This window comes from Euprymna scolopes, chromosome 4, assembly GCF_053919585.1.
Source record: "Euprymna scolopes isolate OS-2025 chromosome 4, ASM5391958v1, whole genome shotgun sequence".
Classification (NCBI taxonomy): Eukaryota; Metazoa; Mollusca; class Cephalopoda; order Sepiida; family Sepiolidae; genus Euprymna; species Euprymna scolopes.
The window spans coordinates 71,082,740-71,154,828 of NC_136485.1; the positions used below are offsets into that span (position 1 = coordinate 71,082,740).

General features: G+C 33.6%; 1 protein-coding gene across 1 annotated transcript; it reads left to right on the forward strand.

Moving 5' to 3' along the window:
* The first annotated feature begins 6,798 nt into the window (after positions 1-6,798).
* Positions 6,799-57,602, forward strand: LOC145271002 (organic cation transporter-like protein). The gene is made up of 7 exons (XM_080126569.1): positions 6,799-6,952; positions 17,844-18,037; positions 39,963-40,193; positions 45,682-45,884; positions 52,899-53,030; positions 56,404-56,489; positions 57,415-57,602. The coding sequence occupies exons 1-7, from the start codon at positions 6,799-6,801 to the stop codon at positions 57,600-57,602; spliced, it is 1,188 nt and encodes a 395-aa protein (XP_079982695.1).
* The last annotated feature ends 14,487 nt before the right edge of the window (positions 57,603-72,089 follow it).

The following is a 72,089-nucleotide window of genomic DNA, read 5'->3' on the forward strand; positions in this document are numbered from 1 at the left end:
TAGAATCAATCCTCTATTGATTATTATGTTATGAGAAATAATTTGCCCGATGGACGAATTAGTAAAAAATTTAAAAAATAAATAAAAAATAAAAAATTATAATGATAATGCCGTTCATCAAATTCCGTCTTTATTTACAATATCACGCCAGCTGACATTTAAACTTGACGATGAATGCCCTGGAAAAGTCACTTCTGATTAATGTTTAATTTTAAAATATGCAATCGAAGAAATGATTTGCGTCGAGTTTAAATAGTACCTTTTTTTTATTGTAAATTGAACTCATTAATATCAGGTTGTCAAGAAAATACTTGCAGTTTTTAACTTTTAAATCTATTGATCGAAATAAACACCGTCAGAATCAACACGCTTTTGTTAACGCAAAACAAGTGTATTTATGTCAGTAACATAAAAATCTTGCGTTCTGATAGTGATGACGTAATTGAAGGCGTTTTTGATATCGCTTAGATTTTTTAAGCATTTATGACGTAGAAAGTTGTCGGGATACTTGAAAAAGTGATAGGTGAGAGGTCTGGAGAGTATGACGGATGGGGCAGAGTCTCAAAGTCCAATTCGTTCAACTTCTGAAGAGTGGTTTAGCAACGCATAGTCGGGCATTGTGATGGAGGAGAATTGAGCCTTTTCTGTCGACTAATGCTGGGTGTTGCTGTCGAAGTTTCTGATGTATTTCATCCATTTGTTGACGGTACTTCTCCGCTGCAATGGTTTCACCTGAATTAAAAAAACTGTAATGGATGGGACCGGTTGCAGACCATCAAGTAATCAGAATTATCTTCTTTTAATGCAACGCTGGCTTCGAGAACTTCCATTGAGCTTCATCGGCGTCTAACCACTGAGCTGAACGTCGCCAGTTGTCGTAAAGAACACACTTTTCATCGAAAGTCACAACCCGGTCAAGAAACGGGTCGTTTCTGTTGCGTAAAAGAAGGGAAGACGACACTTCCTAAGGTCGTTTCTTTTAGTTGTCGTTCAATTCGTGATGCACTCATTTTTCAAGTTTGTTTTTCTCTTTCCCATCTCTCTCAAGTGGTTTGAAATAATCGTATACGTTATGTCTAATTCAGAAGCAAGTTCTCAAACAATTGTGTGTGGATTGGTTTCGACTAAGGTTTTTAATTGATCGTTGTCAACATTCGATTGCCGCCCACTACTGTTACGTATGCATGGGGGAAGGGAAGGATGATGTCTGCTTATTTTAAGTCAATGTTCATATTTACGGCACATCAGCTTTTTTGGAGAATTTATAAAATAATAGCAGAACATACTTTTTCATATCTTCTTCACATCTCTTGACCGAGTCGGCTCCCCTTGAACAAAAACTCATAACAACAACGCAAATCTCATTCTCTGGGGAATTGGACTTTATTCGTTTCACAGTCGAATGTCGCGCCCCTGCTCTCCGTCTATCCTTCGAAGGAGGGTGGGAATGTCTCTATTGAGTCATCTTCCATACATAGCTACCTCTCGCCACTCCACGAAAATCTTTATCTTCTGACGACTGTTTTTGTCGAACTCTAAACTCGAACTGAAAACTAACTCTCTCAGTACATGCTCCCTCCTTTTCATATTAAGAAGTTGTGTGTGCGTGCGGCTATAATCCCCATTAACCAGCTTGCACCCAAAATACACTCACTGACCTGTCTCGTGACTCCTTGCTGCATGGGCGTACGCATTGTCAAGGGAAGACAATGGGTTTGATCTATGTCACCAGTAACCATTTGTTTGACCTTTATCATACTCAACCTGACACAAACAAGTTGCGTTCAACTCAGTACCCTGTTAACCGCATTATTGACACAACGCGCTCATCATCTTTAAGACTCTCGTCGCCGCCATGAAATTTCTTAAACCACCATTGTGCTGTATGTTCAGTATTGATTCCTGGACCAAACGCTTCGTTGATATCGCGAGCTGTTTCAGCAGCTTTTCGGCCTAAATTGAATTAAACTAGAAAAATTATGCGAATTTACTGTTTTTCAGTCTCGTATTCAACGTTCTGAAAAGAACACATGCTTGTTTCAAAACAATTGCAATTTAGATGATTAGATAGGTTGGAAAACCTCTTTAAAATGATACATAAAGTAAAGGTATTATAACGAAAACTTATTTGAAAATACATAATTTGAAATCAAAATTTTAAATACCGCAAGAACCTTCTTGTCAACCTAATGAGAAAAAAAAAATCAAATAAAGTGAAGAGGTACACCCGGGCTTGAACAGGTGATTATTCGACCTGTATTCGAATGCTCTAACACTGAGCTGTATCTCCAGGTAACAGCAAACCGGCTTCTTTAAGAAGAAATGATTTCCTCAGATTTTATTATGTCATTTTAGCGGTGTAACGTAAATTATTCCCCTGTAAAAATTCTTATTTTCATCTATAAGAGAGAAAATACTATTTTTAAGAACGGACTTTTTTTTTTTTCGATTTTCGATACTTATCGGATGAATTTCTGTACAAAACATATCTAAGAACACTGCCAGACATATAATTTACTTTCGTGTGAAATTTGCAAAAGATAGGCTCAGACGTTTCGGAACGTATAAAGATCTCTCTTTCTCTCTCTCTCTCTCTCTCTCTCTCTCTCTCTCTCTCTCTCTCTCTCTCATACACACACACGCACACACAGAGTGACTTTTATATAAGAGTGTAGATATGTAGTTCAAAATAATCAGCTACAAAAATCATCATAACAATACCAATCAAATGTTGCTGTTTTGCATGAGTGATGCTAAACAGTGGAGACACAGTAGCAGGCGAATAAAGGAATAAGATAATGCATTCTTATATCCCGAGAATGTTAAAAAGTTGTCGTCTGGTTTCATCGAGAAGTCACACATTACACCAAGATGATTTTGACCTATCTGAGAAACGATACTGGAAAGTAAAATAAATAGTTAAAAACCAGGCCTCTATATAAATTTCTAACAAAAAAAGGTGGTCATATTGTAACGGAGAACACACGCTTACATACGTAGACCCAACACGTTGTAGGAGAATACGTTGCAAGGAACATAATGCAAGTAATAACTCGATTCCTTTTTTTTTTTTTTTTGCAACAACGACATTATTTTCCTCATTCTCCCGCCACGTATCTAACGTGATCGTCTTCTTTAACATGCTCTGTCGCACCCCTATGGTCCTTTACTTTTCCCCTGTTGTAACGTCATTTCGCACACTCCATATAGCCGCCATACACCCTCTGTTACAAAATGAAAAAAAAAATAAAGTTATTCTAACAATCTAATATATAAACGGCTATATGTCTGTCTGTCTGTCTGTTGGTCGGTTTGTCCGTCGGTCTGTCTGTCGGTCTGCCTGTCTGTCTCCATATTTTTAAACTCTATCTCCTCCGAAACTAAAAGCCGCAGACCGGCGCTAGGGGCCTTAAATGATTATATTTTTTATGGGCCGTTCTTTTATGGGTCTTTAACCGGTTAAAATTGTTTTTAAGGGGTCAAAAATGTGTCAAAATAGAAAAAAAAATCGTTAAACATTTTGTACGTTCATCTTAATTTATTTTTAATTTTTAATTTTTAATCGGTTTTTATGCGTATCACGTTGGTAAACGTCACCAGCTTTGAATGCTACAGTTTCGGTTTCGATTCTAGCTGATGACACATGAATACTTTTTTTTTGCTTTTGAACTCACGACTCTTTAATAATATATACGAAATCTGGAAAAATTAAAATATCATATTTAAGCATATTTCCCCCCCCCCGCTAGTAATGATATATATGTTTATTATCTAAATGACCTACACGCTTAGGTGTAGCTTTCCAGAAGTTTAAACAGTGAAGCAAAGAATAGAAGAGTAAAGAAGTTGGTTGGCTGTCGAAATTCTTCTTAGATGAATATATATCCGAGTGAAGATTGCTTTGTCCGACGGCGACGGGGGTATAAGAGAGAATGTCTTCTTTTGTGGGTGTGTGAATACTCTCCCCCCACCTCTCTGACCCTGCAAATACGATATCTCACTACTGATGAAATTCTCTATCTATATAAAAGCCAAGTATGCCCAAGGATGGAATACTGCTACCATATCTGGGCAGGAGCGGCCAAAAACAGCCTATCATGCCTTGACAGAGTACAAAATAGACTTCGTGGCTTAGTGGGGGATGACCTTTTCTCTACCCTGCAACCTCTCTCCCACAGAAGAGACGTTGCGAGCCTATCCTTGTTTTATCGTTATTTTCATGGCAGGTGCTCGTCTGAACTCCAATCTCTGGTCCCACCTCGCCAATCTTTCACGAAAAACACCCGTCTAGCCGAATCCACTGTGAAGAATTTCCCCCACTCTATATCTGTGCCTAAATCAAAACGCGGATTCCATGAACAAAGCTTCTTTCTTAGAACTGCACGCCTGTGGAACTCTGTTCCGTCTGCCTGCTTCCCTCCGGACTACAACTTGGATGTCTTCAAGTCCAATGTTAACAAATTCCTAATGAACCGCCCCTTAAGTAAACACTTCATCAAATATCCACACTAACGTAATGTACTTGCAATAACCCTTCTCCCTGAGTGGCTTCCGGGCCTTGATAAGTGGTGTCACTGTGTAAAAAAAATAAAAGTTTTTTAAAAACAATAGCTATCTCAGTATTTTCTTTAATTCTCGATTTTGAGCAATTATCGAGACTTCCAAGATGTGATCCTCTCAAGTCGGACATTTTTTGTTCTAAAGTAACACTCGACCCTACTTGTTTTTTTAAACTGAATAAACGCTTTGAAATAAATTGAACCACTAAAAATTTACAAAGCTGGACAAAAAAAAACAAAACAAAAAAAAACAAAAACAAAACAAAAACAAAAAGCAAACAAAAAAGAAACAAAAGAAAAAACGAACACTTAGAAAAATCAATTTCACTTTTTTTTAAACAAGCAAAAATATTAAAAAAATATTATGGTGTGTGTATTCTTTTTGAAACAATATCTCCTTCAAGAACGGTCATAAAATGTTTTCAATCAACATTTATTCAATAATGGACCAGTTTTCTCACCTAGCAAAAATGAACGAGTCTTCTGTGGAGGAGTTTTCCATTGACGAGTTTTCCTTGGACGAGTCTTCCTAAATTCTAATATATATATATATATATATATATATATATATATATATATATATATATATATATGATTTTAAAATTTAATTGAATTATGGTATCATTTTGATTAATATTAACTGAACCAGATTGATATAAAATGTAAAACTAAATTTAAGGCGATTTTGTTTTAATGTGTATTCATAGAACGATTGTGTAAATAGCTTCCAAAGTTTTCAATATTTTTATACGTGACGATTTGCAAAGAATTTCTTCTGCCTTCCTGAGCCACCACTGACTTTCTTACATTTTATAATTATTTTTGAAATATAATTTTTCGTGTGATTTTTGTTTTAATGTACGCATAGTCATGAAATTACTATATGTAAATAGCTTCTAAATCTTTCAATATTTTCATACATGGAGATTTGCTAAAAATTTTAAAGACAGAAATTAGTTTCTGTTTAGCAGTTCAAATGTTTCTAAATTGTTTTTAAATGAGTGATTACAAAGTAACCCCCCCAAAAAAAAACAAAAAAACAAAAAACCAACTCAAAGAATACGAAACCACCTATGGAGCCAGTAACTTTTCTTCTTTATTTTCCAAAATGGCGACTAGCATGCCCGACGAAGGTCAGAGGCTACACCGACCGAAACGTTGCACAAATAACACTCAAGATGAGAACAATAGTCCGATCAAAACAAGTAATTAAAACAATCAGCCCTCATCTAAAATATTCAAAATTGTAATTGTTTCCATTTTCCTCCAACTACAATGACGGACTTGTTTATGAAAAAAAATGTATTTTATTTCATAATTACTTTTTAAACAATATAAAAGTTTGTTTGAGTATTTTTCATTTTAAATTTCAATGCATAATCAGTTAATAGTACATAAAAATAATGAGTAAGTCATATAAACGCGGGAAATATATATACCCATCTGAAAATATGATACCATTCATCAATCAATTTTTATATTTTATGGACAGTTTATTATAGAAACGCCTACTCTAAAGTTATTTTTATTTTTATTAACCTATGTCAGTTGTCCCCTCTTTCCTTGAGTTTCTTGCACTTTATTTCTTTCTCAAATTCGTATCTTGCTTAAACGATGAGTTGTTAATGAAGATTTTATCACGTCTCAGAAAATCCTCGTCAAAAATATCGGCCAACTTGCATAACACTAACCGTAGTGTCGTGAATAAAGTAGTCAGTAAATTTTAGTTATATTCTTCTGCAGGTTGATGGTTCAATCTTGAGTGAAGGCGATACTAAGAATATAACTGCGAATTACTAAAGACTGCTATCGGGTCCTGGCTGACGGAACGAGAGCATGCTACCCCCGAGGATTAAATTAAGGGGTCCTTTTAAAGTACTGTGCAGATTCCAGAGCTCAACAAGATACTCCTGAAGACGGTCGGAGGTTACATCGACCAAAACGTTGTAAAAATAACGCTCAAGATAAGACCAGTAGTCCGAATAATTAAACAAGCACGAATAATCAACCCTCATTTCAAAAATTCAGAAACAGATCCGACCTACATTAGATCCTTTTTTTTTTTCATTAACTCATTAAACGTCATCTCCATCGCCCTATATTTCTTGCATTTTCTATTTCTTTTTCAAATTCTTATCTTGCATAACCGATGAGTTGTTAATGAAGATCTTATCGCATATCTTAGATCAGTTGTAAACTTACGAGTCGTAGGAACGCCCGGCTGAAATCCTCTCCTAAAATGTCGTCTGACTTGCACGCTGATGGAACGACTGATGTCGACGAAATATTCCGGAAAGTTGGCAGATTCGGTCGTTATCAAAAGATCCAAACTTTTCAGATGTACATCGCATTCGTGCCCGTTGCGTTCAACATTCTTGGGATTATCTTTTTAAGTAAGTACCCGGTTTGATTCGGCGTTTCATTTTTGGATATTCGTATTCAGAATCTTGTGAAATTAATATTGATTTGATTTCAGAAAAAAAAAAAAAGTTCTTAAATTCCTAGCCTATATTGCTCTAAACTGTATTTCTGTAAAATTGTTGGGTACTTACTTTACTTTGCATTTACTGACCCACAATGTTCCCGAAGTTTCTCGGGTGTGCCTGGTAGATGACGGAAATAACCGGAAACGGCCGATCGTAATACAATGCGAAGGACACTTAGGCCGATATCAATTGTAGAAACGAATAATAAGAAAGCGATATCAAATGTTCTGGTTTTAGCCAATAAGAATATAAGGGAATGGGGCGTTTCGGCGTGGCCGATTTGACGGCGTAACCGATTCGGCATAGGGACAATTCGGCGTCGACTACGATAGTCACATTTTTATAAAGATTTTATAATTAAAAAAATAGACAATTAAGAAAAACAATACGAAAACATATCACTTTAAGTGTTTTTGAGAAAAATAATATTTTTGGTCAAACTCTTTTTGCTTAATTATTTTCTAATTAATTATTTAAGGATTAAAACCTTCAAGAATATTTAAAAGTTCTTTTAGTACTTATGCACATATGTTACCGTGCTGAAACAATGATGTATTATTTAGAAAGCCATTCTTAGCATGGAGAGGAGAGGATGCTTTTTTTTCAACTATTCTGTGCTTTCACCGAACAAAAAGATATCGTGAAACTTCAATTTAACTTGAAAATACTATTTAAAAAATAGCACGGTTACGTAAGTGCACAAGCATAAAAATAACCGTGATTTTTTAAAACGCAACATAAAAACAACAACACTTGGTCGTCAACAATAAAATTATATTTTAATATGATTTTTCTTAATTAAAAATTAAAAAAATTCTGCGTGTTAAGAATGTCTTTCTAAATAATAACGTTATCGTTTTTGCATGGTAACATAAGTGCAGAAGTTTTTTATTTTTAAGTTCTTTTGGCAGATCTATACGAGAGTAATCCCTCCCTCCAAATGCATTTTTAAAAACTGTTTTCCGACGATTATCAGAGATTATATACTTAACTATCATATTAACATAAAAAATTTTTGAAAAAAATAAATTTAGTGACTTTTAAGAAGGCGGTTCACTTTCTCGTTATAACGTTCTACTTACTTACTCCCTGAAGTACTGTGAATCTCTTTACCGACGTGTCACATGACCGGTGAGATTTTCTGTGTGTCTACGTAGTTCTCGTGTCTCTGTAACTTTGATAATTAATAAAAAAAAAAAAAGAAAAAAAAAGACGGCTTACCGCTCCCATATTAAAAGACGCTTAAAATATTTTTTTTTGGATCAGTAGGGGACATTTTTATTTATTTTTTCTATTTTTTTTTTTTTACCGTTTGTTGTTGTAATGAAATTTAAGGTAATATCACAGTGACTGATCACGCGACGCGTTCTATACAAAACATGAATAAAGCTATGATTTATTTTAGATACTTAAGCCATTTTGCAGGAAAATTTTCACTAAGTTATTACATTTATAGTGGAAAAAACACATAGCCTCTCACATAAAGTTTCATGCACGCATGGAGCACTACATACACTCTCAATGTATGAAAGTTACATATAAATCAACATATACACACATGCATACCTATAGACATACACATAATACAGATACAAACTAATACAACGGTTTCCTCCGTGTATGTGTGTGTATGAAAGTAAATGTACTATATATGTGTGTATGTTTATGTTTTTATGTATACGTATATGATATGCGGGTTTGTATATGGTTATATATGCAGATATATGTGTGTAGGTGTAACTACGTGTATAGGTATTTATGTATATTATATGGATGTGTGTTTACGTTTAGTGTGAATATATCGAACTGTATATATACACTGTATATATGTGTGTATGTATGTTTATATATATATATATGTACGCGGGTGTATGAGAGTATAGATGTTTATGCATATATTTATGTATATTTATGCATGTAGAATTTTGTGGTTTTCTTTCATTTTATATTTATTTATTATTTATTTATATTTTATATTTCTGTGTGTATGTGTAAGGAAACATACAAAACGATGTGTATCCACTCCTGCGTGTATATGTGTGTAGGTTTACTTCTGAAATATGCATGTGTGAAAATCAAAAATACCGTTTTCCCCATACTCGGTGGCCGTTGGGAATATGCGGAGTACCTAAAGTTTTTGACCGGTGCTATAGGCGACATAATGTTGGACTTCTCAAGTAATTTACAACATAAAACAAAAGAGAAGATAATTAAGCTTTAGGTTATAAAAAGAATATAAAAAAATTGTCCCTCACCGAAGTTAAGATGAGATAAAAGCCTTTGAGGAATAGATTGTTCAGAGCCTTTACTTATCCTCCCCCATACCTAACCCCCACCCCTATTCGATGACAAGATTCTAATTTTGTAAACGATATAAGAAATTTTTTTTGTATCTTGAAATTTCAGTTTTCAAGGGTAATTCTTGGCCTGAAGACGTAATCTCCCACTTGTTACTCAGGAAATATTCGAAATGAAAAGGAAAGTGCATAATTTTCAATGGTGTAGCAAGAAGAAAGAGCCTTCTCTAATAAGAAAAAAGTTTTCGTTCGACTAAGCTGTCGAAGCTACATCAGGTCCAGTAATGTTTTATTTCCAAGTAAAAGCTGACAAATATGAGCCAAAAAGTTGAAGAAATGCAGATTTATTTAAAAAAAAAGAAGAAAATCAAGCGAGACATTTTTTATGTTTATGATATCTCAAGCAGGAATGACAATTCTTCTCTCTAAAAAAATTCCGTATAAATTATCCTTGCTTCTAAAAAAAAACTATTCTTACATCAAAGTAAGTTTTGAATCTTTCTTAATCTTTTCTTATCTTTTAATTCTATTCTTTCTCTCCTGAACTGTTACTAGAACCTTCAATGGTCGCCAAAAGAGGACATTTTTTGATAGTCAAAATACAGTCTTTTATACGGTTAAAATATGAACTTCAGACTTTATTATTATTTTTTCTCCCTCCCCTTTCAATTTAAATAAAAGCTTATAATTATCTTTCAAGTGGTTTTTACTTCCTCTTCCTACTTCTTGTCTTGTTGTAAATGATTATATGTAACTGGTTTTTACAGGTTCTAGTATTTAAATACGACTAATTTGGCTGTTATTAAGTAAAATACGGTCACCTTATTCGTGCATACAATCGACATTGAAAAAAAATCATAAAATTCTGACCAGCAGTGATTACAAAAAAATGCCGAAAGACAATAGTAAGTTGGCAATTGATAATTACAGAGTTATCCCCCTTAAAACAATATAAACAAACACGACAGGATAATGATTTTCTGGAAGGAATTAACTCAAGTTACAGTTTAGTTTTCTTAACATCATGGACACCAAAATAAATTGACTATTCTGAATATAATATTAATTTTGGAGAAAGAACAAAATTCGAGAATCCGACTAACTTTAATTTGTCATATGGATAAGCAAAACAAAAAAATGTTTTTCGTTTTGCCTTACAGAACAAAATGATGCCCGTCTGTTTGGAAAGAAACCCAAACACGCGGTGACTACAAAACATAGAAATAGAACATCAAATATTCTAAATTTTTAATGAAAACAAAAAGTTAAAATTGAAATCATTTAAAAAAATGACATAAAGTACACAGACTTTCTGTATCTGTTTATACTAATGGAAGTCTGTTTATAATAAGTTTATCTCAGTCTGACTATTTATTTCCATTAAGTTATTCGTGTATTCAAAACACAGACAATGCAATCGGCCTGTTTTCGCATTAATGTTATGGAAAAACGATACGACCTGTTACTGAACTTTTAGCTAACAGTAAAGTAGCGATTCGTTGCGATGTAAACATTTTTAATTGATTGTTTGAAAAGAGATTGCTTTTCAGCATTAAATGATCCACATAGGTATTGACATACCCCAAGCTACAAAACAAAACGTTACTTTTTTTTATCGTTTTTATTTCATTTTTATTCCAAACAAAGAAACAGCGCCACTTAGTTGTGAGGGGATACTATTTGGGACCAGATTTGCAGGTATACTATTTAGGGAGTTGGACAGCGAGATGTATGTTTACATTACACTTGGATTTCTACATGTCGGTAAAGCAGGAGCCCAGGAGAAAATTCCAAAATGCAGTAGTCCGAGGGAAAAAGCTATTCGGGATGAAGGCTATAGGATACAAAACGGTATAGGGTTGCGTGTTCATCTCTCGTCGGGGTCACCAAACTATAGAGACGAGACAATGGAGGTTTCATTTTAACATTTAATAAACAACTTTACTTGTCATTTTCGTTAGTAGCATTAGTAGAAGAGAGAGAAAAGTGTTCAATGTGTTTAAAGATAGATTTACTATATCATGCCGGCTGGTTGAGGAGAGAACGGTTCAGTTTCGTTTACACGTGTTTATAGGTAGTAGTCGTTGGGATGAAGCAAGCCGATTAAAGGAGAAAGAAAGGGCAAAGGTATTCAGTGTGTTGACGTGTTGTCGAGAGAGTGTGGGTGTGTGGACGCATGACAAAGTTTGTGTGGGAACAGCACGTGGAAATAAATAATAGAAGAGAGCCATAGCTAGCTTGTAGTACTCACGTTCTACCGGTGGGGGGGGCAAAGTCTCCCGGCGATGTTTGCTGTTGGGCAGACCAGCGAGAAAGAGAGAAGGGTTTGTGATTTCGCCTTTTATATACTCGGTCACGTGATGGAGAGCTGGCTTATTGTTGGACAAGCCAGGAGGAAATGGATTTCAAATCTCGAGGTCGTAAGAATAGCTTCTGCCTGTATGTAGCGGGTGTCAGATGCTACAAGGCTTTACGGCATCTAAGGATATATGCAGTGTAGGGGTGGGATTTTGCTGCTTGTCAGGTTTTTCGCGGGTGTTGTCGTCGAGGGATACTAGTGCTTTGAGTTCGTCAGAGCACTTGCCATCGAAATACTTACAAAACAGGCACAAGGATGCCACATTTCGGCAATGGGACAGCGGTTAGAGTTTAGTTGATAGTTCAGGACCTATTAGGTTGGTGACTCTTTATTGAACCATCTCTAGGAACGAGAGACTATTGGCCGATGCACCAACCCAGATGTGGCAAAAGTACTCCATGCATGGGCGAACAGTAGCCTTGTAGAGAAAGAGAGTACTCTCAGATGTGAGTAGCCTTGTAGCACGAAAAAGAAAGCCCAACTTCCTCGCAGCAGCCTTGGCAGTTACCTCAATGTATTTGTTCCAATTCATGTTTCCTGTGAATGTTAATCCTAGGAGCATCATTAGTCATGTTCAATCAGTAGTTGAAAAGTTTTCTTGTAATCATTAAAGAAAATAAGTTTAGTATTGGCAGCAGTGAATGTTACCAACCAGTTACGATCCCATTCCACTACAGACTGGAGGTTTTCCTCTAGAGTTTTTATCCATTTCCTGAGATATGTGTTCATTAGTTTTATCCTCGTGTGCGTTATAGAGCGTGGTGTCCTCAGCAAATATCCCCATCTCAGAGAAAATTTTATTAGGGAGGTCATTTATGAATACCAGGAATAATAAAGGTTCAAAGATCGATCCCTGTGTCACCACCGAATTTCTATTCTGTTGTTTTGATGTACGACCATCAAGGACAACCTGGATTTTTCTCTTATCTAAAAAGGATTTGAGTATACATCCAGCAATACCATATGATTTGATTTTCATGAGAAGGCCATCGTGCCAAACCGTGACCATCGTTATAGATGGCCTGTCAGCTGAAAAATGACGTCATCGCCATAGGTCCTAGCAAGCAAGTTAAGTGGAACACAGACTGTCGATAATGAGCAAACATTTTTACAGAAAGCGTTAGAAAATTTCAAAATTGGATTAAAAAAGATTAACATGATACTTTGTACTGAAACTCATCTAATATTAATAATAAAAAATATTAATAATAAAAAAACGAATTGAAAGGGAGAAAAGTTGTTAAAAAGTTTAAAAAGAAAAGGAACACGATTTAATTTGTATGAAACTGAAGTTTATTCAATAGAAATAAATAAAAATGAACAATAAATATTTTTTAAATAAAAAAAACAATATTTTAAAAATCAAAACTGAAAAACAAACGATAAATTAGTTTAACTGAAATATGAACAATAAATAAGTTTAACTGAAAAACGAACAATAAATTAGTTTAACTGGAAAACGAACAATAAATTAGTTTAACTGAACAACGAACAATAAATTAGTTTAACTGGAAAACGAACAATAAATTAGTTTAACTGAATAACAAACAATAAGTTAAAAATTAAATTCAAATAAATGTTAGTATAAACAAAGTTACTAAAGCAGAAATATTTCAAACATTGAATATTAAAACTCTTAAAAAATCTGTTGTAGAATTTAATTAAAAGTTTGAATTTTTCTTTTTCTAATATTTTTTTTATTAATATTGTCATTCTCTTTGCGACAAAAATTGTTTATAAGGGAATTCGATGAACTCCATATCAGCATTTTTTCAATTTGCTGAATAGTGTGACCCTCATCACAAGAGTCAACATGAAATAATCGATTTTGATCAGCTAAAATATTTAAAGTTATGTACATGGCTAATTTTCTCTGATGAATCGAATGTAAAAAAGAATCGCATTTTGTAAGTTTGTTTATAACTATATAATTATATAAAACAAAATTATTAGTTATATCATTTGGGTATTGCAGAGATCCTCTGTTAATACCCTGAAAGTAGCTGTTTAATTCAGCTATTTCTTCAACAGCCTCTCTCCCGGATATTAAATTTTTGCAGCTATTGCATTTCAGTTTTTTGAAAACGGCATGACAGCAATAACCTGCTAAGTATAATATAACAGGAAGTACTTCCTTGCATTGATTAACATCATCTTCTGTTACATCTATGTTAAATTTATAAACATGTAACTCTTGCTCCCTTGTCATTTCATCCCAGTTAGTTTCTTTTAAATTTTTCAATTCAATAGTTCGATTATTAATTGGTAAGCTCAATTTTAAAACAGAAAACATTCTGAGTTTTTTTCATATTCATACACCTGAAGTATCGATATATTATACTGATCTCCACTAAGTTGTCGATACTGGCCAACCCTTGCCTCAATGTTATCTGTCTGAAACTTTCCTGGTAATATATACACCGTGTTCAGTACATTTATACAATATTTAGTCAATTCTAAAATTGCGTAAGTAGTATGGTGCAAAGCAGTATATGTTTCCTTTGTTAACTTACCAGTTCTTCCAGGAATGCTATTCCAAGTTTCTAACCAGTCACATAACACATTTAGGAAACTATAATTTTCACTATTTAATGTACGTGGATTAGCATATTTATTACGAAGTCGACAACCTTTATATGGTGTTTTCACATTCATTATTGTCCACCAAATATAAAATATTTGAATGTATTGTGCGATTTCTGCATAATTTGGCAAGCATTCCTGTTTTCCTAAGGTTAGCAAACCTTGAATAGTATATTCGTTGAAAATTTGCAAAACCAAATTAAGATTTTGCCTTTCAAAAGTAGTCGGAGAAAGAGCTTTTGAAGTCAACTTATAGCAATATTTCACAAGCGATTGAGATTCTAGGGCATAAAGTTTATATAAATCACATTGAAATTTTGCAGAAATAAGTAGTTATCGAGATATAAAAAGTTGTTTTATGCATTGTATTCTTTGGCGGCCATCTTTATGGCGCGCGCGTACGCACGTAAATAAAGATGTCCGATGCATAAAACAACTTTTTATATCTCGATAACTACTTATTTATGCAAAATTTCAATGCGATTTCCGTATTCAGGATAGTCGAAAACCTTTAAAAGTCATTTAAAAGAAAATTGTGGAGGTGGATCTAATCTAAAAATTTACCTATAAAAGTAGTCATTTAAAATTTACCTATAAAAGTAGTCATTTAAAAAGAAATTGTGGAGGTGGATCTAATCTAAAAATTTACCTATTTTTCTTTCATTAACTAAGTAACTTTAAGTAACTTGTTTGGCCATGAAATTATTAATTAATCAAAATTGTTATAAAGCTTTAATTTAATGGTAACCATCTTACAGCTGGAAACTTCAATATAACAATATAATTTGGTAAATAAATAAATCGGTGTTTATGCAGTTTACATAACTAGTAACAGGTATTAGTGCAGTTTAACATCTACAAACAAATTGTTTTCATTTTAGGAGAGTTCCGTCCGCGCAACGTAAAAGTTAACAAAGCCTTACCTTCTCGTGCCGAAAGTGGCTTTTAAAATTTGGTTGCGAATGTTAAACTGCAGAAGTGCCTAATAAAGTTATTTAGAAACCTATTCTTGATTTAAGGATAGGGGTGGCTTACTTTATTCTCATCTAACAATTTAATAAGCAAAAAATAACATAAAAAATTGGGAAATTTCTGTAAATAAACAAAAGTAAAAAAAACGAGAAAAAATACAAAAAAAGATTTTTTTTACGACCTGGCCAGCGTAGTATAAACACCCCCAAGCTCCCCATATCAAGAACGGCTTTCGGAATAAACACCCCCTGAACCTCCCGATGTTAAGAACGGTTTTCGAGGTTGGGGTGTTTATTCCGAAAGACGTTCTTAACATGGGGATTTGGGGTGTTTACAATACGCTGGGGCACGTCGTAAAAATTTACGATTTAAAAAATAGCACGGATCACTCTGCATTATCATACACACACACACACACACACACACACACACACACATATATATATATATATATATATATATATATATATATATATATATATACTTCAAGCCTGAAGAATCCTATAAATATTGCACAGTAAAATAGTTGAACTAAAAAGATAAATGATTTTTCTTATTTAGAATTATTTAAACAAGGAATTCGGTTTTTACGATATCGCTTTTATTAAATTGTTAGGTGAAAGTACATAATATTTTCACCATACTCCCCATTTTAAATAAGTTTCTAAATAATAATTTATTATTTCAGCACATAACTTAAATTACATGTAAAATTCATTTTCTATATACATACTTTCATTTTTATTTTAAAATACGTTCTAAAAAATAAATAAATAAAAATAAAAAAGGCGCGTTTTTTTTCTTTAAACATCTCAAACATTTTAACACTTACTCTGCTATATTTAGATGGAGTAAAATCCTTTCTTTTTATTGCATTAATCCACTGGTAAATTATTTCCTTTTCTTGGGGAAATGAAAACACAGTAACTTTTGGCCCATTTTCGGAGTTACCTGGGCATTTTGGAACTATACATCTCGACGGCATGTTTAAATTTACTTAACCCTCCAAAACTTTAAACCAACTTCCGGTTTAGTCATGAGACACGTGACCAAATTTCAACAGATCGATGTTCATGACATCACCAGACTAAATTATAGTCGTCGCTAGGCCATCATATTACGGTAGCCACGGCCAAACCCTGTCAAATGCCTTAGATATGTCTAGGACTACTGACATAGCTTCTCCTACCTTATCAAGTGCTTAGAATATACGTTCGGAGATTACAGTTAGGATATCTGCAGTAGGACGGGTTTATCTAAATCCATACTCTCAGTCGGATTACTATGTATTACGTTTCTGAATTTTTGAGATGAGGATTGGTTATTCGTATTATTTGGATTCTTTTGACTACTGTTCTCATCTTGAGTGTGATTTTCACAACGTTTCGTTCGATGTAATCTCTGACCTTCTTCAGACTCGCAAGGACTCGTGGCGCAGTAGCTAGACTACTTGAAAAAATCAGTTATTAAAGTGATATTCTCGTGAAGGTTGAAGGTTCAATTCTCAGTGTGGGCGAAAATACAATTACGAATTACTTAGGACTTCAATCCAGTCATGGCCGAAGGAACGAGAACATGCTACCCCCGTGAAAGAAATAAAGGGTTTCGTTCGAAATTCCATCTAGGTTCCCGAGTTCGACAGAAACATTCCCGAATTCAACCAGATGTACCCGAAGAAGGTCGGAAGTTACATCGACCAAAACGTTTTGAAAATGACACTCAAGACGAGAACAGTAGCCCGAATCCAAATAATACGAAAACATTACCATTCTTTGACTGGTTGACTGGCTAGTGACCAAGCGTCAAACTTGTATTTATTTTATAAGATTAATGCATCTTTGAATACTTATGAACGAATAGCAGTCGATATCTATCTATCTATCTATCTATCTATCTATCTATCTATCTATCTGCGTTCGTGTATTAAAAACAAAGACAATGCAATCGACCAGTTATCCACGGTAACACAACATACAAAAATTCTAAATCTTAAGTGAAAAAAAGGTTAACATTTAAAAAATGACATTAACACAATAACCAAACAAAACCAAACCAGCCTGGGAGAGTGGACCTCCTAGAACTGAACAGAACTAAACTTCCATCGCAAAATCAACAAGGACCAGATCAGTATAGGAATGGTCTGACCTCCGCCGAGGATAAAAACTGGAGATTTGCAGTAAAAGCCGCTAGCTTTATGAATCGCTATGAGTGCCTTACGACCAGTGATTGTGTCGCTAAACAACGAATAGCTATAATTAATTTCACACTATATTACTTACAGTTAAAAATGTTTTCAGTGTTTATTAACTGTATTTATTTTAATTAGGTTCGAAATAATTGTTTCTGTTTAGTTTATGAAAGATTAAGTTTTTGTTTTTTCTCTTTGTTGCTTGAAAACGGCTGTTGCTTATTTTAGCACGTGTGGTCGTAGCGTATTCCAGGGAGTGTCATATTTCAGGCGACGGCGTGTTTGCGTTTGCTTCATGGGAGTGTTTAGTTGGCAAACCACGACAATCTTAGAGCACATTCTATTAATGTACTTGTAAATCAAGCACAGGTATGTAACACATTCTTTTTGTCTTTAAAGTTTCCAGTGTTCCAATGCAATGCCAGCCGATGGGAAATATCAGTTTGACGAATGTTACTTCATCAAGCAACAGCCAAATTGTTTACAAACAATGCGATGTCGAGGTACACATCAATGGAAGTATCACAGATCATTTGCCATGCGACAATGGGTATTTCTATCCAAAAGGAAAATACATTTCTCTAAAGTCAGAGGTTGGTATTTTATCCGTTCTTTATAGGCCTATTTGCATGTAAACTGGAGATTAGCAGATTTTGTTTTGTTTTAGGAATCGTGGTCGTTCTCTGAGGGGAGGGGGAGATGAATGAGTTGAAAACAAAAGGAAATAAAAACATGAACAAATAAAAGAAAAAAAAACATAGAAAAATTATGAATATACGGAAGATAAAAAGAAAGAAAAAGTAAATGAAAAAGAAAAAGACAGAGAATGTGAATGAGTTAACACTAAGAAAGAACGAAAGATTTAATTAAAGAAAGACAAAAAGGGGGAAAAAGTGATTAAATAGAAAAGAAAGTGCAAAAGAATGCAATACAAAAAAGTAAGGAAATTTGAAGAAATTAAATAGACAGAAAGAAAGTCGTTACTGAGTTCAAACCAAAATGAACGAAATATATAAATGAAAGTTGAAAATAAAAAAGAAAAATTGTAATAGCTTAAAGATAAAAATAAAATAAAAAAAATTACTGAACTAAAAAAAAAAGTAAAAATGTGAATAAATTAATGACAAGAAAAATAAATTTTAACGAATTCAGGGCAAAAAAAATAAATTAAAGAAAACAGGAAAATGCAGTGTGGAACGATAAAATTGTCGTACTAGAAAAGATGACATGATTCCATTTCCGTTTGATGAAACCGGTCTTCTTTTTGTTGCAAACCATCTACTAGTTGGTCAGTTGTGTACAAATCTCAAGAACGATATAAGTCTTCTATCATGCCTGAAAGTGAAACAATGTTCAACAAACGAGTAAGGAGATGCGCCGCTGTACAACTCATGCTCTCTGTCGATCCAAGTTATGACAACAGGACCATTTCTAGCACCCTCAAAATACAAATCCGAACGGTTCAACGCCTGAGGACACAGCTCAACGAAGTTTCCGGTCACAGTTATGGTCTTTGGTGTAATTTCAAGTGAGGGCCACATCATGCCACCTCACATCTTCGAAGTCGGCTTGAAAGTCAACACGAAAGTGTACCTGGATGTGCTGAAGAGTGTGGTGATCTCCTAATGCAGTAAGGTTGCTGCTGGCAGATCCTGGGTGTGGCAGCGGGGGAAAAATAGTGATGTAAATACAGAGTGGTCGCTAGAAAAGCGGGAAAATTGAGGTTGTAAATTTTATTGTTTAGAATTTATTTAATTTACATTTCATTGTTTCTAGTTGATACCCATGAAAAAAAGGTAGCAGAAGAACACTTCCAGGTTTTTAAAGGCAGGTGATTAAAAATTCGAATTGGGCACTGAAAACATATTTAGCCGTTTTACCGAATTTTTTCAACGATCACAAAGCATCAATCTGAAACGATAATGCCCCGAAGCAGTTGCTACTCGCCAAAAAGAAACGGGTAAAAAACAAAAATAAACAAACAAACAACTATAAAACAAAACAAAAAGCAAAACGAATTTCTCGCTTTTGTAAAAATACATTTTAGACAAATTTTCCGCGTTTCTAGCGACCAGGCTCTACTAGTGTAATATGAAAATGTTACCTATTTTTGTAATACTTGCTTGATTTATTCGTAAAAGTGTAAATTTCCCTCAATCATTTAAGAGTACTTCAAATAATCTGCCATAATCTAAATTAAAAGGACATAAAGATAAGCATTTGTAGGTCAGCTGACCAAACACAACGTGATCATGAATAAGATTCAATTATTGATATATCTTTCTTTAGATAATCATTCCACAGGACATACGCTTAGGGTTAACACAAAGGTTTATTTACAAAGGACAGAGTGCGTACCTCTTGGTGTCTTCCTACTCTCTCTCCCGGAGGATTATATCTACATTCTCTGTATATTATTAGAGGGGTGCTAGTTTATTCCATTATAACATCTTCCCCAAAGCTAAATTCTTCCCTAAAATTTGGCTTTACCATTTATCTTTTTTTTGTGCTTGAACCAAGCTAGATTTATGGTCCGTTTGCAAGACAAATGATCGTCCATGGATGAATCTATGAATTTTTTTTTATAGCGTACACAATTGCCAGACCTTCTTTCTCAATCTGACTGTAATTTTTTTTATAAAACCTTTGACGCATGGGTTTAGTAGACCCATCTGATCTGTGTAGAAGCACAGCTCCTAACCTGTATTCGCTCGCATATTTTGCAATTGTTTTCATTTTCAGTTGGTGAGAGGGGAATCTGTCATCTAACCCCCTCTTAAACACACCAAATGGACTTTTATTAAGTACAATACTTATTTTTTTTTTAATGGAGAGTAGACAATGCATTGTGGATACGTTATCGGCAGCTCCCGTTACTCTCGCTTCTCTTTATTTGTCCCTCAGTCCTCATTTTTTAATGAGTGATTTTTCTGACAAAGGGAGAAGAAAAAGCTGTTTTCTAGGTTGGCAGTATTTTGCGTGAACAGCCACTAGGGATGTCGGAAATTTTCTGTTTCTATGTCTATGCTTGTAGCCATGTCATTAGTAAGGGTGCTGGAGGTAATCGTTTAATCTGGGCTGATGTTATCCGCCTGATAGTCAGGGACCCAAACCTTGGATTAACCACTAAGGAGGCTGTCCTATCAGCAGGTGCAAAGTACTGGGGCTGCTGTATTGCGATTTGGTGAATGCCTTCTGGACCGTGCAGTAACTTCTGGTGAGACCTCTCGATGCCATATTGGTGGGTAATTGTTACGGCTTTACCTTTTCATGTGCTACAAAAAATATATATTTCTTCATTTCTATTTCTCTCTTGCTTTCCCTCTCTGCCCTGCTTCAGGCATTCCTGTCGACCTAGTCCACAAATCCCAAAACACCATCATGAAAAGTCTCAATAAAAACACACGATTAAACCCGGATATCAAACTTCTAACGTAGACCCCCACTACCAGGTCTCCTTCCCCAACATCAGGGGTCTACGTTCTAACGTTCCAGAGGTTGAAGCCCAATTACAGGAGACTAAACCAGACATATTATTTTTAAGTGAAACTGGCATTGGACAGACCATTTCCCTAGATGAGTTCGTAATTAAAGGATACTCTAATTTAACTTCCAAATCTGACCCCCAAGATCGCCATGGGCATGGAATATGTGCATATATAAAGGATGGTTTTCCATGTGGTAGGGACATCTCCAAAGAAGATCCAAACTTACCCTATATGTGCTACCGGGTTGCACTTGCTCAAACTACTGCATTTATATTTGCTCTCTATCGCCCCCACAACAACGGAGTTACTAGCTTTAAAAGCATATCTGAGAAAATTGACCACGCCCTATCTGCTTATCCTTCAGCTAATATTCATGTCTTAGAGACTTCAATGTTCACAATGTGGAATGGTTAACTCACTCAAACAAGACCGATGATGAGGGGAGCTTCTGACATGATTGCTCCAATGCTTATGACCTCACTCACATTGTTCACGAACCCACCCGTGTTCCCGATACTGACGGCCAGTATGCAAGTCTCCTAGACCTCTTTCTCACAACTTGCCCTGAACTGTGTTCAGCTTCTGTTCTGTCTCCACTTAGATGTTCCGACCACTCAGTTGTATCGGTTAAGATAAAAATGAAATGTAATAAGTCCCCAGATGTACCTCTCCATTGTACAGTATATCGATACTCCATGGCTGACTGGGATAGCTTCCGCACATTTATATCAGATCTACCTCTGTGTTCCATGTTTAAAAACGATGTGTCCTCTATAGTATCAGATCTGACAGAATAGTTAATAGTAGGTAGAGACCGTTTCATACCCTCGAAAAATTCCAGCAAAAACCTAACAGCCAACCGTGGTTCTCTCCGGAATGTGCTGCTGCCATTGCGCATAGAAATCACTTTTTCCATTGCTTCCAACGTAATAGATGTACTGATACTAAAGCCGCTTTCAGAACTGCCAGCAACCACTGTAAAAGAGTAATAAAGAATGCAAGAGAGTTGTATGCTCAGTCCGTCAAGTCCAAAGTAGCTGAGCAGCGGCTTGGTTCCCACCAGTTTTGGCAAATAGCAAACAGAATCCTGAACAGAAGCGTGTGCGTTATCCCAACTCTCATCAATGGACATGAGTTAATCTCGTCAGCATCGGACAAAGCCAAACTCTTTGCCAATAACTTTGCAGCTAATTCTAATCTTTGCGACCAAGGCTGCCAACCTCCAATATTTCCTCCTGTATCAGAAAACATGCTATGTGATATACAAATATCTGTACATGATGTTACCAAACTAATCGGAAACCTTGATTCCAGTAAAGCAACCGGCCTTGACGGTATTCCAATTATAGTACTCAAAATCTCCAACCAGAACTTGCGCCCATCCTTACAAAACTGTTTAAACGTTGTCTTAAGGAGAATTGCTTCCCATCACCCTGGAAAATCTCATCAGTATGCCCCGTATTTAAGAATTTAGGTGATCGCTCATCTCCCTCACAGTACAGGCCAATAAGTCTCCTGTGCGTCATGAGTAAGTTGCTGGAATCTGTGTTAAATACAGAAGTAATCAACCATCTCAACAAAAATAACCTTCTTAGTGACACGCAATATGGTTTCCATTCTGCTTGATCTACAGCAGATGTGCTTACAGTTATCTCATAGGATTAGCGAATCTCTCGATGGAGACTACCTTTCTAGGGCAATTGCTCTTGACATATCAAAGGCCTTTGATAGAGTATGGCATAAAGGTTTACTTCACAAGATCTCCAGCTATGGTATAGCTGGAAATGTCTTTTCAATTATTAAATCATTTCTCTCTGATAGGTTCATAACAGTATTGGTTGATGGGCAGAAATCAGAAGCTCTTAGTATTAATGCTGGAGTCCCTCAGAGGTCCATCCTAGGTCCAACTCTCTTCCTGATCTATATTAATGATCTTCCAAATCACATCTTTACACCATTCGTAGACATCTATGCTGATGACACTACTATCTATGGTAGCACATCTAAGACTGTAAACGACCAAGTTCTCTCTGATTATCTCTCCTCTGATCTTGAGCAAGTGGTACAATGGGGAAAGAGGTGGCTTGTTACTTTTAATGCATCTAAAACCAAGCTTTTATCTTTACATCATCAACGCTCTGATCCTCATTTGGCATCAATTGAAATGAATGACTCTCGTCTTGGGGAGGCCTCATGTTTTGACAAGCTTCTGGACTTGACCTTTAATCCTGATCTTAAATGGAACACATACATTAAATCCGTTGCCAAAGCCGCTGGAAAAATGGTGGGATCCTTCTATCGATCCAGTAGATATTTCACTGCTGATGCAATTCTCTATCTATATAAGAGCCAGGTACATCTAAGGATGGAGTACTGTTGTCACATCTGGGCAGGAGCTGCTAGAAAGGACTTGTCCTGCCTTGATAGAGTTCAAAATAGACTTTGTCGCCTTGTGGGACATGTCCTTTTCTCTTCCTTGCAACCTCTTTCTCACAGACGAGATGTTGCGAGTTTGTCTCTACTTTATCGTTATTTTCATGGCAAGTGCTTGGCTGAGCCCCATTCTATGGTCCCCCTCGCCAAACTTTCACAAGAAACACCCGTCTAGCAGAAAACACTATCACTAATTTCACCCACTCTTTATCTGTACCAAAACCTAAACGTAGATTGCATGAGCAAAGCTTCTTTCTTAGAACTGCACGCCTATGGAATTGTCTTCCGTTTTTCTGCTTTCCAGCTGACTGGAATATGGTTTTCTTCAAGTCTAACGGAAACAAGTTTTTGATGAGCCATTCCATATGAGTTTATAAATTTACCCAATCTCAATTACTAACGATTACGATATTGTCCAACTTCTACTTTACACTCTTTAACCCTTATCCTCGAGCGGCCTCTTGGCCTTGATAAGTGGTGATTCCTATGTAAAGAAAAAAATATGTTGCTACAAATAACTCCTTCTTCGGATCGTAACGTGCCAAAGCTAGATAACAAACACTTTTTAAAAAAATATTTGGAATGCTTCCCCGCATTCTTTTGGCCAGTGCCATTTTTTCATCTTTAATAACTTATTCAACGGTGCTCTTAATTCATACATATGTGGGATATAAAGATTATAGTAGTTCGCAAAATCCAAGAATAACGCTTCTAATTGTTTCTGTCCTATTTCGATTAGATCGTCTACCTTTCCGATCAATTATTTGTCCTAAATATTCAATTTTGTGCATACCAAGTTCACATTTTTCGAGAGCCATCTTGAATCTCGAATACCTCACGAATATGGATTTTATGGTCTTCAACTTTTTTTCTTCTTATTGGAATGTCGTCTAAGTAAGCCATTGCGAATCTAGGCCTGTTAACATGGTGTCCATAATTTGTTGGAATAAATTTGGGGCTACTTTTAACCCAAAAGCCAACTGTTTTAGGGCAAATAATCCTTTCTGGGTATTTATTGTCAGGTAATTTGTAACAATCTTCCTATACTTTGACCTGCAAACATGCTTCTGATAAATCAATTTTTGAGAAAATTTTTCCCCCATTCAACTTAGAAAAAATTTCCTCGGGTATGCTTTTAAGCAATCATTTAGTCCAATTGAGAAATACGCATATACCCTGATCATTTTCTTTTTTTTTTATATATATGTTGTGGGTAATGCCCACTCAGAGTAGTCCGTTTTTTCAATAACTCCATTTTATTCGAGTCTCTTTTGTTCTTCATCTATTGTTTCCAGTTAAGAGAATGGAAACTTCCTTTTAGGTTTGAACACCGGTTTATTTTTGTCCTTCAGTTCAAATTTCACTTCAACCTTAGTGCAGCAACCCAGTTCCTCAGGAAATATATTTTTTAAAATCCTTTTTTAAATCCGTAATAAATTCTTCTTGCAGTTTGGAATTTTCTATCTCTGCCACACTTACTTTTCTATAAAACGAGTTTATGGGTTTCTTCTATAAATGGAATCAAATCGATACGAAATATATTTTATTTTTTTCCTGATATAACATACATTTTTTTTTCATTCAGTGTCACATTTGTATAAAATTCACCTTTGCATTTGAGTTTATTTCCAGACACACTTCTGGCAATTTTTCCGTATTTTGTAACTTTAAATATCCAATTTTCTTCTAAGTTACTTCATCAATTAAGGATATATCATTCCCAGTATCCAGAAGACAGTTTACTTTTCAGCTTACAATTCATAGACTTTTTTTTAGTATTTATTCTTTCATTTTTTCAGTATTTTTTCTTTTTGAATTGTGACCTTTATATCCACACTCATATTTTATTGTGAAGTGATTCCTCCCTCCACATGTTCTACAGTATTTATTTGTTTAACCCTTTGTACTTTCGCAATATTTTTTATCCAATACTTGTATTGTCCTGTTTTAAATTCAACAGCTTTTGGCACCCTTCCCTAACTTTTTGTACAGTTATCTCAATATCTAGATTCATGATTGATAATATCCTTGAATGAATCCCTTTATCTTTAGCGGCTGTGAAACCCTGAACAAATATTAAATATTTTAACATATTATGTGGGGTCTTTTATCCTGAATAATTCACATTGGGCATTTACTTTTTCTTACATAAGAAATAAAATCCTCCTCTTGTTTTACGATATTTAGACACATATTCTCGATGATATATCTATCGTTTCTTTAAAAGAAATATCTTAAGGTTTCTTTGGGAGAATGAAATTTGTATACTCGGTATTTTCCTGAGTACCGACTTTTTGTAACAGCAGACTAATTTTTTCCTCGTCAGACAACGACTGACATCTTTTAGAAAAAATACACTGGAAAAGTCAGAGCATTTGTTGGTTCATACAAAATTCTGATAGAGAGTTTGCAATTCCTTCAGGTGTAAACCGACGATCTTTTTTTTTTACTTGTCTCATAAATATAGCTTGTAATAATTTACTTTGTTTTAATTGCTATTCTTGTAAAGATTCCATTCGGCTTTGTTGTGTTTGTAGGGCCAACTGCATGGTTTTTATGAGTTCAGTAATTTATTCCATATTATACTTTTAAGCATAGAATAAAACAACAGCAAAAAAATTAATTGTACGAAAAATATGCCAAATAAATTCAATGCATTTGTTTAAAAGGGCAAATATTATTTCGTAACAATTTAGAAAAATCTTTGAGAAGAAAATACAACCGACCGCCGGCACACAAATAGCCGCATAGGTATATGTTCCTTTTTTGCAGTCTTATTTATCCTCGTTTATTCTTGGTGCTAATGCACTTACTGATACCATGCTATTTTTTAAATCGTATTTCCAAGTTTAATTAAAGTTTTATGATATGTTTTTTTTAATTCAATTGTGAGGTTAAAGTATAGAATAGTTATAAAACACCCTCCCCTCCCATGTTAAGAATGGCTTTTTAAATAATAACGTTATTATTTCAGCACGGATCATTAAGTGCACTACTGCACTAGTACCTTATTTTTCTTATTAGAACAAAATAAATTCGAAATGGATTAGCAATAAAACAAATATTTTTCTTTCCATCTTGTTCAGTATGAGACTAAACAGACTGAATTACGTATTTTTTCTTTCGTAAAAAAACCCCTAAAAAACAAAAAAAAAACAAACTTGCTTATTTTTTTTTGTCTGTCTTGTTTTTCTCAATTTTGTCCTTTACTTTTGGACGCTCATATTTTGAATATAAATAAATAATTGTTATAATTCTTTTTCTAACTTTTGAAAATGATTCAAATTTTAGTATGTTATAATAGATGATAACTACTACCAGTTGTTAAAATTTCCGCTTTTCACAGTTGTTATTTCTAACAAATATTATATATTATTGGCGATTAAGCTACACAGAATATTCCGCGTTTCATCCACGCTAGGATTCTGAATTGAAGAATCCTAGCGTAGATGAAACACACACACACACACACACACACACACACACACACACACACACACACACACACACACACACACACACACATTCAGCTTTATATTATATATAAAGCTGAAGTATATTATATATAAAGCTGAATGTGTGTGTGTGTGTGTCTGGTCACGAATAGGCTCCTATATGGTTGACTATTTAAAAAAACTGATTACATATAATGATAGAAGATGTATCGAGACACGGGAATGAGTATGTTTATATCTGGCAGAACGATGGTTCATTAAAATTGTGGGTCTGCGTTCGCGCCTGCTCCACAAAGTATGGAAATAAAAAATTAAAAATAAAAAACGTTTACAAGTGTTTTTGATATAGATGTACAAAATAATACTTTGATAAGTATGTTTTAACTTAAATAGGGATGGTAGAATAAAATTGTGGGGTCTGCGTGCGCGCCTGGCCTCCATAAAATGGAAATAGGCACAAACTTTAATAAAGACTTTTCATATCTATCTGCGTAAGTATACTTTGATAATTATGTTTCAGTTTGAAGAAATATGGTATAATAAAATTATGGGGTGTTCGTTCGCACCTGACCTCCATAGAATGGAAATATTTCACAAAGTTTAACAAGGTTTTTTAGTATAGATCCACAGAATATTGTGATAAGTGTTTCAGTGTGAACAGGTATGGTATAATAAATTATGGGGTTTATCTATTTTATTTTTACTTTCATCATATTTTGCTTTGGTTTTGATACCCCCAAATTCGAACCTATTTCTTTACAACCCTTCCTTTTCATAACCTATCATACTTTCATAAATCAGAGTCCATTTTCTGTAGGCTGTTTTTGAACATAGTCAGCGATGGGTACTTTTGCTAGTATATATATATATATATATATATATATATATATATATATATATATATATATATATATAGTCGAAAGAAGCTTTGAGTAAAAAAAAAATGTAAAACTAAAACTAAAGAATGCAGTTTAAATTCCCGAAAAAAGAAAAAAGAAAAACTAAAATAAACTTATCGCAGACTCAGCACCTACATAAGCCGACTTCTAAAAAGTTAATAATTACAATACATAATTCAAATATATGAAAGAAAAAGAAAACCATTAATTAAAATTGTTAAATAGAAAAAAAATTAGAACTTGCATAAGCCGACTTCTCATATATATATATATATATATATATATATATATATATATATATATATATATATATATATATATATATATATATATATATATATATATATATATATATATATTAGTACTAGCGCGAAAGAGCAGGACACAAAATGTTTTAAATAATAATAATAATAATAATAATAATAATAATAATAATAATAATAATAATAATAATAGAATAACAATAACAAAGACTTTCGCTGGTGAGGACTACTATTAACCGTAACCAGTTATACAGTCCTTTTGAAATTTTCATCTATTTTTCTCGTTATGTACTGAATATTTGTTAATGAAACCTATATGAAATATATTCCTTATTAAATTTTAAAGAGTTTCTATTCTGAAAGAAGTTTTAAAAAATTTAATCTAAAAAAGTTATTTTAAAGTTTTTGTTAAGAAAATTCAGATTTTCTCATTATTCAGACCTGTATTACAAAGAGGGAGTTGCAAAAGTTGTGCTGTGAGGAGAAATACAAACTGAAACAGAGAGAATATTCAGACCTGTAATAATACAAAGAGGGGGTTGCAAAAATGAGATGTTGTGTGAGGAGAAATACAAACTGAAATAGAGAGAAGGAGAGTTTTAAAATATAATCTTAAAAAGATAAGATACAAGTTGAAAAAGCATTTCATCCAAGTCATGAAAATTGTTAAACAAAATGTTTTTACTATAGGCTTTAAAAATAAAGGTACAAGATTCAATTTGAAATTTATTTATCTTCAAAGTGCACTTTTATAAAGTTTACAAAGTAAGGTTTAAAAATTTAATTTAAATTGAATCAAAAATTACCTTGGATTTATTTTATGTAATGTACATTCTGTTGCAATTTAAAAACATCTTTCATCTAGCAATTAATGATATAGATATAAAATTTTCAATGATTTTTTTAAAGTGCAACAGAATGTACAATACATTAAATAAATCCAAGGTAATTTTTTGATTCAATTTAAATTAAATTTTTATACCTATATATATATATATATATATATATATATATATATATATATATATATATATATATATATATATATATATATATTAGCGATAGGACGATATATATATACATATAATATATACCCTTGTCCTATCACTAATATATATATATATATATATATATATATATATATATATATATATATATATATATATATATATATATATATACTAACAATAGGACGATTCCAAAATTATTTATTGGCGATTCTGCTTTAAATTCCTGATTCTGATACAATTACCAATTACGATTACGATTCTTTTAAAATTTCTAAATATTTAGCTGTAGATTTATTTTTAATTTTTTAATTTTCGAATTTACGTAAAAACACATATACTATTTTTGTAAACGTACAAATACATTTAAGGGGGAGGTAATCTATGCATTTTAATTTTACTGGTAGTATAAAATTAATAAGTATGTATCATATATCATTATTACCAGCAATATAAAATTAAGTTTTTAAACAAATCAAGCAAAAAATAAAAAGTAACAAAATTCAAAGTATCGTTTTGGCATTGGAAAATAGACACAATCTTTATTTGATTTCAATTCGGATACCCTAACTTTTACGATTTTTATGATTCCCGATTCCGACTTAGACTTGTACTAAACGAACAGGAACACAATTGAATAAATAAAAATCTGAATGCTGCAATATTAAGTTATAAATTTATTAGATTTTTTACTAGAATATCTTGTCCTTTTCTTTTCTAGTTTTAACAACTAGTCCTTTACTTTTCCATGTTTAAGCTTTACCATATTACTTTTCATGCTCACATTTTTCTATTTAATCTATGATTTTTCCAGGCTTCCAATAAATTCACTTGTTCTTTGTTTAATTTCAGTCTTATTTTTTTGTCCCCATAAACACATATGTAATAACAATGTACGGCACTCGTCTGCTTTCAATAAAATCCCCCCAATTATCCCCCTTTCATGCTTTCATTCTCTCTGTTTCACTTGTTACTTCTCTTTTCGAATTAGTAGCAACAGTAGTCGCTGAAGCAACGTGGTTGCTATGGAAACCAGTCATAAAACGCGTCGTTCACCTCGTGACATACTTTTTACGATTTTGAACATCAAAAAATTCATCATAACTTTTATTTTACTGAACGAAAATTGAAATTTTTTTAAATCACTATATAGCTGAGAAGGTGATCGTTAAACTGTAATAATATTTTGAAGTTTGGTCGACAAATGAGTGAGCGGTGAAGCTTTAAAACAATTCTAAATGACTAAAACTGCCACTTAACGATATATTCAAACACGATAGTGTTTGAATGATACACACACACACACACACACACACACACACACACACATATAGGTAATTATTTACTACAATAATTATCAAATTAATATTTAATTTAATATTTATAAAATTATTTAATTTTAATAAATATTAAACATACAGACACTAGTGTTTCATCATTTCGAGAATCAGCAGTAGAGAGTGTAATGATTAACGCCGGTCGAGAGATTCGAACCCCACAATGAAGCCATCTCTGACAAGCAACAAATCAAGGAAGGAACAAATCCATTCAGCCACCGCCAACCGCGCGATATATAGAGATCTATGAAAATATATTAATGGCAATTACGTTACATCCGAGTCACTAAAAACTGTCACATGAATGAACTTATAAACTTATAAACGTCAAATTCGGGCGCAGACATTAGACAGCCCACAGTGCTAAAAAGAGTTGAAGTCGTGAACGTTGCATACACTCTAGTTGACCGCTTTTTAGTTTTTATTTCCACGACAGTGCTCAATTTTAAATATTCTTAAAGGGGCTTAATGATTATAATTTTAAATAATAATAATAATAATATATATATATATATATCACATAATATTCACACACACACACACACACACACACACACACACACACACACACACACACACACACACACACACATATATATAAGGTTCACAGATACAAGAATCACACGTATATGTGTGTATTTTCATCATCAATTCATTGAAAGAGTTCAACTATCAAAGAAGTTACAAATATCAAAGCATAAATGTGTTTTTATGTCGGCTTCTGTGCAATGAAGAAGAATCGTTTTTGCGAACAGTTGACCTAATTTATCAGAAAAGACGGCATTGACTCCTCTCCCTCCCTCTCTCAATTAAATTAAATGCACAGAAAGCAAACAAAGAATGTCGTTACGAAAGAAACCCGTCAAATTAATGCAACTGCATGTTTTTGGTCAACCGCGCCAACGACCAAACTGAGCTGAGCGTCGCCATGTGTTGTAAAGGACACAATTTTCATCGCAAGTCACAACTCGGTCGAGAAACGGGTCGTTTTTCTTGCGTAAAAGAAGGGAAGATGACACTTTATAGCAGCGTTTCTTTTGGTTGTCTTTCAATTCGTGAGGCACCCATTTATCAATTTTTTTAATCTTTCCAATCTCTCTCAAGTGGTTGGTAATCGTCGTATACGTTACGTCTAACTCAGAAAGAAGTTCTCAGGCAGTTGTGCATGGATTGGCTTCGACTAAGGCTCTTATTTTATCGTTGTCAACATCCGATGGCCAATCACAACGCTCAATATCTTCAAGACTTTCGTCGCCGCCACGAAATTTCTTAAACCACTATTGTACTTTGCGATCAGTAGTGGTTCCTGAGCCAAACGCTCCGTTGATATCACGAGCTGTTTCAGCAGCATATCAGCCTAGCTTAAATTGAAAAAGGAAAATTGTATAAATTGGATTTTTTCCATCTTGTATTCAACGTTCTGAAATAAAGACATACTTGTTTTAGAACGATTGTAATTTAAACGATTAGATAGAGCGAAAACGCCCTTTAAAATGATATATAAAGTAAAGGTATAACTATGAAAGTTTATTTAAAAATTTGAAAATTTATTTAAAAATACATCATTTGAAAATTTGTTTAAAAATACATCATTTGAAAATTTGTTTAAAAATACATGATTTGAAAATTTGTTTAAAAAATCATCATTTGAAAATTTGTTTTAAAATACATCATTTGAAAATTTATTTAAAAATACATCATTTGAAAATTTGTTTTAAAATACATCATTTGAAAATTTGTTTTAAAATACATCATTTGAAAATTTGTTTAAAAATACATGATTTGAAAATTTGTTTAAAAAATCATCATTTGAAAATTTGTTTTAAAATACATCATTTGAAAATTTATTTAAAAATACATCATTTGAAAATTTGTTTAAAAATACATGATTTGAAAATTTGTTTAAAAAAATCATCATTTGAAAATTTGTTTTAAAATACATCATTTGAAAATTTATTTAAAAATACATCATTTGAAAATTTGTTTAAAAATTCTTCATTTGAAAATTTGTTTAAAAATACATCATTTGAAAATTTGTTTTAAAATACATCATTTGAAAATTTGTTTAAAAAGACATGATTTGAAAATTTGTTTAAAAAATCATCATTTGAAAATTTGTTTTAAAATACATCATTTGAAAATTTATTTAAAAATACATCATTTGAAAATTTATTTAAAAATTCTTCATTTGAAAATTTGTTTAAAAATACATCATTTGAAAATTTGTTTAAAAATTCATCATTTGAAAATTTGTTTTAAAATACATCATTTGAAAATTTATTTAAAAATACATCATTTGAAAATTTATTTAAAAATACATCATTTGAAAATTTGTTTAAAAATACATCATTTGAAAATTTATTTAAAAATACATCATTTGAAAATTTGTTTTAAAATACATCATTTTAAAATTTATTTCGAAATACATCATTTGAAAATTTGTTTAAAAATTCATCATTTAAAAATTTATTTAAAAATACATCATTTGAAAATTTGTTTAAAATACATCATTTGAAAATTTATTTAAAAATACATCATTTGAAAATTTGTTTAAAAATACATCATTTGAAAATTTGTTTAAAAATACATCATTTGAAAATTTGTTTTAAAATACATCATTTGAAAATTTGTTTTAAAATACATCATTTGAAAATTTATTTAAAAATACATAATTTTAAAATTTATTTAAAAATACATCATTTGAAAATTTATTTAAAAATACATCATTTGAAAATTTATTTAAAAATACATCATTTGAAAATTTGTTTAAAAATTCATCATTTGAAAATTTGTTTAAAAATTCATCATTTGAAAATTTGTTTTAAAATACATCATTTGAAAATTTATTTAAAAAGACATCATTTGAAATCAAAATTAAAAATTCCGAAAGAATCTCATTGTTAACCTTATCTAATTTATAAAATTCATTATGTCTGTCCGTCTCTATATTTTAAAACTTTATCTCTTCCGAAACTAAAAGTCGCAGAGCGCTGCTAGAGACCTCAAATGATAGCATTTTATATGAACCGTTCTTTTATGGGTCTTTAGCCGGTTAAAATAGTTTTTAAGGAGTCAAAAAGGGATAAAAAATCGTTATACATTTTGTGTATTCATCTTAATTTAATTTTAGTTAGTTCAGATACGTGTCACATTGCTATAATGATAACGTCACCAGCTTTGAATGCTATAGTTTTGCTTTGGGTTTCGATTCTGGCTAATGGCACCCAAATACTTTTTTTTAACTTTTGAAATCACGACTCTATAATAATATGTACAAAATCTGGACGAATTAAAATATTATATTTAACCGTATAAAGCACATACCAAAATCAATCGAACGTAGAATAAATAATAACTCCTCCAATGAAGAAATATTCAATAGATACAACAATATTTATAACAATGCACTAAAAATAGTAGATACAAAAATGCCGACATTAAATACAATAGAAACAATATAAATACGTCTACATCTTAAAATTGAGAGAGAAAAATAATCTGGTTCACCTGCCTTTAATCTAATGGTAAAAACAAAACTTGGGATTAGGTTCATTCATTTTATAAATAAACGTTTCCCACCATGCAGTACACTACATAAAATTTTTAACAAAAACACCTTAAAACTTAGCTACAGCTGTCATACAAACAATCATAAAAAAGCACAATAATAAAATATTAATGAAAAATAATTCGACTACGGACAGTAATAATAGTGATATTAGAAAGACCTGAAATTGCTAAAGGCATATCGAATGCCTACTAAGCAATAATTGCCTCACATCTTCGGTGATATACCAGGCTAAAATACATACCGTAGAAAACCCAGAAATAGAAAAAATTCTACACAGGCAGAACCTCAATGGCATTTAAAAACAGATTTCCATGGTCATCTACTGTCAATGAATAATAAAACATATGCAACGGGCACCTTTCTTTTGGTGACACTACTGGAAGTTAATCAAGGCGAACAAAAACACCTTTAGTCGACAGTATAGTTGTAATAAAGAATAGTTGCAAAACACCCCCACTCTTCCCATGTTAAATAATAATTTCTAAATAATAACGTCAATATTTCAGTACGCAGGTCAAAATCTGCAAAAGAAGCGATTTGTGTTTATTTGTTTACGTTGTTATGGGTTAATGTTTATGCGCGCATGCGCAACCGGATGTCGTAAACCAGAAAGTGAGTTACATCACTCGTTACAAGGTCATTTGAGTTTTATAATTATATTGATAAATAAAGTATTATACTTCTAAAATTACGTATGATTGAAGCAGAAGCCGATCAAATATTGCAAAACATGAATATAAGCAATAAACAATTCTTTAACAATCAACTTAAAAATCAAACGATAAATATTAAAAAAAAAATCCAAACAAACAACAATATATTTTAAAAAATTAAAACGAACGATATTTTTAAAACCAAAACCAACAATCAATAATTTTTTAAAACGAAAACTAACGATAAATTAAATGAAAAACGGACGATAAGTTAACAAAAATAAAACAAACAAAAAATTCAAACAAATAATGTTAATATAAACACATTTACTAGTGCAGAAATATTTCAAACATTAAATATTAAAATATGACAAAAATCTGTTGTAGAAGTTTGATTTATTCTTTTTCTGATTTGTTTTTACTAATATTGTCATTTCTTCGCGAAGTTAAAAAAAACATTTTCAACTGTTTCATTCCGCTTGTTTTAACACTAAAAACATACAGTTAAATAAAAATAATAAATAAAAAAATAAGTAAATCTAATAAATAATAAAATCTAATAATTAAAACTAATTTAACGATTTATTTGATAAGTAATATATATGATGGTACTTTTTAATATATCGTTTGAAATTTCAAATTTTACTAATGATTAAACTTTAAAAAATCTTACTTTGCTATATTTACTTAGCAATACATTCTCTCTTTAAATGCATGTATCAAAATGTAACCGAAGGACGAAAACACGCTGTCTTCGGAACGTCAAAAATGGTTCCAAATTCGACCCCCCCCCCAAAAAAAAAAAACAAAAAACAAAATGCTAATAGAAATCCACCCAATAAATGTCACTTTAACATTCCCTGATACCTATCATGTGGATTTCTATTCGAATTTTTAATCATTTTTGATGCTCCAAAAGCAACAGATGTTTTCGTCAGCCATCTTGATTGCCCGTTTACCTTAAAAGCTGGACACTAGTTCTTTTTCGAACCGAATAAAAACTTTAGGTTCCGTTAAAGCACAAAACTTATCCAGCTAGGTAGAAGAGTAACTTATCTTGCTTTTGGTACCATTCATTTGTGATGTACTTGAATTTTTTACTCTTTTTTTTTTTTCGTTTGTTGGCTTATCTGATAAATCCTCCCAAATAGTTATCTATCTTCTTCCGGTTTTGTCATTAGACAAAGTAGATCTACCTCAGGTCGTTTCTAGGGACTTGTGATGAGATTCAATAGACCAAATTCAATGACGTCGGCAGGTTTTTTTGTTTTTTTGTTTTTTTACACAGTGATCACCACTTATCAAGGCCCGGAAGCCACTCAGGGATAAGGGTTATTGCAAGTACATTACGTTAGTGTGGAGATTTGATGAAGTGTTTACTTAAGGGGCGGTTCATTAGGAATTTGTTAACATTGGACTTGTGTTACATGATAAGGGCTGTCCCCTTTTCATGTAAGTATAAAAATGGAGAATTTAGTTTAAAATGAAAATGAAATAGCAATAGATAAATTCGAACCTCGTAATTTAGTTTAGAAATAGATTACGTGTGAGAATTTAAAAATGTAAAACAAACATTTGTTTAGAATATAGATAAATATTTCAAGGAAAGAATGTGAACTCTCAAGTTTGTTATGAAATTTTAAATTGAAAGAATGCAGCTTATAAGATAATGTTTTTAACATATTGAATATAGGTTAAAATTCCTTTTGTAGAAATAGGAAAAGTTTTGGACACGTATGTCCAGAGCACGTGAAAGAAGGCACATGTTTTAACATGTGTATGACGTCACGGAAAATAGAAAGTTCTAGGAATAGAGAAAAAACTTTAGAGAAAACAGTCAGTGAAGAAACTCGGAGAGAGACAGTCAGGCGTCTAGGAAGCGAGACGTCACTTCAAGAAAAAAATGTGAGCTTTGAATTCTTGGTGATGGAAACACGGCCGTGTGACGAAATAAACCATTATGTGTTTTGTAAAGCTCGTCTTGTGTTTATGATTCTTACAAAAAGGTAAAGTTAAATTTTATTATATATGTGTGTTATAAAATGTCTGGCTCTTATATAGATAGAGAATTGCATCAGAAGTGAAATATCTACTGGATCGATAGAAGGATCCCACCATTTTTCCAGCAGCCTTGGCAACGGATTTAATGTATGTGTTCCATTTAAGATCAGGAGTAAAGGTCAAGTCCAGAAGCTTGTCAAAACATGAGGCCTCCCCAAGACGAGAGCCATTCATTTCAATTGATGCCAAATGGGGATCAGAGCGTTGATAATGTAAAGATAAAAGCTTGGTTTTAGATGCATTAAAAGTAACAAGCCACCTCTTTCCCCATTGTACCACTTGCTCAAGATCAGAGGAGAGAGACTCAGAGAGAACTTGGTTGTTTACGGTCTTAGATGTGCTACCATAGATAGTAGTGTCATCAGCATAGATGTCTACGAATGATGTAAGGATGTGATTTGGAAGATCATTAATATAGATCAGGGAGAGAGTTAGACCCAGGATGGACCCCTGAGAGACTCCAGCATTAATACAAAGAGCTTCTGATTTCTGCCCATCAACCAATACTGTTATGAACCTATCAGAGAGAAATGATTTAATAATTGAGAAGACATTTTCAGCTATACTGTAGCTGGAGATCTTGTGAAGTAAACCTTTATGCCATACTCTATCAAAGGCCTTTGATATGTCAAGAGCAATTGCCCTAGAAAGGTAGCCTCCATCGAGAGATTCGCTAATCCTATGAGATATAACTGTAAGCACATCTGCTGTAGATCAAGCCGAACGGACACCATATTGCATGTCACTAAGAAGGTTATTTTTTCTGAGATGGTTGATTACTTCTGTATTTAACACAGATTCCAGCAACTTACTCATGACACACAGGAGACTTATTGGCCTGTACTGTGAGGGAGATGAGCGATCACCTAAATTCTTAAATACAGGGCATACTGATGAGATTTTCCAGGGTGACAGGAAGCAATTCCCCTTAAGACAACGTTTAGATAGTTTTGTAAAGATGGGCGCAAGTTCTGGTTGAAGTCTTTTGAGTACTATAATTGGAATACCGTCAGGGCCAGTTGCTTTACTATAATCAAGGTTTTTGATTAGCTTGGCAACATCATGTACAGATATTTGTATATCACATAGCGTGTTTTCTGATACAGGAGGAAATATTGGAGGTTGGCAACCTAGGTCGCAAAGATTAGAATTAGCTACAAAGTTCTTGACAAAGAGTTTGGCTTTGTCCGATGCTGACGAGATTACCTACGGTCCATTTATGAGAGTTGGGACAGCACACACGCTTCTGTTCAGGATTTTGTTTACTATTTGCCGCTGCTCAGCTACTTTGGACTTGACAGACTGAGCATACAACTCTCTTGCTTTCTTTATTACTTTTTTACAGTGGTTGTTGGCATTTCTGAAAGAAGCTTAAGTCTCAGTACATCTATTACGTTGGAAGCGATGGAAAAAGTGATTTCGATGTGCACTGGTAGCAGCACATTCCGGAGAGAACCATGGCTGGCGGTTAGGGTTTTTCTGGAACATTTTCGAGGGTATGAAACGGTCTATACCTACAATTGATCATTCTGTCAGGCCTGGTACTATAGATGACACATCCTTTTTAAATATGGAACACAGAGGTAGATCTGATATAAATGTGCGGAAGCTATCCCAGTCAGCCTTAGAGTATCGATATACTGTACGATGGAGAGGTACATCTGGGGACTTATTACATTTCATTTTTATCTTAACTGATACAACTGAGTGGTCGGAACATCTAAGTGGAGACAGAACAGAAGCTGAACACAGTTCAGGGCAAGTTGTGAGAAAGAGGTCTAGGAGACTTGCATACTGGCCGTCAGTATTGGGAACACGGGTGGGTTCGTGAACAATCTGAGTGAGGTTGTAAGCAATGGAGAAATCATGACAGAATCTCCCCTCATCATCGGTCTTGTTTGAGTGAGTTAACCATTCCACATTGTGAACATTGAAGTCTCCAAGACATGAATGTTAGCTGAAGGATAAGCAGATAGGACTTGGTCAATTTTCTCAGATATGCTTTTAAAGCTAGTAACTCCGTTGTTGTGGGGGCGATAGAGAACAAATATAAATGCAGTAGTTTGAGCAAGTGCAACCCGGAAGCACATATAGGGTAAGTTAGAATCTTCTCTGGAGATGTCCCTACCACATAGAAAGCCATCCTTTATATAGGCACATATTCCATGCCCATGTCGATCTTGGGGGTCAGATTTGGAAGTTAAATTAGAGTATCCTTTAATTACGAACTCATCTAGGGAAATGATCTGTCCAATGCCAGTTGCACTTAGAAATAATATGTCTGGTTTAGTCTCCTGTAATTGGGCTCCAACCTCTGGAACGTTAGAACGTAGACCCCTGATGTTAGAGAAGGAGACCTGGTAGTGGGCGTCTACGTTAGAAGTTGGAGATCCGGGTTTAATTGTGTGTTTTTATTGAGACTTTTCATGATGGTGTTTTGGGATTTGTGGACTAGGTCGACAGACATGCCTGAAGCAGAGCAGAGAGGGAAAGCAAGAGAGAAATAGAAATGAAGACATTTAAGCAAATTCTCCAAATTTAAATTTCTTCTTAAGTTCGCTTGAATTTTAGACATTTTCTAGAACCAAAATCAATTCATTGATATTAAGGATTCTAGACGTAAGATTTAGTATGATTATATGTTGATTTTAATATTTGTAAAAGGACATAAAAGTGGTGCATAGCTTTTCAAGAAATTAATTATACCTATCCTGGGACGGGTATTCTTCTAGTTTAGAAATAAAAGTGAGGTAGCGAGCCTACAAATTAACTACAACGTTTATAACTTAGGTTAGATTCACAACGTTTAACCCATGTGAATCAATGGGATAACTAATAGCGTTGGTTATTAACATTGTTAATATAGCAACTATGATGAGAATAGTCGTCCGTGTAAACCAAATGACGTAAATAATCAATCTTCTGCTCAAAAAAAAAATCTGAAACATAATAACTACAAGGTGCTGGCTACTAAGTCATTATAGCCACATTCCAAGTGCGTTTTATTCGGCCATAATCATTTCACTGGATTGACCTGACTTATATTACACCTGTGTAACTTTTTGCCGAAAATGACGTTTCAAACATCATACTTTTAACTTTTCTTTAAGACAATCGATACGTTTGTCACTTCTTAACAGCAGGTGCTTTTGTCGGGTTGATTTTTCTTCAAATGACCCTTTGGTACATTTGATAAGTATTTTGTTGTTTCTAACATTTGTCACCAGGTGTACGCTTTTGTCAAAATTATTTCTAGTTACACAGGGCCTAGATATCCCCGATATAGATAGTAAACTGATTAAAAATTAAAGAATTGAATAATTTGAAATTTTATGATGTTTTTTTCTTCAGTGGGACTTGGTTTGCAACAAAGAGAATCTGGCTGAGCTCATCATAACCTCGTACAATATCGGCAAGTTGGTTGGCTGTTACATTTTACCGACGTTCGCAGACAAGTATGGCCGGAAATCGATGTTCATCATCACCCACTTGCTATTATCGGCTGTCAACATCGCTAATACGTTTTCACCGACGTACTTATTTTATTTGGGCTCAAAATCTTTGGCTGGATTCTTGGAATCAGTAAGTAAAATAAAAAAATGTGTTATTTATTTATTTGTTACTTCTTAAATTAAACGTTTGTTCAATCTTCTCGACTTAACATGTGGCAAGGTCTCTTGCCTTGGTAGAACCATTTTGGATGACGATAACGTCTTTGGGTATTACTAAGAACCACGCTGACAATATAAATATTATGTTTTGTAAAGGAAGAAAATGAAGGATATATATATATATATATATATATATATATATATATATATATATATATATATATATATGTGTGTGTGGGAGTGGGTATTTGGCAACGTGACATTGTGTATGTGTGTTGGTTAATGTGTGCGCAAAGATGAAGAAGGCTGGTATGTGAGCCATTGAATCCTTTTTTCCTCGCTTCTCCCATCCCAAGCATAAGGATGAATGATGTTGTAGAGAACACATTCTTGGTGTCCTGTTTAATACAACCGCTGAAATACTGGGAAACCTCACTGTTCTTATAAGAGTTTATAAGTTCGCATTAGCATATTACTTTATCATAGACATTACTTCAGAGTTTTTTTTATTTTCTGAAAATACTTTGAGTTGACACATTCCTGTTAAAACCTACTTGCTTTTGGGAGTAACAAAAAGAACGAATTCAAACCGAGCAGAGAAAGAAAGAGAGCAACAATTAGAGCCATTTGCTTTTTACCGTTCTTTTAACTACCAGAAACATTCACAGAAAACACGAATTGAAACAAATACATTGAAGACATTGCCAAGGCTGCTGCAAAGAAGGTGGGCTATCTTTACTGTGCTAGAAAACTACTCATACCTGACAGTCTCTTATATCTCTACAAAGCCACGATTCGCCCATGCATAAAGTATTGTTGCCACATCTGGGCTGGTGTATCTACCATCAGTCTATCCCCCTTAGACAGGGTCCGAAAAAGAGTCTGAAGCCTAATACGTCCCACACTATGTTCCATCACCACAATGTCCCGTCCTTGTATCTTCTCTTCTAGCAGTGTCGTCTTTCACATTGGCGGCTGCTGAGGTGACGTGCATAGGTTCACAAGTATAAAAAACAAAGCAACTCAAAACACAAACTTGAGAGAAGCAAAGGACTTCAACACATTCTATATATATCAGTTGGACTCTGGGTTTGTGTGTGACACCATCAACCCTCTAAACAATAAGGTCCACATCTACATAGTCTCTCAAGGCCTATTTGTCATTGGTTGAGGTCAGTTCACCTCGATCTGTTCCAAGCCACAACTTGCATTCAACTTACTCAAACTATAAACCGTTCTCAACTAGCGAAAACCTAAAACTGTCTGTAAACAGTCCATAACTGGCATAAACTGTCGGAAAACTCATAGCCACTCCTAAAACTGGCAGTAAAATAATTCTAAATACATTGACCTCTATTATCCAGTCAACTTGTCCCAATCACTGCCACACCTTGATCAACAATTCCATCCGAGTTGCCTTTGTGTAACTTCCTCTTCATTGTCTTTTCATCAAGCTCACCTCCCACAACCTCTACTATGCTGATGAACCCACCCTTTCTTTTTGTTATACTTTGCCTTTTCCTTTCTTTTCCCAACACCCGTCGAGGAGTGGGTGGGGAGACGTCAAAAGTATCACATAAGTAATTTAATGGAATGTGGTCTGATGAATTCGTAGCACTTGTGCCCCCCATCCTTGACATAAATACACTTGAATAACCTGAGAAGTAGTAAAATCCCACCCCTTCACTTTAGAGGTCCCTAGATGTCGGAAAGCCTTCTACACTAATAGTTTTCCCCTCGAACTTCTACACTTTGGAATTCCCACCCCGTCTCCTGCTTTCGTCACTGTACTAATATGCAAAAATGTAAATGTAAATGTGAACAGACATGTTGCTGCTAAACTCTCTATATAATGTCACTGTAAATATTATTCCAAATATGATCCCATGGCCCCCACACATTCAACTTGTTTGGGTGGATAAGGGTATTTAAAAAAAAAAAATCGTTTTCTCTGTCAGTTCTAAACACATGAGATATAAAGATTGCACTTAATATTAGGTTGGTGCAAAAATAATGTCGCTTATATATATATATATATATATATATATATATATATATATATATATATATATATATATATAGGTAAGCGTAAAAAAAAAGACATTATTTTTGCACCAACCTAATATATCATGTCTGGCACCACTGTGTGATATATGTGCATGTAGGATCTTTAATGATTTTTAATGCAGGAAAATACTAGATTAGTGTTTTTCTCACTGGCCCAACATTTATTACCAAAGGTGCTGTAGGCCCATTTTCTGTTACCAAGGTGTATAATTCTTGCCCATATAATTTTTCTCAAAGTGCGATGATTCTGAAAGGAAATAATTCTTGTCGTTTCTACAAAGATACAATAATTCTTTTAAAAATAACAAACCAAAACAAACGAAGGTAACAAAACAACAACAAAAAAAAAAGACACCATATTTCTAAGCAACAATTGCAAAATGTTTCAGGCAATCAATAAAATCACAGTACAATTGTTATTTTCGTGGTAGGTGCTCGACTGAGCTCAAATATATAGCCCCCCCCCTCCGTAAAACATTTAAAACAAGAATTCGTCTACATGCAACCACTATAAATCATTTTCCTTTCACTTTACCTAAAACTAGACGGAGCTTCCATGAGCAAAGTTTCTTTCCAAGAACTATCCATCTGTGGAACACAATGCCATAGGACTGCTTCTCAGCTGACTATATGACGATCGTATCTAATCCAATGTTAACAAATGTTTGTTTATTTATTTGCGGACTATTATCCTCATCTTCACAATGTTTCGGCCAACTATTCCTGTCCCGTCATGGTTTATCACCTGACGGAGGCCAGAGGAATAGTTGGCCCAAATATTCTGAAACAACTAGAAGATGAGGATAATAGTCCGCAAATAAATAAATAAATAAATAAATAAACTGCTCATCTGAAAAAGATTGCAATGATAAAAATAATTTAACAAATACTTGTTGAACCGTTCACTTAAATAATCAAATTTGGATCAGTCTTAACAATTATTACCAATCCTCACTAGGTTGGCTCACTGTAATAAGCACATTAACCCTTATCCTCAAGTGGCATTTGGGAATCGATAAGTGGTGACTCTTTAGTACATTAAAAATGACTGAAGAATGAAACTGTCTACATTTTAATACAGAAAAATGTCAGAATAACTAGTGAATTATTTTGTGTTCCTAATTGACCCATTTCTAATATACTGAGAGTAACGAAAGTAAGGAATTAAGAACAAGTAGAAGCTTTTATCAATTCAATTTGACCCGTCTAAATGAGAAAATGAGAGAAGACACATTTTGGTCTTTGGCATGGAGCCAGTGAAGAGTTCATCAAAGGGAAATAAATTATAATTGAAATAAACGTCATATGCCTTACCAATTAAATATAGATTTACCGATCAAATGTTTAGCTCCCATGACTCTTGGGGAATAATAAATAAGGTCCTAAACAGATCTAAGGTCCTTATACCAATCATTATTAATGGATCAGAGGTGATACCCTCAGCAGCTTATAAAATACATTTTTTGTCTTTGGCATGAGGTCAGAGGAGAGTTCTTCTAAAGGGAAATAAATAGATGATGAAAACTGAAATAAGGAATTACGAATAAGTACAAGCTTTTACTATCAGTGTTTTACAGGGTATTGTGATGATCACAGAGATGACAAATCAGATAAAAGAAGAGATTGTTTCAAAATATTGCTATCTTATTGCAATTTTGAACTATTCCAAGGATAGAGGGCAACATTTGGATAGAGGTATTTACAGAGGTTTGAAAGTGATTGAGAATATAAAAATGTCATCCCCTCCTATATATATATATATATATATATATATATATATATATATATATATATATATATATATATATATATATATATATAAGTAGATTTTTGGTACAGCAAAATGGAAGGAGAAATTTCAGAGGAAACATAATTTAATTTAAATACCAAAAAAAAAAAACAAAAAAAAAAACGGGCAGGTGAAATTATTAAAATTTCCTTAAGGCCTTATCGTCTGACCCTCTAAGAGGAAACGTCAGAATGATTAATTAAAAACTAAGAAACGAATGAGGGAAGAAGGGAATTTGGTTTCAGTTGGAAGAACAGTGGAAAAAAAAAAAAAAAAGTCTCACTGTTCAGGTGGTTTTAAATCAATGAATATCTCCAACTGATGTTTCAGAATCTTTTGTCTACACAGGCTAGGTCGAGAGTTGTTAATAACTAACGCCTCAATAATATTGAGATGATAGTTCGACCTCGCACTGTATAAAACAGATGGGTGGTTTTCAGTTTTATACAGTGCGAGGTCGAACTATCATCTCAATATTATTGAGGCGTTAGTTATTAACAACTCTCGACCTAGCCTGTGTAGACAAAAGATTCTGAAACATCAGTTGGAGATATTCATTGATTTAAAACCACCTGAACAGTGAGACTTTTTTTTTTTTTTTCCACTGTTCTTCCAACTGAAACCAAATTCCCTTCTTCCCTCATTCGTTTCTTAGTTTTTAATTTATCATTCTGACGTTTCCTCTTAGAGGGTCAGACGATAAGGCCTTAAGGAAATTTTAATAATTTCACCTGCCCATTTCTTGTTTTTTTTTTTGTATTTAATTTAAATTATGTCTCCTCTGATATATATATATATATATATATATATATATATATATATATATATATATATATATGGGAGAGGGTGACATTTTTATATTCTCAATCACTTTCAAACCTCTGTAAATACCTCTATCCAAATTTTGGACGTTCCAAAAGTAATGAGGGATTGCAAATTGTGAAACTGTTTTTTTTTTTTTAATATAAGAATGGTGAATAATATATAGAATTGGTGAGTCGGGTTTAGTTAATCTAAACAAAAATATATTTTATATAGAAATCGCTCCAGACAAGGCATGGAGTCATTTAATGTAAGGAGCTAATAAGAAGAAAACATGATTATCACAAAGACAAGAGATGATTCTTGATTTAAGTCTAAAAAAAAAACAAGGTTAAAAGTAGGGAGAAAACAGTCAGCAAGGAAAGAGTTCAACAAGCGTGTGGTCCTTGTAAAGAAACTACTAGAATATGAAGCTGTATTACAATGAGGTATAAAAGCACGAATTGATGAAGACCATTAAACAAACAAGTACAAACAGAGGGGGGGGGCAAAAGAAGCAGGGAATAGATGAAACAATTCTGAAGAACATATACTATAATAATATTTATAGAAAAGACTTTGTCTGTGAAGTTCAAGTTTGCAAACAAAACTATTTTTGTTTCTTTAACATAGAATTACTGTGCCAGTTTTAATTATTAATTCATTTTTGTCTTTGGCAAATTCATTTATGCCAGCAGAACAGTTTTTATTGTTTTAACAGAGAATGTCTATGACTGGTCCAATATTTTTTTCTGTGACAAATTCGAATATGCTAGCAAAACTGTTTTTGTTTCTTTAACAGGGAATAGCTGTAACTTGTCCAATCATGCTAGCAGAAATATTTCCAACTGAAAATCGAACTATGATAATGATTTTTGGTGGAATCGTTTGGGCGGTATCCGTCATGCTTATAGCACTGGTGGCTTACATTTTGGAACCTTTTGGTTGGCGATATCTCAACTTATTCATTGGACTCATGTCGGTTTATACAATCGTGCAGTTTTGGTAAGTATTGTATAAGCAAGTGTTCGTTTCATGTGTTTGTAGTTTTTTTTTTAATACAATAAGAAAAATGGACTGGAATGATTAGTTAATTAAATAAAATATCAAAATGGTAAAAAAAAAAAAGAAAATATCACAAGAGCTATGACACAGTTAACGAACCAGAAGTCCAAGACTCGAGTTTCGCCCTAATTTGGGCTCATCAGTTAGACACATCCGAACTCAGTTGCTCAGTTGGTAGAGTGCTTGCCTCGCATGCAAGAGGCTCGGGTTTCGAATCCTGAGTTCGGATATGTCTAACTGATGAGCCCAAATAAGGGCGAAACTCGTGTCTTGGACTTCTGGGTCGTTAACTGTGTCATGGCTCTTGTGGGCTGCGACGTTTGGCTGTGGAATTTATTATATACAATCTCTCACATTCTGAAAATCATAGCATAAGTTGCTCGCTTGGTTACCATTGCTGGATGGCATCGTCCTTTCGAGTTAAATCTCCTACTTGTGAGACATCGGCTTGGGGTTATTAGCTGGTTGGATGAAGTAGGTGCATTTCACAGTCGGATTTCGGCACGATTTGCTTGATCTGTGTTGGTTAATAGAAATTGCTGTGTGCGGGGTGTTTGCTGGATGTCATGGCTCTTGTGGGCTGCGACGTTGTTTGGCTGTGGAATTTATTATATACAATCTCTCGCATTCTGAAAATAATATATGTATATATATATATATATATATATATATAAATATAAAAGTGTTTTGTTAACTGTTTGCTCGTATATATATATATATATATATATATATATATATATATATATATATATATATATATATAAGAGCAAATAGTTTTAAAAACACTTTGGAAAAGAGGTAAAAACATATTTAATCTGAAAAGGAAACACTTAATAAGTGGATAGTCCTTAATCCGCGGAGTTTCGAAGAAATACTTTCCTTCTCATCAGAAGGTAGGAATTAGCAAAATGCAGGATCGGATTTTGCATACAAAAGTATTTGATGAAGCTGCAAGTAAGTCAAAAATCTTACTTGATAACAAAAAGTGAAGCAGAGGGAATATGGTGAAGAAAAAGGTGATTTCACGTGAATGGATAGTCTGGTGAAAGGTAAAGTATGCAATGACGGTAAAATCCCAAAATATATTATTATAATTATAATTATTATATCTCCTATTTGGTTTCATCGGGCTTTTACGTCTGGTTGAAATTACTTTATAAATATTAATTCTTTAATATTTATAATATACTTTAGTTTTAACATCTTGGATCATTTTGGTAAATTTTAATTGTAATTTTTATTTTATATATATATATATATATATATATATATATGTTTATTTTTTAGGACGCTTAATGAATCCTTACGTTGGCTGTTGGCACGAGGTAAGTGGGCCCGAGCAGATGCAATAATTAAAAAAATCTGCCGAACTAACAAAGTCGAGTATCATCAGATTGCTCCACTTCTCAAATATCGACACAATCTACAAACAAATGAAAATGAGAAGACAGAAGCAAAATCAGGCGAAGAGATGAAAATGATTCCTGTAAAAAAAGAGCTTGTAAACCATGAGCCGTCAAAGAAACAGCGGAAGGAGAAAATAAAAGAGATGTCAGGATTGATATTCATCATTTGCAATCCTGTTCTTCGAAAAATTTTGTTTGTCTGTATGTATTTTTGGTAAGCATAATCTTTATTTTTTAATTATAAACTTTTATTTATAACAAATTTCCAATCTGTTGTGGAGAGGAGAGCTCCTGTTAAGAGGCTGGGTCGCATGATAACTAATCAACTTTCAGAGCGCATTAATTTTTACTAAACCATTGAAGGACGACTTCAAGACACTTTGAGAATCGCAGCCAGCAGCCAGCAGCCAGAGTGTTTTCTGGAACCAACGAAGAAAAGCGCCCCCTATTATCTCTTCTGCCTTTGTCCACTGAACATCTGAGCAAAACCTTTCTCCAATGGAAGACATATAGCTCAATGAAAAGTGGCAATCCACTAACTTTTTTTTCTTAATTTCTTTTTTCACTCTTATACTGTACTAGCATGTGTGCCCGGCATTGCCCGGGTGTTTGGAGGTGTATGTTGAGCAAAAAAAAAAAAAAAAGTGGTAGTAGGAAGGCAGGCTCGAACCCGTACCGCAAAGGAGGAAATGAACCTGAAAAAATGTGACGTCTTTACTGTTACAACCACCGCCAAACTGGAAATGACGTAGGTTTAAATTAAGGCTAAACAATCGAAAAGAAGGGGATAACTTTTGAGGTTGAAGCAATTAATGTATTTAGCCAATTTTTCGGTATTTGTCGTCTGAAGGGTTGAGCTTCAAAACGATACTGAAAATCCGTCAACTCTGTCGAAAGTTTTAGGCAGACATGCAAACATAAATACATAGATTTCTATATTTGTAGCTCAAATTTTAGACCCAAACCGATTAAAAAGCTTACCCTATCTTTGAATACTCTTTATGTAAAATTTTAAATGTTTAGACCAGAAATTGCTTGAGTAATTTGGTAGAGACCGTAGAGGTCAATTTGTTTTTAACTTTGACCCCTGTTATGACCCCTTAACATTTATTGTTTTGGCCTCAAATCAAGTTATTAAGTTAGATCCATGTCCAAGGAACCTATATCTAAAATTTCAATTGTTTAGACCTAAAATTGGCGGAGGAGTTTGGTAGAGTTTTCAAAGGTCAAATCGTTGAACTTTGACCCCTTAGCCAAATTTCTGTCCGAAAACTAATTACAAAGATTTTCCCAAATCTCAGCACTCTGTATATCAAATTTCGAGTGTGTAGACTGAAAATTGACAGAGTTATTGTTTAGGAAAATGTACACAGACACAGACACAGACACACAGACAAGTTCACTTTTATAGATATATAGATAGATTAGCTTTCATCAACCTACACCTAATGTGTAGGTCATTCAAATAAATATATTTTTTTGTTGATAAAAGGGCATTGTTTTCTTTTCATTTAACGTCCTGTTTGTTAGAATAATATTATAGAACTTTGTTTTACAGTCCATGTTAAGATAGGATTCTATAAGGACCTCTAGTGCACGATTAAAACTTAATCCAGAACTTTAAATACAGGAAAATGAAAATTATTAATCTAAAATATTAGGTGTTTGCATTAAAACTTATTACAAATACTTTTTCAATAGAAGAGTTTGAACAATTCTTTTCTTCGCTCTATACTGTCTGAACAAACCGTGTCAGTAACCCAACTAAATATATCCTGCTGTTCATAAAGCGACTTTGTTTTCCTTTTATTTGACGTCCATTTTCTTACAAGAACACTACAGGACTCTTTATTACAGTCCATGCTAGGATAGGCTTAGGATCAGAGTTAGCGTTAGGGTTAGCCAATAGTAAGATAGGGTTAGAGTTAAGGTTAGTTTATGCTTAGATAGACTTAGGATGAGGGTTAGAGTTAGGGTTGGTCCATGCTAAAATAAGCTTAGGATTGGGGTTAAAGTTAGGGTTAGCCGATCGTAAGATAAGCTTAGAATTGGGGTTAGAGTTAAGGTTAGTCCATGCTTAGATAGACAGGATTAGGGTTAGAGTTAGGATTAGTCCATGCTAAAATAGGCTTAGGATTAGAGGTAAGTCTATGCTAAGATAGGCTCGTACAATTCTGTTTATATATATATATACATCTCGTTTAGTCCTATCTAATTCTCTTAGCAGTTTATACGTTGAATCTTTCAGCAATGGACGATCTTCAGATGTCACTGGGTGGCCCTGTCCTTTGCATGAATTGCCACTCATTTATCCATAATATTCGCCGCCAACCTTTACATCTGGAGGCGATTCCACTATTCGCAACTCGTAGATGCGCTTCTTTCAAGTTAATGTTATATCTAACTTGTAGGGTTAAAAAAGATAGATCCCAAAAATGTCATTGGAAGAGGGGCGTTCCAAAAGTAATGCATCCTATGTTTTATTCCGCCCGAATGGATCAGAGGGGATTGCAAATAGCATTGTTACGATAACTGAACTCATGCAATTGTTACCTGAAAGTTTTATCCCTTGATCAGCTGGAACAAGAACAGGCGTCTCGTGAGGTTGAGATTCTTGGGTTTGTGAGGTAGGAACTGATAATCGGGGGTCAGTTAACACTGGAACGATAGCTGAACATCAATTGGCGCTGGAGCAGGTAGTCGACGTCAGAGGGCACTCGAGCAGGTAGCTGGATGTCAGTGAATACTGGAACAGGTAGCTGGACGTCAGTGACCATTGGAAACGGGTAGCTGGACGTCAGTAAGCACTGGAACAGGTAGCTGAACGTCAGTGGACACAAGTACGAGTAGTCAGACGTCAGTGGGAACTACAGTAGATAGCTGGACATCGGTGGGCACTGGTACAGGGAGCCGAACGTCAGTGGGCCGAAAAAGCTAGTGTCTGGAAGCATCAAAGCTGCAAGAGTGAGCTGGAGACACTGGAGTCACTGCAAGAGCAATCTGAAGTCACTGGAATGTGCACGAGTGAACTGAAGGCACTGCAGGAGTTAGTTGGAGTCACTAGAAGTGGCAAGAGTAAGCTGGTCGCTGGAAGTGGCAGGAGTGAGCTGGAGTCGCTGGAAGCTGCAGGAATAAAATGGAAGCGGTGCAGAAATAAGCTGGAGTCGCTGGAAGCTGCAGAAACTGGTGTGGCATGCTGTAGGGAGAGTTCCAAGAGACAGGCAGCAGGAGAGTGAAGGCTGTGACTCACATAATTAGTTTGTTGAGTAGCTCTTAAAAGGGCTGTTTTGGTACTGCTGCTGCTGCTCCTGGTTCGCTGACTTGGCAAAATTAAAGTTGAGAGGAAAGCACTCTTAGTTCCCGAGCTGAACTGAAGCATTTCTGTGAAAGTCTCTGACTTTATTGAAAATTGTTGGTGATACAAGCTCCACGGCCAGTGATGGTATCACTAAACAACAAATGACTATAATTAATTTCACACCATATTACTTACAGTTAAAAGTGTCTTCAGTTTTTAGTAACTGTAATATTTGAATCTACGTTCGAAATAATCGTCATTTGTTTCACTTAGTTTGTGAAATATGAAGTTTGTGTGTTTTCTCATTGTTGTTGGCGATCGCGACAAAATTATTTAACGAAAGAAACAGTTGATTTTATCTTAAATTTAAGTGTATTCTGTAATGCTATTTCGATATTTCTGCACAATCCAAATCGAACTGTCTTTTTATCCTAACTCTAACCTAACCTTCAAATAACCCCGAACTAACCGTAGCATAACCGTTTTATTCAAGGTAAATGAAAAATTATCCAAAAATTCCAAATAAAGTGTTGCAAAAATAAGAGTATCCAAAAAATTAGGTCTTTCTCATTAGTTTAAAAATCAATCAAGAACAGTACAGCGCTTTTTTAGTTGTATATTTCGTAAAAGTCAGAACTTGACTCGACTTTATTCGTTTATAGTCGGAACTACTTACGTCACAACTACAAATCTATGGATACCTATTCATAAAAAGCACCATATCTATTTATGTTTTACACATTCCTATTTGACCAACGCAACACAATGATTATTTTACAACATCACCAACCGATTTTCATAAAGTACAACCTGTCTAAACAGAACTAGCCTTCAATTCCAAATATAATCGACAACTGCGTTCTATTTTTGACGTCAATTTGAATATCCATCCGTCATAACTAAACCAGCTCCCGTCATCATCGTCATTGGCCGTTATCATGCTGGTCATCCCTTAAAAGGAAAGTGGAATATTCCAAATGGTTGATGAACATTTGAGGTTAATGAAACAAAAATAAGTTGGTGTCATTGAAAAAGAAAAACAATAAACCGGCTCTCGTCATTATCGTCATTAGTATTACGAATTACCACATTATTATTATTATTATTATTATTATTATTATTATTATTATTATAAGTAGTAGTAGTAGTAGTAGTAGTAGTTACTAACAGTTCTCGTACAGGTCATAATCATAGATTACTCACTAATAACTGTGTTGTTTCTTTGAGTCTGGGTAACAACAAGTCTCCTCAGATTTTCAGTACTGTCCACCTCTTTCAATAATCTTTGCAAATCAATTTGCTTTATTGCAACAGCCGCTTGCTGTTGAGTTCTCGCTAGCAATGACTATTAGTCTTCTCTGAAATATCGAAAGCAATAAGCCTTCCCAAGGTCATAGTCCACTTTAGTTTAGTTACAATTTTGCGGTTTCAGTGTTATTGTTTCTATGTGGTGTGCCTATATCTTTTTGTTTTAATTCCGTTATAGCTTCTATGTAGCCGGTTAACGTTTGTAGCATATGTGCATTAGTTTCTGCATTGGAAGGTTCTTCTTCTTCTTCTTCTTCTTCTTCTTCTTCTTCTTATTATTATTATTATTATTATTATTAGTTGTACCTTAATTTCGTTACATAAAAAAGACAATGTCACAGTGGCAATTCCAACTTCAAACAGCGTTCTCTTCCTCAAACACCAAAATAACATCTAATAAATTTCCAGCGCAAAAAAAAAACTCTCAGCTTTCAATCCGTCCTTTTATTCAAGTCAGTTTGTCTGCACACATATGCAAATTAGTCGGAACCCTAAAAATCTACAATCGTAAATAGAGGCAGTTTCTTGTACGACATGCAAAGCATCACGTTTGCTTATCAGCTCATCAGTTTTCGTATTGGCATCTATTGTCACAAATGGATGATAATTTTATGATAAAATTAATAATCATTCCCTCCAGTAGATCGGGTGAATCAACGAGTATTGAATAATGAATTTGCATGGATTTTTAATGTAAAATTTCTAACATTTAAACAGGGGTATTTCATTCGCTTATTCTTTATTTTCAATTTTATTATTATTTTGATTTACCCCTCCATACCTCACCACTCCCGGGCAACGCCGGGTACCTCCACTAGTCTATTATAAATGTTTCACTCTCCGTTATATATCGTTATGTCCCCCGACTACAGGATTACATCGGCATCACATTTACTAAATAATTAATTTTGATATTGTTTTTGTATTTACTATATTTGATAGGTTTGTCAGCGCTTTGGTTTACTATGGACTTTATATGATGCTTAGCCTCAGTGATAATAAATTCCTTAGTTTTTTCTTAAATGGCGTCATGGAACTGGCTGCACATTTACTTACAATCAAGTTGATTTTCAGGTAAGTCATTATTTGACTCTATGATAAAATTGATTGAGGAAATTATTAAGTACAGCGATAAATTTGATATTTTTTGTATTCTTTAATATCAGACCAATTTGAAGTATTTAATATCGATGAAGTGCAACGGACACTTGTTTCAGTGTACTGTTGATGGTTTCAGAGCTGACAACCGTGAGTCACTGTATAGCATTGGGATATTGAAAGAGAGTGCTCTGTATCATTAGTATTCACACCGGAGATTTTAACCGTAGCTCAGTACATCTTGAATATTCTTTTTATTTCAGTCGAAGTTCTAAAAAAACATGAGCCCCCTTCCTAGTGACTAAAACTTGATCTCTATATGAGATAAATAGATATTCGAATATTCCATTAAATATCCTTTAAATCTCAAATGTTGAGTTAGTAAAGAAGTTACGAATATTATTTTCCTCTCCCCAATTGACCAGTTAGACATGTTATCATATATCTTTCTTGGTCTCTTAGACTTACTGGATTCCAGAACAAGAATACATCTAGTCTTACTACAGGCATCATCACTTGAAGAAGATGCCCCGTTTCTCGTATAAGCCACTATAAATACCAAATAAAGCAGAGGATGCTCTGATTGTTCACTGGTCATCGCACAATACCCAGAACAAGAGAAGATATTATGTTTCTGAAATTTTGAGATGAGGATTGATAATTTGTGTTATCTAAATTATTCTGACCACTGTTAGTCTCATAATGTTTCGGCTAATATAACCTCCGGTCTTTTTCGGGTGTAGCTCATGAAACTCGGAAATCTTTCTGTCAAACTCGGGAATCTGTAAGGAATTTCGAACAGAACCTTCATTTATTAAACGAGAGTAATATGCTCTTATTCCATCAGCAATAAGTGGGTCGAAATCTTAAGTAATTTACAATTATATTCTTAGCATCGCCAACACCAAGGATTAAACCTTCAACTCCCAAAAGAGTGTCACTTAAAATTGAATTTTACTAAGTAAAATTCAATTTTAAGTGGATTAAATAAAGGGTTACGTTCGAAATTATCGAGTTCGACAGAAAGATTCCCGAGTTCGACAGAAAGATTCCCGAGTTCGACAGGATACACGCGAAGAAAGTCGGAGGTTACATCGGCCAGAAGATTCTGTGTGACTTTTCCAGATGCCGTGTCACACTAGTGAAGAATGTTCAGCCATAACTGTCCGAAAATTGAAGGCAAAACAAGCTGTAGACTATGCAGAATCGATCCATGACGAAAGAAATAATTAGCACTGACATGCAGAAGAGCAAGTATAGGTTTTCATCCGCAAATTTAGTGATCCAAAGAATCCACAATAAACCAAAGGGGAATGGTTTCGGAAGAAATTCAGCATCCTGAGAAAATTGCACACCTAGCTATAGCTGTAGAGCAAAGTAAAAGTGCGCATGACGTAAGTGGGAAGTTGCAAACACAGCCATCATATTTCAAATGCATGGAAATAAAAAAAAAAAAGGTTTTCTTATAAAGGCAGTCTACACTCACTTGTTTTGACCATTTTCCGATACCGAGAACTGGCGAATCTTCTGTACATAACGGCGCCGCAGTGCAGTTTTCGCCAACAAAAGACGACAAATACAACTCACTAACTGACCGGACAGCCCCAAAACCCCCTCGGGGGTCCGGGCTTCAAAGATCAAAGTGTAGTATCTGTTCCGGCAGATACTGCACTTAAGATAATTTGTACCAGTCAATGGAGGGGAAACCCTCTATACTGGGACAATTATTATTTTTGGTAACCAGAGTGACCCCTTTTAGGGGAGCTGGTTTTTACCTCACATTAAAAACGGCCTTGTGCCTAATTTGCTCAGTGGGGGAGCAAATAAATACCATCTGTTCCGGCAGATACTGCAAGCAAAGACCATATGTGGGGGAAACTCCACATATAAGACCTTGGTCAATGTAGGGGCAACCCTTCATACCAATTGTCACTATCCAGCTCCCTTACTCCTCAGGGAGTTGGTCCCCTTTTCCCCTTAACTCCTCACATTAAAAATTGGCCTTGTGCCTAATTTGCTCGGTGGGGGAGCAAATAAATACCATCTGTTCCGGCAGATGCTGCACTTAAGATAATTTGTACCAGTCAATGGAGGGGAAACCCTCTATACTGGGAACCGCCTGGGTAATACCTAGGAGGTCCACCCTCCCAGGCCTTGCCACCGGGCTTTCCGGTGGGGCAAGTTTATTGCTTGCTGCCTGAGGCGCCCCGACCGGGGAATGCCGACGGGGTTACTCAGGCAATTTTTAAAATTGCAGGAGTGCCCCTCCTTTAGGGGAGCCTGCGGGGTTCCCACTTTCCGGCCTTGTGCCACATAATGCTGATGTGGGCAGCATTTAAATAAAAACCCTCTATACTGGGACAATTATTATTTTTGGTAACCAGAGTGCCCCCTTTTTGCCTACTTTTAGGGGAGCTGGGTTTTACCTCACATTAAAAACGGCCTTGTGCCTAATTTGCTCAGTGGGGGAGCAAATAAATACCATCTGTTCCGGCAGATGCTGCAAAGCTATGACTAGCAAAGACCAGCTATGATTAGCAAAGACCATATGTGGGGGTAACCCCACATATCTGACCTTGGTCACTGAAGGGGCAACCCTTGATGCCAACAGTTTCTAATCCAGCCCCCACTTCCCTCCTCTGTGGAGCTGGATCCCCATTTCCCTCCTCCTTCCCCCTATCTCCACATTAAAAACGGCCTCCTGCCTAATTTGCTCAGTGGGGAAGCAAATAAATATCTACAACTCACTAACTGACCGTTTCATTTACCAGCCTATCCCAGTCGAAATATACGGGGTTATTGGTCGTTCGTATTCCCACATTTGACGGATGATAGCTACTTGTAGAAACGAGCTCTGAGAAACTACTTGGATGTTCCAGCACACCTCTCTAGCTATCATCCGAGGCAATGTCTGTTATGACATCATCCCGCAACATCTAAATATTGATTAATAAACTAACACCCGGGAGGCAAGTAAATAAGGACTAACTGAAATACACATTAATATTTTTTAATTGATATTAACAAATTAAAAATAAAATTGTAACTTGTAAGTTAATGTGTTTTATGTATTTACAAAAAATGTTTGCATGGTAAAAAAAAAAAAAAATTCTAAATGTTGCAGCCGGTTCGAGTGTGTTACCGATTAGTTATGTTCCATGACTTCGTAAAATAGCCGTGTTTAGCGCGATGTTTCTGTTAACGAATGATATATGGGACAGGATATATTATGCAATCGTTGAAATACATTGGAATTTCAATTTCAATTTCATTAAACTTTCAACAAAATACAGACAATTATAATCTGAATAAATATAACATTACTGCATTATAATATTTTTCTTTTCAGATTGGGTCGAAAGAGGTCTTGTGCAATGTTCCAAACAATGACCGGCCTGAGCATAATAACTGCAGTAATTCTCACACATTTCAAAGGTAACATATGTTGATCCTTAAAAACAACGAAGACATTGTTCTTAAATATTTTTTAGAGTTAATCGAAGTGTTTATCTACTACTTTCTTTACTATTTTTATCAAAAATATAATTCTGTTATGTGCCTGGAGTGCAGGGTAGAATGATCAATTTGTCGATCTAAAGAAAACAGAACTGCACCTTTATTTTAAAACTTTTATTGAAAAAAATCAATTCAGGTAACTTGATTATGTAGTAGAGCTGACAGTTGTTAAATGTAGTCGCCTTCAGTCTCAATCATTGCCTCGATACGGATAAAAAAAACACTAAAAAATTATCCAGTAAGGTAGAAAAGTAACTTATCTTGCTTTTGATAACATTTATTTGCTATATATTTGTTTGTTGACAACTTTTTCGAATATATGTGTATAGTAATACAAACCCTAATTGTTTTTTTTTCTTTCCGTCAAGTTTTTCAGTCTGTTAAAGCCACAATCGCCCAAAACGGTAGAATCCCATTTTAGTTTGGAGTAGAGATTTAGATGAGGGTGTAAATCTACTACTACTACTACTACTACTACTACTACTACTACTACTACTACTACTACTACTACTACAATAATAAAAATAATATGTTATTATATAGTAAAATAATATAGTTAATTTCTATAAAGATTCAATAAAATATAAGTTTAAGCATGAAATAAATTTAAAAAAAAAATAATTTTGACTCATTTTTAATCCATAAAACGCAGTTTAACTTTATATATATTTTTTAGAAATACACTTACATTTTAATGGCGGCACATTTCACTGTTTTTAGCGTGTGCTTCGTTAGTAAAAGAGAAATGTAACAAATAAACCAACCATATCAATAACCAAGAATTTATTAGTCGTCTCGATTTTATTGCTTCCTATATGTATCTCAAACAACTTTTGTTTTGCAGTTAGTATATACATCTATGAGAGATGGAGTGGATCTGACTTCAGACTGGAAACTATAGATCTGAGTGCCCCAGGCGCCACGGGAATCCCTATGTCTAAGAATGTAGTTAATAAAGAGATAATCAAAGAAAAATTGCCGCCAAAGATTGTTTCACGCGGAAGCATGAAAATTCACAAATTTATTCAATGAAAAAAAACAAGTTTTTGTTTCCACGCTTTTCTCCTATCCTGGACAAAAGCCGAACAGCTAAAAATTACTAAATCAAAAAGATGAAAAATACTTGTTGATCTATAGATTTAAGTTTTGCTAATAGTTTAAAAACAATAAATATTTATCATCAGTACTATCAATGGAAAATTAAGTTTAGAAATAAGATTTTTCGGATATTGTTTTTAAACTATTAGTAAAACTTTAATCTATAGATCATAATAAGATTAAAATAAAATGTAAAATGATTTTCCTTGCGTAAAATAAACAAAACAAAAATTGAAATTTTGCGAAGATTCGCTGGGTAACCTTTTGAAGAAAGCCGTTTATAAACAAGTTCGAAAAAATTGTTTAAAAGTTAAATAAAACATTTTTATCAAGAACAACACTATTAAACAGTATTGTAAATTAAATTAAAAATAGAATATATATATTTTCTGTAGGCTGTTTTTGAACCAAGTCAACGACGGGTACTTTTGCTAGTATATATATATATATATATATATATATATATATATATATATATATATTATGTATATATATATTATGTATATATATATTATGTATATATATATATATATATATATATATATATATATATATATATATATATATAACGGGTGAGAGATTAATAAGTGTGAAACTATCAATCAATTTTCATAAGAGGAAACATAACAAAATCAAATTTATATCTACGATCGTTTCGGAAACGATATCTTTTCTCCTTTCTAATTGAGCCAGCAATGGAAGGTTACTTATTGGTTTTTCTATCTCTCTAATTCTCGAATCCACTCAACTAAAGATCAACTTTGCCATCTTTGGACTACTATACTAACGACAAGAACAATTTCTATGAATTTGAACTACGTTTATTTTTTTCCAACCGGATTACTTTTACTCCACTGGATTTTAAATTCTAACTATTGGATTCTTTCTTAAAAATTACCTTCCGCTTTTCGGATTACCTTTGAAAGAGTCTTTAGTAAGTTGCAATTTTATTCGCGGTACACAAACTATATTTACATTTACTTCAATAATCTGGTTAAATTCTGGTATCTTATCTCCCCCTCTCTCCCATTTATGCTGATGAGGAGACGATATCCAGAAATATTTCACTTATTTTTCGATGGTTTTATTTGTAAATATCGAATGAATAAAAAGACATAATTTCTGAAACGATCGTACATATCAATTTGATTTTGTTATGTTCCTTCCTATGAAAACTTGATTGATAATTTCACAATTATTAAGCTCTTACCCTTCCTCTTTATATAGCTCCAGGTAGTTACACCTATTGAGCTTATCATAACTGCAATACTCCGAGCATAGCACCTTTAAATATATTTTATTGAGGCTCTACTCATTTAGACGCTGTCTATTACGCTTTATAGTATATATATATATATATATATATATATATATATATATATATATATATATATATATATATATATATCAGTGCCTAAATATAAACATGAATTTCATGAATAAAACTTCTTTCCTAGAATTGCCCACCTGTGAAATTCTGTTCCGATGGTCTTCTTTCCAGCAGACTACAATATTGTCGTCTTCAAGTCCAACGTAAACAAGTTCTTGTTGAACTGCCCTCTTAAATAATCTAATTGTACAAAATTAGCACTACTAACATTTACTATGCTATTGTCTCAATGACTACCATACACACATTGACCCTTATCCTCGAGTAGCCTCCGGGCCTTGATAAGTGGTGAACCCTTTGAATACTTATTGTCAATTTCAAGTGGTGAATCCTTTGAATACTTATTGTCAATTTCAATAAAATGAACATCGTTTTCGAAACGATCGTACAATCGAGTTGATTTTGTTTGTTTTACCTTTTGTGAACTGGTTTTAAATTCACAATTATAAATCGTTTTACTCAATACATACATACATACATATATACATACATACATATATATATATACATATATATATATAATGTTTACACAGTAGCAGTTGCTTGTATAGCAATAACACTTACAACTAAGCCTTTATCAAATAATTCAGAGCTCAAGCATAGTTTCCTGGCTGAAGCATTATTACCGCTAAGTCAGAGCGCTCTAAAAATATCTTAGATTTTATTGGATTCTCGTATCCTTTCTCAGGCATACCTAGTTTTTATGTCCTTTTATGTATTTACTCTTGTCCGACGGGGGAAAAACAATATTTCTTAAGAATGCTGAGTTTGAATTGATAATAAAACATCGACATCTGACTTAGCTAGGAAATAGAATTGTTTTGCAACTATTTCTGATACATTGTTCTCGTATATCTTCCTATTTTTACAACTTGCGCTAGTTTGCCCAGTCAAACCTTTTCTCAAATGGAGCCGTTAATGAAATGACGAAAGCGTTTTACAACGGACAAAATGACAATGCTCCAATGATGATCTTTTAACGTTATTTCAGTATGTGCACTTAAAAAGTTGTATACCACACAAGCAGAAAGGGTCGACATGTAAAATCAACAGAAGGTTCTTTGATATGACAGGGGCGCATTCGAAATGAATGTTTGTTTAGAGCGCAGTTGAAGCATGATACCTGACATTTTCATTTTAAACTTAAATTCAAGCCATTATCACCGCACAAGCAGTAGGTCAGGCATATAAAATCAACAGAAGGTTCTTTGATATGACAGGGGCGCATTCGAAATGAATATTTCTATTTAGAGCACATATGAAGCATGATACTTGACTTTTGCATTTGAAAGGTTTAATTCAAGCTATTATATATAAAATAATTTTATAAAATGAGCAGTAGGTTCTCTACAGTGCAATGTTGACTGCAATGTATTGTGGATTGAGTTGCTGCGAGGAGACATGTTAGACTCCTCTCGGAGCACGACGATGAGTTACCAACTAGAGCAGGCGATCAATCGATTTGATTGAAAAATGGGTGATTTTAACGATATCGATGACAATAAAAATATGGGAGTGTGAAACATTCGTTGATCATCATTCAATCCCAGGCAATGTCGAGTGATTGTCGCTGCTAGTTTGATATATCAATCATTGTCAGGTTGTAAAATTTATATGCTAAACTTGGTAAGTAGTTCAAAAACCTATATCACTAGCATCTCAGCCCGGCGTTGCCCGGGTGTCTTGAGGTGTATGTTGGGCAAAAAAAAAAAAAAAGAAAAAAGAAAAAAAAGCGGTCCATTTTTTTTTTAACTTTGACCCCTATTATGACCACTTAACATTTATTGTTTTGGGCTCAAATCAAGTTATTAAGTTAGATCCATGTCCAAGGAACCTATGTCTAAAATTTCAAGTGTTTAGACCTAAAATTGGCGGAGGAGTTTGGTAAAGTCATCAAAGATCAAATCGTTGATTTAACCACTTAACAGCCAAATTTCTGTCCGAAAACGGATTACAACGATTTTCCCAAATCTTAGTACCCTGTATATCAAATTTCGAGTCCGTAGACTGAAAATTGACAGAGTTATTGCGTAGAAAAATGTACACAGACACACACAGACATACACACAGACACATTCACTTATATATATATATATATATATATATATATATATATATATATATATATTATCTGTGTCTCTGTATAAGTCTCAACTAGTATCGATAGCAGTCTTTTTTTTATTTCATCCAAAGATTTTTTTATTTGTTCACAACTAAATCATCTAATTATTGTAGAATTTTTACCGTGTAAGTAATAACTTCATAAATAACAAGCGTCTAGAAAAAAACACTTTTATGACTGGAAAGAAACCTTAGCCGGAAGAAAACATTTAATAATCCAAAATTATATCTAGCAATCTATATGTATGCATGAATTCTTTCTACTTACGGGTGTTTACAGGAGGCACCACGCGAATGTTTGCCAACATCCTAAGTGGAAGTGATTTTGTATGGAACAAATTGGATTCACAATTTGAATACCCAGGTTGCCAATTTGTTACACCGTCACCTTCCAATTAACCAGAAGTCACTGTATCATGTGTAACTAATTTTTGTGTTTCATGGTTTTTGCTTTTATGAATTCGTGTGTGTAATCGATTGGTTTGCGAACACATTCCGACACCAAATAATATCTATCTATCTATCTATCTATCTATCTATCTATCTATCTATCTATCTATCTATCTGTTTTTCTGTCTGTCTGTCTATCAATCTATCTATATGTCTGTCTGTCTGCCCGTCTATCTATCTATCTATCTATCTATCTATCTATCTATCTATCTATCTATCTATCTATGTCAATCTCTTCAATCTCTAAAGTTCGTTTGCGACATCTATATATTAATACGACAGCGTATGTGTTATTTTTTCTGTCATGCTTACATCTTTTTTTCCGAGTGACTGTCGCTTAATTGTTATGGCCTTCCATTTCTTGTAATAAATAATTTTACCAGCAATTTTGCCATGAGTCTTGGTTTCGGTTTTGATTTGAGAATCCTTCGCTGTCAATCTGATATAGATTGGATGCGATTTGTTTCTCGAATCCTTCGTCCCTGGGGAAATATAATCAGTATAAAATAATGAAACTTAACACACAGTAGGTTATAACAAGTTTATTGTACGACTGTACAACGTAACAAAAAGATATCGACACTTGAACGTATTTTGAATGCTGTTGTATCAAGACTAACCAACTCTCCGCCTGATTACCGTTTTTTCTAGCATCTTTTATATACCGAGTAATCCATTCTCACTATCTATCTATCTATCTTTTTTTTTTATAAGGTGTTCACCACTTCTCAAGGCCCGGAAGCCACTCGGGGATAAGGGTTATTACGTGTACAGTAATCAATGGGATAGTATCGTAGTAATCATTAGTATTAGATTTGATAAAGTGTCTTACGTAAGGGGGGGGGTTCATCAGGAATGTTGGACTTAAAGGCATCCAGTTTGTAGTCAGGCGAGAAACAGGAAAACGGAGGAGAGTTCCACAGGCGTGCAATTCTAAGAAAGAAGCTTTGTTCATAGAATCTACGTTTTGGTTTTGGCATTGATAAAGAGTGGAGAAAATTTTTGACAGTGGTTTCAGCTAAACGGGTGTTTATCGTGAAAGATTGGCGAGGGGGGACAAGAGATTGGAGTATAGACGAGCACTTGCCATGGAAGTATCGATAAAACATATGTTACATATCGGTATCATCGAAGGTTATCCTGAGGGGTACCAAATTGATCTTTCGTTACATTTGAATGTGTTATATAGAGTTCTTCATTTAGGGGCACATTTTACGTTTTCTATATAACATAAGAAAGATTCCGTGTGATTGTCTCTAACATAAATGGTTGTGTGTTTGATTATCATAAAGGGAATCGTGTGTGTGACATGTAATTTCTGAACCTACCTCTGTTTCTTCTCGCTGTTGGATCATCTGGGAATTTCTCATCCTGGAGGGAGACTTGATACCTGTTTGACGAAGATTTATCACTCCAAGACGATGAATGTGTTTTATAGTTTTTTATTTCACTTTCCCCAGAGGTCCTGCAGCAGGTGTAAAGTGAAATCTGCTTGTGTGGTTCTTCTTCACACACGTCAGCGTTCGTCTCCCCCCTCCCCAGGGGGAGACCATGGAAGAACGTCCGTCTTCTTCAAAGCTCAAATCAAATCTCACAGATCTAGCCAACCACGTCACACATACGTAATTTGGTCAGCTGACCTTTGGTTCTGGTAAACGTGTCTACCTCCACGTTTACTCACCTCTCTCTCTCTCCCTCTCTCTCCCTCTCTCTCCCTCTCTCCCTCTCTATTCTCTTATAGAGACACAGAGAGAGAAAATAGAAAGAGTAAGAAAGCCAGAGAGGGGGGGGAGAGATGCTCGTTAACACATAGACAGGCTCCCTTGTAATATCTATCTATTGTATCTATCTATCTATCCATCAATCATAAGCAACATCTCTTCTGTGAGAAAGTAGCAGTAGGAAAGAGAAGAGGACATACCCCACTAGATTTCGAAATCGTTTTCATACTTAGGCAAGGCGGGGAATGATTATCAAAGCAGTAAACTTGCTGAATATGAGAGCCATTCATTTCAGTTGAAACAAAGTGAGGATCCAAGCGTTACTAATGAAAGAAGAAGGGCTTGGTTTAAGACTCATTAAAAATAACTCATTAAAAATAACTCATTAAAAATAACTCATTAAAAATAACTAGCCACTGCTTTCTTCATTGCACCACTTGTTCTAGGTCCGCAGTAAAAGAATCAGAAAAATCTTTATCATTAATGATTTCGTTTAGCGGAGTACGTCGCAAAGAACGTGGGGCAATTGATAACTCAACTCACTTTTTTTCCATGAAACAGCTACATTTATTTCCGGGCAATAACTTTGTAAATTTTAAGCCTACAGGCTTGAAATTTGATATACAGGGTACTGAGATTTGGGAAAATCGATGTGATTAGATTTCGGCCATAAATTAAGCGATTAAGGTGGCAAAGTTCAACGATTTGACCTTTGAGAACTCTACACAACTACTCCGACAATTTTAGATATAGGTTAATTGGACATGGATCTAATTTAATAACTTAATTCGAGCCCAAAACAATAATTTTTAAGGGGTCATAATAGGGATCAAAGTTTAAAAAATTGACCACTTTTTTTTTTGCTCAACATATATCTCCAAATACCCGGGCAACGCCAAGCACCAATGCTAGTTTATATATATATATATATATATATATATATATATATATATATATATATATATATATATATATATAAGTAAAAGTCTCTGTCTGTCTGTCTGTGTACATTTCCCTACGCAATAATTCTGTCAATTTTCAGTCTACAGACTCGAAATTTGATATACAGGGTACTGAAATTTGGGGAAATCCGTTTTCGGCCAGAATTTTGGCTATTAAGTGGTCAAAGTTTAACGATTTGACCTTAGAGAACTCTACCAAATTCCTCCGACAATTTTAGGTCTAAACACTTGATATTTTAGATATAGGTTCCTTGGAAATGGATCTAACTTAATAACTTGATTTGAGCCTAAAACACTGAATTATAAGTGGTCATAATAGGGGTCAAAGTTTAAAAAAAAGTTTTAAAAATTTGACCTCAGATAATTTCTGGTCTAAACATTTGAAATTTGACATAAAGGGTATTCAGAGATAGAGCACGCTTTTTAATCGGTTTGGGTCTAAAATTTGAGCTACCAATATATAAATGTATGCATGTATGTTTGCATGTCTGCCTAAAACTTTCAGTATCGTTATGAAGCTCGACCCTTTAGACGACAAATATCGAAAAATTGGCTTAAAACATTAATTTCTTCACTCTCAATTTGGCACATTCTTTTTTCACTGATATTATCGAAAGTCATCCCCTCGTTTCGATTGTCCAGCCTTAATTTAAACCTACGTCACTTTCGGGTTGGCGGTAGTCGTAACAGCAAAGACGTCAGTTTTCCCCCGTTTTTTTGCTCCTTCGCAGTACATATATATATATATATATATATATATATATATATATATATATATAGAATAACAGTATAGTTACATTCCAAGATCCCCCCTTTTTTTTGCTCTACACACACCTCCAAACACCCGGGCAACGCTGGGTACCCCCGCTAGTATATATATATATATATATATATATATATATATATATATATATATATATATGTGAAAATGTATGTGTCCGTGTGTCTGCGTGTGTACATTTCCCCACCAAATAACTTTTTTTCAGTCTACAGACTCGGGATTTCACATTAGGGATATTGAAATTTTGGAACATCTTTTTAATCGGTATTCGGGCAGAAATTTGGCTATCAAGAAGTCAAGGTTCAACGATTTGACCTTTGAAAACTCTACCAAACTTCTCAGCCAATTTTGGGTTTGGGGTCTAAACACTTGAAGTTTTAAATATAGGTTCGTTGGACATAGATCTAACATTTTAAGTTGATTTGAGCTCCCAAATAATAAATGTTAAGGAGCCAAAATTGGGGTCAAAGTTAAAGTTACGTTGCCAAGGGGTCAGAGTTCAAAAGATTTCACCTTTGCGGTGTCTCGCAAACTACTCGGCCAATTTTGGGTTTAAATATTTGAAATTTATACATAACGGGTATTCACATATGCGGCAAGCATTTTATTCAGTTTTGGGGCGTAAATTTGGCTGCCAAAAGGTCAAAGTTAAAAGAGTTGACCTTTGCAGATTTTACCAAATTCCTCCGCCAATTTTGGGTCTAAACACTTGAAATTTTAGATGTAGGTAATTTGGACATAGGTAAAACTTTGTATTTTGATTTGAGACCAAAATGATAAATGTTAAATAGGTCAAAATGGGGTTCAGATTATAAAAAAAATTGACCTCTGCGGTCTCTACGAAATTACTCAGACAAATTTTGGTTTAAACATTTGAAATCGTACATAAAGTGCATTCACACGTGGGGCAAGTTATGAACAGTACATAGGGCCCGAGCAAAGGCGGACTGAACTGCTAGTATATATATAAAAGTGAAATTGCCTGTGTGTTTGTCTGTATGTGTACATTTCTCTACACAAATTACTCAATTTTCAGTCTAGGGACTTGAGGTTTGACATAAGGGGTATGAGATTTGGGAAACACTTTTTAATCGGTTTTCAGCCAGAAATTTGGCTATAAAAGAGTCAAAGTTCAACGATTTGACCTTTGCAGACTCTACCAAACTCCTCTGTCAATTTTGAGTCTAAACACTTGAAATTTAGATGTAAGTTATCTGGACATGAGTCAAACTTTGTAATATATATATATATATATATATATATATATATATATATATATATATATATATATATATATATATAAAGTTATGAACAGTACACAGGGCCCGAGCAAAGCTGGGTTGAACTGCTAGTATACAATAAAAATCTTGATATTGAAAATATTCAAATTTTCAAAAACTTTTATGAACCTGTAAGGAAGGTAATACAAAATTTTAAATATCTGACAAGGAGTACAAATAAAACAAGACAAGCACTTATTTCATGGAGTTTCAAAGAGAGCAAATCTTCTCATCAGAGGGAAGTGGTTTGTAAAATATACAATGAGGTTAATGCATCACGTGAAAACAAGCAATATGAAATATTTCACATTTGCATAAAAAAGTCATTTAACAGTTTTTAAACAGTTTGTAGGGATATTTTCTTTTTCTTTTATTAATATTATTGGAATGTTTTACTTTTTTTCCATTGTACACATTTTTGTGAATTATTCCATGGATTTATGCCCTTGGATTATTTTGGACCATCTTCAAATTACGGGATTTCCTTGGATTTTACTTGTGCAAATGGAAATTCAATTAACTTTCTTGAAGTCATATATTTGGATTTCCCCGTCACTGGATTTTTTATCTTCCACCAGACTATCCATTCAGGTGTAATCATCTTTTTCTTCACCATATTCCCTCTGCTTCACTTTTTTGTTATAAAGTAAGATCTTTGACTTACTTGTTGTTTCATCAAATACTTACATATATAAATATATAAATGTATATATACGTGTGTGTGTATATAAGTATATATATATATGTATATATATATATATATACTTATATACACACACGCATATATATACAGCTAAACAGTACTGTATGTGGATAAGCCGCACTGATGAGCCGTGAAACAGCGAAACAGTACTGTATGTGGATGACTATAAATATATATATATATATATATATATATGCATGCATGCATATGGGTGTAGCTAAGGAATGAGTGTGGGAAGATGTATGCTTTTGTTTCAATTCTAGATGATATTACCGAAGTAATATACAGAATGTCCAAAAAGTCACTTAAGAATTTTGAGCTTAAATACATTCTTTATATTTGATTATACCTTTTTGTTATTTTAACACAATCTGACTAAGATATTGGGAAATTAAAAAAAAACATGCGAAATTCAATCTTTATTTATGAAAAATAATATCGTTTAAATGTTGCCCATTTTCAGCTGTGCATAATTTTGCTCTTTCCAAAACATTAATCACTAGCCTGGGTGCACGGCGTTGCCCGGGTGTTTGGAGGTGTGTGTTGAGCAAAGAAAAAAAAGTAGTTGCAAGCAAGCAGGCTCAAACCTGTACCGCGAATGAGAAGAAAAGAAAAAAGAAAAAAAAAAACCTGACTTTATTGCCGTTGCGTCCATCGCAAAATCGAAAGTGGCGAAAATTTAAATTAAGGCTAGTCAATCGAAAAAATCGGCGATAAAAGCGACCCCTCCTTATGGAAAAGTGTCCAGTTAAGGGCGAAGGACATTAGCAAATTTTTGATATTTGTCGTCCGAAACGTCGAGCTTCAAAACGATACCGATCTCGTGAAAAACCGTCGTCTCTGTCAAAAGTTTTAGGTAGACATACAAACATACACACATTTAAACAGACAGGTGAGATTTATGTATATATATATATATATATATATATATATATATATATATATTTATATATATATATATATATTTATATATAGTCTTTGAAGTTTTTAACCTTTAAAACTATACAAAAAAATATTTTTTTATCATTCGTTAGAAAACCATCTAGTCAGTAAGTCATTTAATCACCTGCAATCACTGCATCAACTCGCTCTCAAATTTACTATAATACCAATAATTTATTTTTCAAGGGATCATCAGTTGTTTACCATGAAACACTGTTTCGGAGATTTAAAAACAAAACAGTATATTACATCATGGCTCCCCAGCAGTGTTGATCAAACATCACCACCCTTAATCTTAGGAAGAAGACATGTTACAAACATTTGATCCAATTTCCTATTCTTAATTGCAATTACTAACCTTTTCATACTATAAAAATGAATTTCTTACGTGTGCGATTCATCAATTTCCACATTTAAAATGGATACATTTTGTAATTTTTTAATTTATCAGTCTTGTATTTATAAGATTAGGATTAATCCATTTAACTACTTATCACCCCCACTATGATTAGTATTTATTATATTTACATTCTTATTTATTTAAAATTAGATATATAAAGGTTAAAAATATTTTTACATATATACATTTTTTTTATTAATATATAAATTTATTATATGTAATTATAAGTACATTTTATATATTGCTAATATAGTTTTGGATTTCCTTTATTAATATAGTCTGGTTTATCTTAAACGATTCAAAAGCATCAGGATAACGAACAAATGCTTTATTTAACTGTTTAAATATTTTATTTTTCTCCCCACCTTGTTTTATCATCCTTATTACTAAGCTAGAAACTGGTGGTATAAAATCTGTTAATTTTAAAGTAACGCGAGCTATTCTCAAAAACTCTGACATAATGGTTCCATAAAACATAAAAACAGGGCAGGTGCTATCTTTATGGGGCATACGTACTATTTTAAAGGGGAAAGCGTTTCTTTTATCAAATATTTTATAAAGAAAAATCCCATCCTCAATTTTTATATCTAAATCCAGAAATGTAGCCTATTGTCCTCTATGTTAACAATTCAATTTTAATTCGTTTGGATATATAAGATGTTTATTTTTTTCGAATTCATCATTATCGTTGATGATCAACATGTTATTTATGATTGCCATTTCAATAGATGTCTGAATTATCTCCACTGCCGATATGGCACATTATAAAGGTATTCAAATGTTCCATTCTTATGTTTCCGGACTTTCCAGGTGACAGCTACGGAATGCAAATCGGAGCAAATATTTTTTCCCTGATTGGAATGTTTTCAATATCAGCGTCTTTCCTGTGCATCTGGCTATACACACCTGAAATGTTCCCTACCAACGTCAGGTAAAATCTTCATTCTTTTGTTTTTGTAAATGATATATATGCGTTGAATAGATCGTCTTTTAACGAGCAGAACCACTAGATATTATGTCACGTAGCCCGATAATGCTACTAATAAAAAGGGCTGTATCATTTTTATAAAGTTCTAACCTTCGAATAAAACGTGTCAAAATTTTAGCACAATCTGATTATTACTGCGAAAATTACAGTTATTTAAATAAAGGTACTGGTAGAAAACAACGGAGTACTTTTAAGTTCATGTGTTGATAAAGCGTTGTATTCTGGAGTGAAAATATGTTTCAAGCAAAGCAGTGGCCTGATAAGTGTTATTCGGACTTATTCAAAAAGAACAAAAAAAAAAAAACAAACAAACAAAAAACCCAGCAGTTAACAGGTGGTACGTTCAGTTTAAATGCAATCGTACAAACGCAAAATATACTGAATGTTCAAGTCCCTCAAATTGGAAGTTGTTCCGAAAAACATAAAAATGTCCACAAATCATTTTAGCGAATCGTAAATTGAAGTTGTGTGATATAGCAGGAATTAACAATGTCAGAAGGCAGTGTATTTGCCATGTTGCATGAGAATTTGTTAACGAGAAATTTGTGTTTTAAAGTGGATGCTGCGTTTGTTCACAATCGATACAAAAAAGTGTCGACGACTTAGAGCGCTGTTTGCAATTATTTCAACGCAACAAAAGGACATTTTTGCGTCAGTATACGACAATGGATGAAACATAGATCCAACACTTCTTTATTCTAGGGTCAAATTGAGTTGCCAGTAGTAGGTAAATGTTGTCCAATATAACCAAAGACGCAAACGTCAGCAGAAAAGATTATGGCCTCCGTATTTCAGGATGTCCATGGTATTTTATTCATCGATTACCTTTGGGAAATGAAGAACCATTACTAGCGACTATTATATAACACTAGTTGTACATACCCAGCGTTGCCAGGTTAAAAAAAATATTGTTGGGCGAAGTGTAAAGTCAGATACTATTTAAGATAAACCAAATATCCTAAGTTGTTAGAATTTTCCTGAAAAGTGACCATATTTTTGAATTTTTTGGCGCATAGTCATTTTCATCTATGGAATTTAAACGGAGAAATAAAATCTCATTGCTTAAAGGGAAATAATTTATAGGTTAAATGAAAACATAGTTTTTTTAACGCAGCTGATATTGGCTATACTAATAATTTTAAATATATTAAATTAAATGTAAATTAACTTAAAAATAAATTAAATAAATCAACTTTATAGAATATTTCTAAATAGAATATTTAAACCATTCTATTACTAATTTCTATTAAAAACTTAGAGCTAATTATTACAACAAATTTGCTTTATACAATATGCAAATGAGATAGCCTCTTGAATGTTGATTTATTTTAATAAATAATATATATATATATATATATATGCATATATATAAATATATATATATATGAATTATGCAGTAATAAAAGTATTTAAGAGTCCGTTTTTAGTATTAAAATCTATTTGTGAAACAGTGTACTTCTGTATATATTAACCAAATTGTGAGCAAACAAATAGACGGGAATATGACTTTATTATAATATTGATGCCTTTCAAAAACAAAATAGTAAAAAAAAACAGTGACAGATAAAGAAGAAATAAAGTGCTCTTTAAACAAGTCTGGCGAAACTACATAAATTTCACTTCGATTAACTTCCACACTGATTTTGTTCTCCACATCTAGCGCATGTCGACTTTTTGTTATTTGCAGAATGAAATAAACAAATGACTTTTTATACAATTTAATTTTTTCTTATATATATATATATATATATATATATATATATACATTTTACTAGTTTAATTTAAAAAATATGATTTGAGAATTTTAAGTAGGACAACCTTTAGCATGCTTGCAGTAGTTCAGCATTTTTCCCTCCCCCATTTAGCCCCAAAAGTCCCCGGGGGACGTCAAATCCTGGCGAAAATAAACAAATGGTGCAATTTTAGGCCTTAACATATGTAAATTTGAGTTCTCCACCATGCAAAAAAAAAAAAAATTACTAAGTCCATCTCCGCCCATATTTAGTCCCAAAAGTCCTCAACGCCTTAACATATTTAAATTTTAGTTTAACACTATGCAAAACTGCTAAAATTTTGGACAAATATGGTAAAATAGTAAAAAAAAAAAATGGAGTGTTTTTATTAGCCCTAAAAGAGCCCCTGGGACACGCCCAAGAGTTATCGCGAAGTATAGACAAACAAAATTATATAGAAATCAGTTAGTTACAACTTCTCAGAAAGTTTTATAAAAATATGAGGAATTATTTTTTTTAATAAGCAAATTTTAACCCGAAAGGAACTCCTGGGGGGGACAACTGGAGTTTTCCAAGAAAATCCGCTCTGTTGCTTCTTTTACTCATATCATGTTTAATGTTTGTGCAAAATTTAAAAAAATTCCAGGCGTAGTTATTGAGAAAAATTGCTGACAGATGAACGGACAAGGATGAATTTACAGGTTCATCCTCCTTTTGTCTGGGGACGATAATAATAATAATAATAATAATAATAATAATAATAATAATAATAATAATAATAATAATAATAATAATAATAATAATAATAATAAAATGGTTTATTAATTACCAACTGATAAAAACAAATGTTTATGGATTAACAAATGATAAAAATATTGTTTATTAATTAACAAATGATAAAATTGTTTATTAATTAACAAATGATGAAATTGTTTATTAATTAACAAATG

What these genes read in the sequence shown, in the direction of transcription:
- LOC145271002 (XM_080126569.1), top strand. Translation starts at nt 6,799, where the DNA reads ATGTCGTCTGACTTGCACGCTGATGGAACGACTGATGTCGACGAAATA. An exon ending in TCTTGGGATTATCTTTTTAA is followed by an intron (nt 6,953 to 17,843) that starts GTAAGTACCCGG and finishes TTGTCTTTAAAG; the next exon opens with TTTCCAGTGTTCCAATGCAA. An exon ending in ACATTTCTCTAAAGTCAGAG is followed by an intron (nt 18,038 to 39,962) that starts GTTGGTATTTTA and finishes TTTTTTCTTCAG; the next exon opens with TGGGACTTGGTTTGCAACAA.